Source organism: Beta vulgaris, chromosome 8 (assembly GCF_026745355.1).
Source record: "Beta vulgaris subsp. vulgaris cultivar EL10 chromosome 8, EL10.2, whole genome shotgun sequence".
Lineage (NCBI taxonomy): Eukaryota > Viridiplantae > Streptophyta > Magnoliopsida > Caryophyllales > Amaranthaceae > Beta > Beta vulgaris.
The window spans coordinates 7,569,567-7,641,102 of NC_079209.1; the positions used below are offsets into that span (position 1 = coordinate 7,569,567).

The 71,536-nt window shown below is 33.7% G+C and overlaps 7 protein-coding genes across 7 annotated transcripts; 4 read left to right on the top strand and 3 right to left on the bottom strand.

Moving 5' to 3' along the window:
* Positions 1–592: 592 nt before the first annotated feature.
* LOC104883001 (mitochondrial pyruvate carrier 4) lies at positions 593–4,494 on the bottom strand. The gene is made up of 5 exons (XM_010667440.4): positions 4,335–4,494; positions 2,487–2,585; positions 2,274–2,326; positions 1,104–1,177; positions 593–945 (listed from the first exon to the last, which is right to left on the bottom strand). The coding sequence occupies exons 1-5, from the start codon at positions 4,387–4,389 to the stop codon at positions 900–902; spliced, it is 327 nt and encodes a 108-aa protein (XP_010665742.1). The 5' UTR covers positions 4,390–4,494; the 3' UTR covers positions 593–899.
* A 4,003-nt stretch (positions 4,495–8,497) lies between these two features.
* Positions 8,498–11,001, top strand: LOC130589792 (uncharacterized). Its single transcript, XM_057391374.1, has 3 exons — positions 8,498–8,716; positions 9,288–9,615; positions 9,957–11,001. The coding sequence occupies exons 1-3, from the start codon at positions 8,519–8,521 to the stop codon at positions 10,046–10,048; spliced, it is 618 nt and encodes a 205-aa protein (XP_057247357.1). The 5' UTR covers positions 8,498–8,518; the 3' UTR covers positions 10,049–11,001.
* Positions 11,002–14,635: 3,634 nt separating this feature from the next.
* On the top strand, positions 14,636–15,820 carry LOC125492221 (uncharacterized). The gene is made up of 2 exons (XM_057391198.1): positions 14,636–14,716; positions 15,223–15,820. The coding sequence occupies exons 1-2, from the start codon at positions 14,660–14,662 to the stop codon at positions 15,544–15,546; spliced, it is 381 nt and encodes a 126-aa protein (XP_057247181.1). The 5' UTR covers positions 14,636–14,659; the 3' UTR covers positions 15,547–15,820.
* A 571-nt stretch (positions 15,821–16,391) lies between these two features.
* On the bottom strand, positions 16,392–17,298 carry LOC130589963 (uncharacterized). Its single transcript, XM_057391635.1, has 2 exons — positions 17,182–17,298; positions 16,392–16,832 (listed from the first exon to the last, which is right to left on the bottom strand). The coding sequence occupies exons 1-2, from the start codon at positions 17,273–17,275 to the stop codon at positions 16,555–16,557; spliced, it is 372 nt and encodes a 123-aa protein (XP_057247618.1). The 5' UTR covers positions 17,276–17,298; the 3' UTR covers positions 16,392–16,554.
* Positions 17,299–17,382: 84 nt separating this feature from the next.
* Positions 17,383–19,071, bottom strand: LOC130589737 (protein FAR1-RELATED SEQUENCE 5-like). The gene is made up of 2 exons (XM_057391270.1): positions 18,708–19,071; positions 17,383–17,980 (listed from the first exon to the last, which is right to left on the bottom strand). Exons 1-2 carry the CDS (start codon positions 18,972–18,974, stop codon positions 17,609–17,611), a joined length of 639 nt encoding a protein of 212 aa, XP_057247253.1. The 5' UTR covers positions 18,975–19,071; the 3' UTR covers positions 17,383–17,608.
* A 2,590-nt stretch (positions 19,072–21,661) lies between these two features.
* Positions 21,662–28,981, top strand: LOC104883002 (carboxylesterase SOBER1). The gene is made up of 6 exons (XM_010667441.4): positions 21,662–22,033; positions 23,387–23,439; positions 26,299–26,422; positions 26,524–26,645; positions 28,429–28,536; positions 28,735–28,981. Exons 1-6 carry the CDS (start codon positions 21,724–21,726, stop codon positions 28,822–28,824), a joined length of 807 nt encoding a protein of 268 aa, XP_010665743.1. The 5' UTR covers positions 21,662–21,723; the 3' UTR covers positions 28,825–28,981.
* A 13,773-nt stretch (positions 28,982–42,754) lies between these two features.
* Positions 42,755–43,926, top strand: LOC104883003 (uncharacterized). Its single transcript, XM_010667443.4, has one exon. The coding sequence runs from the start codon at positions 42,962–42,964 to the stop codon at positions 43,703–43,705; it is 744 nt and encodes a 247-aa protein (XP_010665745.1). The 5' UTR covers positions 42,755–42,961; the 3' UTR covers positions 43,706–43,926.
* Positions 43,927–71,536: the final 27,610 nt, after the last annotated feature.

A 71,536-nucleotide genomic window follows, 5' to 3' on the forward strand; every position in this document is an offset into this window, starting at 1 on the left:
GGGGGTTGATGGGTTTGGGTGGGTTAGGGTTTGGAAGGGTTAGGGTTTACATGTTAGGTTTAGCGCTTAATGATGGAAAAATGGTAAATAAAGCTAACGGTGATTTAACGGAAGTTAGAAAAGGACATCTGGTACATGTTTTCGAAAACTTAAGAGTATATGGTGCATTTTGAAACATTGAGGGTATATGGTAAACTTTTTAATTTGTCGGAGGTATTTGGTGAAAAAACCGTAAATAAAATAAACCCTAGACAAACTACTGGACTAAGCTTCAATTTGTGATTAGTAAGGAACATGCTTCTTCATATTCTAAAGCTTTTTTAATTTTTTGGACACCTTCAAGGTTCAGACCCTGGGCAGTTACCGCTTCCGTCACCCCTCAAGGCTGGGCCTGAGAATCACCTAAAACTATGTACTCCCAAGCACATATCTTTGCATGTTTGTTACATATTTTGCTCAAATGAGCAAGACGTATGCAAGTAGAAAATGTGCAAAAAAATATGAGCATCAAGTTCTAAGTGCTTCCTAGAGCACTATATAGGCTTAGAGGTTGCCTAACAACTACACATAGAAGGATAAATGAGAACTATAATTCTGCCGCTATGGTATGAGGAGCTTGTATTTCCTGAATTAGATTCTTAATGTAAATTACAGGTACCTCAGCCTCAAAAGTCACAATGTTTAAACTCAAGAATTGCCCCCATCAATATAAAGCTCAAGAATTGGCCCATCAATGTTAAACTCAAAACACGAGAGAGGAAATGGAAACATCAAATCATCAACCATATTCATCAGCAAAAACAAGAAAAATGAAAAAAAGAATCGAAGAGGCCAAAGAGAGTCTAAAATCCATGGCATGAAATGACACTTTTGCATCATTATTTGTCGGCTTTTCGTCATCATTCTTTTGCAGGAACAGGTTCCGCCTCTTCGAAATAATCATGCCTAAAATTTCATAAAAAAATCAAGGTAAGTAAACAATAAACTAAAATAATGTTTAGCAAGACTCATTGCTACTTTGCTAGTGTTGTTTCATGTTGTGTAATAATAAACTAGAAAGGTACGTTTCAAAGAACTGCAAACGAATCAAATCAGAAAGTTACTTTATCTTTCGGGAAAGTTGGTAAAGACCAGTTCCAGCCATTGCAACGTTTACACTGAAAAGATTCCAGTTTTTCTGTAACCAAGAGTATAAGATTTGTCAGCACATATAAGCGTGGAATAAGATCAAGGAAAGAACTGCAATGAAGGAGGAGAAAAAGCTTCAAGTAGCAACGGTCAGTACAAAATGAATTTCTAGCAATGCACATTTGCATAGTTTGAGCTAAGCATAATCGGATCATAATAGCTTGATACGCCACTAATACACTACCTTGAAAATTGAGATCTATGATAAAAGCCACGCAAATACCAATATCACCAATCACCATACAAAGGCTTCTACGTATCAATTTCCATGTATTGACAATATAAGACATTGTACAACCATTTCCAACAAGAGATCCAAGAAAGGCTTCACACAATCGTTCATTTTCATCAACTAGAAGAGGCATACATAGAATTTCTCAAAAGTGGGTGCACTACATTTTTTCAGTGAAAAGATGTTATTTTTTCTTAAAGAACCAATGACTGAAAAAATGGGGCTGTTCTAATTAGAGGTATTATCTCAGCCCTAAAAGACTTGTACTCGTGAATAACTTTAATTGGCATCATTATAATACTGACTAAACAATGAAGTGGCTGCAAGACTTTCGCCCACTCCCTTGCAACTGTTAACTAATCACATTGCTGTACCAATAGTCCTCGATATTTTGATGCAACCCAGCGAGAAAATGTAATTCACAAGAAGATAAGGTGGACCAAGAACCCTCACAAGTCCAGTTCAAATAACAAGCTCCAAAAGTATGTGCGATGATGCTATATATGCACCATATATTGAAAAAAACCATATCATAGTAAAGTTGGAACTTGCAACCAGAGTCATCTTAACAAGGTTATATGTGTCTGTAACATTCAACAAAAAGATAAAAGAAAATGGTACACAACATGATGTACCCCAGACAATTGACAGATCACATGTCAAGAAAAGAAAGACTTCTATCCAAATAACACATGCCATCAAGATGCGTATATTCACAGATAATGTCAACAGAAGGTGGACTGCCAAAGTTAATTGTATTAAGGATGCCAAATATATACAATCTACGAACTACAACGTGAAAATCATTGGCAGATAAGCAAAAGTATAGAGGCAAAAGGGAAATAAAACTCACAGGAGTAATTACAGTACTGTAGCGAGACCAAATGATTCCAGTGGCTGTGACAGCTGAGAAATACAAAGAAAAGGACATCTGAAGATTAAAAGAAAGGGACAATAGTGTTGAGCAAAAAACTTAGAAGAAGATATAAGTCACATTATAAAAAATTTAGTCCGTATTTGCATGGCTGTTGAATAGTGTTAGACACTGACAGTATTTGACACATACCAATTTGTTGAGGATATGATAATTTCTCTGGTGGTTTCGCGAAGTCAGCTATGTTGGCTATACTAATGCCCCATTTGAATGTCGGAGCCCAAAAATGAACTGCAATGGCACATAAATTTTAGGAGAAATCAGAAAGTACTGTGCAAACTGCTACGAAATGAGGATATTCGATCAGAAGTGAGCTCTATGATCATAAACAAGTAGCAAGAAACATCAGAAAATTCATCTTCTAGCTTAAACTCAATTCCCAGCTCTAATTTTTAGATACCTATATATAATTCTATTTTTAGTCAGATTTTTTGCAAAAATTATATGACCCACAGTTTAATACATCAGTTTAAAGTTCCACTGATCAACTCAAGGAAATTCTCTTATTACTCAATGTGAAGAGCAAAACAAGAGCTTCTACCTATCAAAATGCTACACATCTCTGTTCAGAGATAATTGTCACTATGATAGATTGTTTTCTACTACTTTTATGTCAATTTAGTCCAGACGATGATTGCTTTTGAATTCACGCTTACTGTCATAGCTCCTAGTATAAGTTCCATCACTAGATATGACAGACAGAGAGAGTGCGCCTTTGCTACTCTGTAAACTTTTTAAGGCCAAACCAAACGTGGGAGCCTTATCCCCTGTCTTCCAGAATAGTTATATGATTATATCACCTTTCAAGATGCTTTTTAGGCATCTAATATCACTTAGCTAGCACTTCAAGATTCAAGGACTACAATACATTACGAAGCACGAAAACCTCTGGGACAAGTTTCCTAGTTTACAAGATGTTCTAGGGGTTAAAAAAAAACTCCAGCTGCTTGATTGCTTCCATGCTAATGAAGCCCTGAAATGGCAGAGACCTGAGGTTCAACTTTGGATATGTTTCCGTTTTTGAAACCACAATTAGTGCTCCATAGATAACACATGCTCAATGCCTAGCTTAAGAATGTAACTCTATATGTTAAAATCATTTTTCTTTCTTGACGAACCTTCATGCTGATAAGCATAGTATCATGATAAAACCTTTACTAGAACAGAATCTACCCTACCTAACCCCCCCCCCAATTAACTCCAATCCCCAAAGCGCATAGACCACATACATACACACATAGTCCAGCATCACTGTTACCATAGCTCTTCATTATACCTCAAGTATTGTGCCTATAACTTCATTTCGAACAAAAACATGCAAACTTTCATAGAATCGCCAAGTGGACACCTAAACACATACCTGTATCCAACAGACGTGGCAAAGCTAGTACAACTAGCTGGAGTAATTACAATTTCATATATCATCACCAATCTCATTCTAAATTGCACTTCTACATTACAGCACTTTTGCATCCCTTTATAACAATTAACTTAAAACAGAACAAATATTTTTAATTACATTACTTGATTCACACTGAACAAATGGAAATCAGGGTAATTGAGCTTCTAAAACCCAAAATTGAGCTCAATAATAATGCCTACATTACCCATCAAAATTCCACCTTTCTTAGGTCAACTTACAACATATTTTTGGATTATGGGTCACTAAATCCAAGATATCTCAATTCAATTGAATATGATATAGTTAATAATTAACTCTTATTATCAATACAAAATTTGGAGAAAATTTTCAGCCAAACTTAAATATATCAAACACACCAAACAAAAACAATGAAAAATCAGGCAACTTCCATTTTTCCATCCATCAAAATTATGAAAAGAAACCGTCAAAGACTAATGATAACAATAAAAGAAGATTCAACATCGAAAATCTGAGATGGGAAAATTCAAAAAGAAAAAAAAAGATAGAAAGAATCTTATTCTCTTATATTTATGGATTGCAGGAGAAAAGAAGATTACTGGTTTTAGGACCGGCAGGATGGTTCCATAGAGCGTGAAGCTTTGAAGTCGCCATGGATTTCTTCTTCTGAATATCGAGAATCAATCAGTGTGGGAGAAGACAGAAGAGGGTCAAAATGAGTGCGGTTACCTACTTACCTTGTTACTTTTCTAGTCTACGGCTGTAACACTTGCGTTGGGGTGTAAAATGAATAGGTTCGGTGTTCGGTTTGGATTTTATAGTTGCGTTGGGTTTCATCGAATTTGTGACAGATGTGTGTTTTGAAATTTTACTTTAAATTCGATTTGATTACATTGATTGTGGTTTGAATTAGGTGATAAAAGTTTTTTATGATATATTTATACGGGTGCGTTTTCTTTACTTATATTTGGATTGAAATTATTAGACTTAATCTGTTCTAATTTCACTTAAGTTTGATGTGAATTGGAGTCCATCAACCCTAATTAGATATAATAGGTCATTAAACTTACTCTTATCTAGGTAAAGTGAATGCATTTCAAATCATAATCATTTTATTACAAATGAGACCGAATGATATTAGCATGCAAAAGTACATATTTGGCGAATTGGTAGAAACATGTCAAGTTCATAAGGAATAAATATAAGTTTTGTTAATAACTTTTACTTTGGTAGTATAGGCAAACAACAAAAAAAAATCATGGTTTATTATCTATGTAGTTATAGAATTCACTTTCTTCAATTTAACATACCATCCTGTTTGGTAAGGAGATGTTTGTAGGAGAATTATAAATTTGAAGTCACATTAGAGAATTTGACTAATCAATTATCTAATTTGCTTGTTTGGTAAAAAGAGGTTTGAAATAATTGATTTTGCTAAAAAAACTCTTTGGAAAACATTGAGGGAAAGAGTTTTTTGACATTACATTTGGAAATCCGTAGGGTAAATTACATTTATGCCATAAAGTTCTTGAAAATGATATTCATAAACAATACTAGAATGTACAATAATGAATGTGAAAGTATTGGGTCAGACCGTCTAACCCAATAGCTTTCGTCGGACGGGCTTAGCCATCAAAAACGCGCGGGTTTTTTTTTTTTTCATATTTGTTTTGTTGATCAGCAGTTTTGTTTATTTTTAGAAAAAACATATAACGGTTATTAGGTCATTATCTTTTTTGATTTTGAAACTGTTTTTTGGATTTCTACTTGATTCTCGCTAGTTTTAAAACTGATTCTTCTTCATTTCAAAGAAACCGATATATTATTTACTGATTATTTCTAGAAATTTTTCTGCTTCTCTGCTTCTCTGCTGTTTAAACTTAGCGTGTTTTTTTGTTCGTAATTCATTACGTTTGCATCGCAAATATGGTGAAAAGGATTAGAGATGATGATTCTAGGTATAATTTCGTTTGTTTTTGCTGCAATTTTTTTTTTGTTTTCAAAATTTGAGCGTTTTTGTTGTTGTAATTGTAATGTAGCCCGAAGTCGAAGAAGGTGAAGAGTGTCGCATCTTCAGGAAAAATTTTGGCACTGTCTACTGCTGGGAAGAAGAAAGAGAAAGATAGTGATTATGATCCAAGGTAGATTTCAAGTTCTTAGAGTAGTTTAGATATTTTTTTTCCTTTTTTTGGATGTTTTCAGTTTATCAGAGTATTTATTTCATGTTTTTATGGTTTGTGTTTCAGTTTTTGTTGTTTTATACACATGTTTTCAGTTGTTGTTGTTTTTCAGTTGATATTTATATTCTTTTAGTTGATTATAGTATTCTTTCAGTTGCTACTTGTATTCTTTCAGTTGATGTTGTTTTCAGTTGATATTTATATTCCTTCAGTTGATTCTTGTATTGTTTCAGTTGATTCTAGTATTGTTTCAGTTGCTTCTTATATTCTTTCAGTTGATTTTGTTTTGTTTCATTTAGACATTTCTACCTTTCTTTTGGTGTTTTTCATTTGTTTTTCTTTACTTTTTTTTAAAAAAAATAAAGATGTGTAACTGAAAACTGAAAAGTGTAACTGAAAAATAAAGTAGTGTAACTGAAACAATGTAAATTGTAACTGAATATTTTTAGTCTCATTGGAAAACAATGAAATAAAGAGTCATTATACTAAATGAAGTAGTAAGAAGACCAACTGAAAAATAAAGAAGTCTAGCTGACAACTAAAGAAGTCTAACTGAAAACTAAATAAGTCTATCTGAAGCACTATATAGACTAGCTGAAAAACGGAGAAGTCTATCTGAAAAACAAACAAGTCTATCTGAAGCACTATATAGACTAGCTGAAAAACGAACAAGTCTATCTGAAGCACTTTATATATACTGCTGAAAAAGAACAAGTCTATCTGAAGCACTATATAGACTAGCTGAAAAACGAACAAGTCTATCTGAAGCACTTATATAACTAGCTGAAAACAAACAAGTCTATCTGAATCACTTAATATACTAGCTGAAAAACGAACAAGTCTATCTGAAGCACTATATTGAGTAGCTGATAAACGAACAAGTCTAACTGAAGCAATGTAAATTTTCAATGAAAATTTTAAGTGTAATTGGAATAGAATGAAATGAAAGAATAATTATACTAAATGAAATAATAAGGACTAACTGATAAACAACAAGTTTAAGTGAAGCACAATAATGAAGTTACTTTGAATGACTGTAGAGACTAGCTGAGAAACAAACAAGTCTAACTGAAGCACTATATAGACTATCTGAAAAACAAACAAGTCTAACTGAAGCACTATATAGACTAGCTGAAAAATAAACAAGTCTAACTGAAGCACTATATAGACTAGCTGAAAAAAAACAAGTCTAACTGAAGCACTATGTAGACTAGCTGAAAAATAAACAAGGCTACTTGAAGCACAACAAATACTAGCTGAAAAATAAAGAAGTTACTTTGAAGGACTGTAAAGACTAACTGAAAAATAAACTAGTCTAACTGAAGCACAATCTATATAAGCTGAAATGCAAACAAGTCTAACTGAAGCACTATATAGACTATCTGAAACACAAAGAAGTCTAACTGAAGCACTATATAGACTACCTTAAAAATAATCTAGGCTATTGTTTCAGTTGATGGTGGTCTGCTTTTAGTTGATGTTGGTATTCTTTCAGTTGATCTTTGTATTTTTTTCAGTTGATGCTGTTTTTTTTTCAGTTAGTTTTATTGTTTGATTAAACTTTCTTTCTTTCAGATGTGATAAATCCTTGTCTAAGAAGAAAGGCAAATCTGATTTATCACCAATCAAGTTTTCATTTTCAAGATCTAATCCCGATCAACAGAAAGACACATTTGATAGATCGTATGTTTTTTTCATTATTCTCCTTTTATATTATATGATTGTGTTTTTTTTTTTATGTTTTAAAGTTATTTTTGTTCACTTTTGTTAGGAATTTCACTGAGCAAGAAATAAAGTCAATTAATCTACAAGTATTGTCAGACTATTCCCATTTAAATGAAGTGGTTAGTAATTTGAGTGATGAGCAAAAAAGAGACATTAGGGATATTGGGTTTGGGAGTCTCTTAGATATTAGGATAAAGAAGTTTTGTCCTAATCTGAATTTGGAGGTGTTGTTGAATTACAATGCATCTGGAATGATGTTTTCAACAAAGAATGGTAAACTGATTTTTAATAAGTTTACCATTAGTGATGTTTTGGGGTTACCTGTGTCAGATAGAGCAGTAGAGGTTATAGATGATGACGCCTTTAGGAGGAAAGGTAGTCAGATAGAGGCTGGAAGTGCCAGGAAGGATTGCATAGGTTTCTTGGTATTTCTGATCCCAAGAAGGTATATATTGGTAGAAAAAATTGGGATGATTTGTTTAAGAAATATGAATCCGGGGATGATTTCAAGAAGTTATTTGTTATCTTTTCGTTGTCCAAGCTTCTATGTCCTATAGCTGATTTAGGGCCTGTGCTGAAATGTGCCAAGAGTTTAGAAGATGCATCTGCAATTTCAAGTTATGACTGGTGTGGATATATATTGAGAAGTCTTTGTGCTGCTGTTTTGGACTGTCATCAGTCTATTATGATTAAGAAGATTGAGCTTGGACAGAAGAAAGTATCATTCAAGCTTCGGGGATGCGTAGCGCTTTGACTCTTGCTGTTATTCACAACTTCAAGTGTCGTAATCTGGATTATTCAAATGTCAGTAAGCCATTTATCAGTTATTGGCAGGATGAGAAGGATTTGATGATGTTGTGAAGCAGTTTGAGATCAACATGGATTTTATTCTGCCGGTGAAGCGTGAAAAACAGAAGGTTGAGTTTAAAACTCCCAGTGTTAGTGTTGCTAGTAGGAAGTCTGGTTCTCCTATAATTAAGGTGGTTGAGGGTCCATCACCTTCAACTAGGCAGCTTATCATGGATCTTCCTCATAGTTTGATGACTGATGAGGAAATAGATGCTCTTGATGTTCCTGTGAGTTTCATTTATCTTATGTTTTTATTTTTTTTACTCTTGAACTCTAAGTGAAGACTGTTGACCTCTAACTGAAATAATGTCAGTTCTAGCTGAAGAGCAAATAAGTCTAACTGAAAAGTAAAGAAGTGTAACTTAGAAATAAAGAAGTCTAACTGAAACTATGTAACTGAAGAGTTAATAAGTCTAACTGAAAATTATATTAGTCTAACTGAAAACTAAATAAGTCTAACTTAGAAGTAAATAAGTCTAGCTGAAAACTAAATAAGTCTAACTGAAAATTAAAGAAGTCTAACTGAAGAGTACATAAGTCTAACTGAAAACTAAAAAAGTCTAACTGAAGAGTACATAAGTCTAACTGAAAAGTAAATAAGTCTAACTGAAAACTAAATAAGTCTATCTGGAAACTAAATTAGTGTAACTGAAAACTAAATAAGTTTATTTATATTTCATTTAAGTTTTCATTTGATAGTTTGATTCTTTCAGATGGTCCTTATATTTTGTTTATGTTGTTTCTGTGTCATCATCATATTGATTTGTTTGTTTATTTATTTTGCTCTTTTAATTGAAGGAATATGTGAAGAACATGCACAAGTTGAAGAGGAATGCGCTTGCATTCTGTCAAGTGAATTTGGAGATTGCCCAGAATATTCGGGAGGAAGGCGAGAAGCTGTCTCAAGACAGTATTTCTCTGGATGATAGTGAAGTATTTAACCCAGATTTTCTGAGTCAAATTGACGACATATGCAAGCGTCATTTGGAAGCGAAAGACAGTGCAAACAAAGTTGATCCTACAATTTCACTATTGGTGAAGCGGCCTGTTGAATTGGAGTTTGGAAGAATTGAAAATGTTCCTGATTTGGATTCTGGTGTTCATGGAGTTGATTTGAAAGAAGGAAGTAAGTTCCTTTCATTATATTATTTTCATGTTGTAGTTTTGTAATCTGGTTGGAATAAAAATTTTAGACTCTAACTGAAAGAAATGTTTAACTGAAGAAGTGAAATAGCTAACTTTGAGACTCTAACTGAAAGAATAAAAAGACCAACTGAAAACTTTGACAGTCTAACTGAAATAATATGAACACTAGCTGAAAATGAGATGAATACTAAATGAATTTTTTCAATTCACTTAAGTTTTTATTTGATTGCTGGATTTTTTCAGTTTATTTTTTTTTTCATCTGTTGGAAACATTGTTTCAGTTTATGTGTATTTAGTTGTTTTTTTATGTTTTGAATGAAGATGATGAAAAAGAAGGAGAGGAGGATGAGAAGAAGATGAATGCTGATGATGATCAGCATAAAGAAGATGATGATGATGATGATGATGAATGATGATGGTGATGATAAGGATCACCAGAATTATAATGAGACAAAGGATGATGATGCTGATGATAATGGTGATCCTGGTCTTCAAGAAGATGAAGACAAAGGAGGAGATAAGGATGCTGGTCTTCATGGAGATGAAGACAAAGGAGGAGATAATGGTGATCCTGGTCTTCAAGGAGATGAAGACAAAGTAGGAGATAAGGATGCTGGTCTTCATGGAGATGGAGAGGAAGGTGGAAGTAAGTTCTTCTTATTGTATTGTTTTAGTTTGCTTAAATGAAAAAGTTAAATAGCTAACTGAAAGAATAAAAAGACCAACTGAAAAGTCTGATATTCTAACTGAAATAATATTAATACTAGCTGAATATCATATAAATACCAAATGAAACTTTTTGTATTTGTTTTTATTTAATCTGGTGGAAAAATAGTTTTAGTTTGTCAATGAATTCATTCATTTTTGATTTTGTGTTTTTCAGTTATTGTGTATTTATTTATTTTTTTTATTGTTTTTGTTTTTGAATGAAGATAATGAGAAAGAACGAAGGAAGATGATAATAAGAAGACTGGCAATGCTGATGATGATTGTGGTCTTCAAGGAGATAAAGAGGAAGGAGGAAATAAAGAGTTGGATGCTGGGGTTCATGCAGAAGGAGAGAAAGGAGGAAGTAAGTTTCTTTTATACTTTTCCTAATTGAAAGAATTCAAAGACCAACTGAAAAATGTGATGCTCTAAAGGAAATAATATCTTATAAATAGCAACTGAGCTACTGTTTTAGTTTGTAACAATATGAAAACGAATTGAAAAATAAATAGGAAGTAAGCACTATAAAGATTACCTGAACAATAACTGATGAAGTATTATAAAGTGTAGCTGAAAATGATTGTAATAGTATCAAATAAAAGAATAATTATACTAAATGAAATAAATTAAGGACCAACTGAAAAGAAAATAAGTCTAACTAAAATAAATAAGTCTAACTGAAAAGTATATCAACTGAAAACTAAATTAGTCTAACTGAATCAGTCTAACTGAAGAGCAAATAAGTCTAACTGAAGAGCAAATAGGTCTAACTGAAGAGCAAATACGTCTAACTGAAGAGTTAATAAGTCTAACTGAAAACTAAATAAGTCTAACTGAAAACTAAATTAGTCTAACTGAAGAGTAAATAAGTCTAACTGAAGTGTAAATAAGTTTAACTAAAGAGTTAATAAGTCTAACTGAAAACTAAATAAGTCTAACTGAAAACTAAATTAGTCTAACTGAAGAGTAAATAAGTCTAACTGAAGAGAAAATAAGTCTAACTGAAGTGTAAATAAGTCTAACTGAAGAGTTAATAAGTCTAACTGAAAACTAAATTACTCTAACTGAACACTTAATAAGTCTAACTTAATCAGTGTAATTTAAGAGTAAATAAGTCTAACGGAAGAGTAAATAAGTCTAACTGAAGTATTATAAAGACTAGCTGAAAAAATAAACAAGTCTAACTGAAGGACTATAAAGACTACCTGAACAATAAACAAGTCAAACTGAAAGAATATTCAGACCAACTGAAAATTTTGATACTCTAACTGAAATAGTCTTAATACCAACTGAATATCATATAAATATCAAATGGAACTTTTTATATTTATTTTTTATTGTTTTTTGTTTTTGAATTAAGATGTTGAGAAAGAACAACCAAAGGAAGCTGATAGGAAGAGGAGGAATGCTGATGATGATCAAGTCAAAGGGGCTAAGGATAAGGATAAGTCTAAAATTTCTACACACGTCCCTACTCGCACCGCTGCTGGTATTGATATTGTTGATCTTCGTACTCCAACTCCTCCTCCTCCTCCTCCTGTTGTTAAGCTGTTGAGAATGTATATAGCAGAAAGTCTTGGAGAGTTGATTCTTCTGCTAAAAGGAAAAATTGCTGATTTCGATGGCCCTTCATTCCAACTATTAACTCCTAGTCCTGTTGTTGAGGATCTTGCAGACAGTGCAGAGAGTGGTGAGGGTGTTGGAAGTTCAATTCCAATCATCACTCCAGTAAATGTAAAATATCCTCGAGTAAGTATAGTTTTAGTTTCTGTTTTAATTTGTTTATTTTTCTGTTTCAGTTAGTGTATGTTTCTTGTCATTTAGTATATCTTTTATTTCAGTTAGTGTATGTTTGTTGTCAGTTAGTATTAGTTTATGTTTGAGTTAGTGTAAGTTTCATGTCAGTTAGTGTTTGTTTCTTGTCAGTTAGTATTATTTTATGTTTCAGTTAGTGTATCTTTCTTGTCAGTTAGTAATAGTTTATTTTTCATTTGGTTTATGTTTCTTGTCAGTTAGTATCTGTCTCTATTTTCAGTTAGTGTATGTTTATCTTTCAGTTAGTATATCTGTCATTTTTTTTGATATTTTAATTGAATGCAGGGTGATGGTTCTTATTCTGATCAATCATCATACAAACCTACAAACCTCAGAAACAATCAAAGTCAGAAATCCCTTCAACACCTGAATTATTGAAGGGGTGGGACTATGACCCTTCTTCAGAGAAAGTTGGGAAAGTTGTGAGAGTTAAGGAACCAGGTGATGATTATGACGATGAAGGTTTGGAGGACCTGATTGATAGGATTGCTGATCAAGGAGTTGAATCATCATCTGATAAGGCTAAAAAAGAAGAGGATGAGAAGGAAGCTGGTGTTGTTTCATCTTCTACCCCTGGATTGCATGTGTTCCTGTCAACAACCATGGCATAATATTATGTCGAAGTTTGCAGCATTATAATAGATATTGAGTGATCTGTCTCCTGACCAGAGGTTGCTGGTTGATTATCTATTTTACAATGAGTATGAAGATGTTGCATATATGTCATTGGATACAGATTCTGAGGAAGTGAAGATGAAAAATGACATTATGCAAAGTGAACTAACAAGTGATCTCATTGTGGATTTTGATAATCCTCATAGCAACTATGCGGTTCAGCTGTACAAATTCGACTTAATTAGCATGCCTCGTCAAGGGTGGCTGACAAGTGGAGTTATTGACGCATGCGCTTCATGTTCAATAGGCAAGAAGAGGAATCACCTTCTGCAACAAGGAGATTCTGGTTTAATATTATGCCTTTTGTAAGTGTTGTTATTGCTTAGTTTTATATGTTTGTTTTCATTTGGTCATAGTATTTTGTCAGTTGGTCATTTCTGTTTTTCAGTTTGTCATGTTATGTTTTTCAGTTGGTCATATTATGTTTTCAGTCTAATAAAAAGTAAATAAGTGTAACTGACAACTAAATAAGTCTAACTGAAAACTTAATAAGCCTAGCTGAATAATAAATAAGTGTAACTGAAAAATAAAGAAGTCTAACTGAAAACTAAATGAGTCTAACTGAAAAGTAAATTACTCTAATTGAGTAGTAAATAAGTCTAACTGAAAGCTTAATGAGTCTAACTGAAAACTTAATGAGTCTAACTGAAAACTTAATGAGTCTAACTGAAAACGAAATAAGTCTAACTATAAACTAAATGAGTCTAACTGAAAAGTAAATATGTCTAACTGAAAGTAAATAAGTCTAACTGAAAACTTAATGAGTCTCACTGAGAACTTAATGAGTCTAACTGAAAACTTAATGAGTCTAACTGAAAACTAAATAAGTCTAACTGAAAACTAAATAAATCTAACTGACATTTTAAAAAGTCTAACTGAAAACTAAATTTATTTCTGTGTTTCAGTTTGTCATAATATCTATTTTCTTTTGTTGTAGAACTATATCAATTGGTTATGTGCTGAGAAGGTAAAAAAGGTTCAGATTGAGAGTGAGATTGCTGAAAATGAGATTATTTTGAAGAAGCTGGAGGGCACTAGTCAGTATGATCAGAAGTTGAAGGAATGGGAAGAAAACAAGAAAAAGCTTATTACAAGAGATGATGATTTATTCAACAAGAAATGTAAGGAAGCTATTTCTTCATGGGTGAAATCATTTCCAGGGAATGATATTCGAGAAGCTGAACTGGTTAGTTGTATTATTGTTAACCATTTTTTTATTTGTTTTGATTTCACTTAGTATTATTTTATGTTTTCTTTAGTGTTGTTTGTTCAGTTAGTGTAATTTTCTCTTTCAGTTAGTGTATGTTACTTGTCAGTTAGTCCTATATTATGTTTTCAGTTAGTGTATGTTTTTAGTTCAGCTAGTGTTTTTAGTATTTCAGCTAGTGTATGTTACTCTGTCAGGTAGACTTATTGCTTTTGCATCTTATGTTTATCTTCCAGATTTTTGTTCCTGTTCACAAGGATGATCATTATACTGTCTTGGTGCTGAACAAGAAAGCAAAAAGGATTGAAAATATCGACAATCGTACAGACATGAAGGACATTGATAGATATAAGCATGAGGAATTTAATGGTCTTACATACTTTGTACGTACCTTTTTATGAGCATTTGTATTTTTTTTTTGTTCCATTTTATTACTTGTTTTTAAATTGTTGTTTACTTTTTGATCTTCAAATGCAGTGTCGTGCTTTTGATTCTTTTATGCAAGAGACTATGAGATGTCGTGATTTTGATCGTCTCCACCATTGGCAAACAACAACTCTTTACTTCCCTTGGAGAACAAGGACAATAATTTTGATTGTGGTGTCTATGCAATCAAACCATGGAGCTGTATGACGGTCAAAATACTAACCATGGTGCACTTGTTGACCTGAAAAGGGTATGATTACTTTATTGTTTTTAGGGAGTATTTTGCTTGTTACATTTCTGTTTTTGAAAGTTTTTTAATAGAAAAAGGTATGATAGCCAGTTAGTGAAGGACTTGAAAGACTAGCTGAAAAACAAAGATGTCTAACTGAAGCACTATAAAGACTAGCTGAGAAATAATGAAGTCTAACTGAAGCACTGTAAAGACTAGCTTAGAATTAAACAAGTCTAACTGAAACACAATAAACAGCTGAGAAATAATGAAGTCTAACTGAAGCACTGTAAAGACTAGCTTAGAAATAAACAAGTCTAACTGAAACACAATAAATACTAGCTGAAAAACAATCAAGTCTAACTTAACACAATCATTACTAGCTGAAAGCATTATAAGGACTACCTGAAAAACAATGAAGCACTATAAAGACTAGTTGATGTTGTTGTTTATTTTCAGTTAGTTTTATTTTGTAATTGTTACATTTTTGAAACTTTTTTAATAGTTTTGATTTTTTTATTTTTTAGGCAGCCACCAAAAACCTTGAGCGGTGTAGGCTTGCTCTTCGTCTTGTGGACCATCCTTTAAACAAACTGAGAGAGAAAGTGAAGCATGACTGTTATGTTTGGTCTGCAAAGAAACCTGAATTGATGGCAAGACAGAAGATAAGGAAGGATAAAGAGGCTGTTCTAGATAAATTAGCATTTAATCGATCAAAGAAGACGAATAGAAAAGAAGCACACATTTTACGGCGAAGGAGGGATCATGAGGCGAAAGTAGAAGATGTGTTGAATAATAATTTTGGAGACAAAGTGAAAATAGAGCAACTGTTGAAATTTCATTATTCTTAGGTGCCAAACTTTTTTTTATTATTATTATAATGTACAGTAGAAATAACAAACCATTAAATTTTGCAATGTACAGTAGAAATAGCACAGAACTCATTTTACATTTTATATCTGTGTTCTTTAATGAATTGTACATTTACACTTACTTTGAATGGAATACATTTGTGTAAATGAAGTTGTTTGAAAATTAATTGGAAAAATACAATCACCAACTGAAAAATGAAAAATCTAACTCATAATAATAAGTGTATGACATATATTTGTAAATATAAATTTTAAGTCTAACTGAAACACTGTAAATAGTAGCTGAAAAACAAACAAGTTAACTGAAGAGTTAATAAGTCTAACTGAAAAATAAACAAGTCTAACTGAAGCTCTATAAACACTAGCTGAAAAATAAAGAAGTCTAGCTGAAGCACTTAATACTAGCTGAAAAATAAATAATCTGACTGAAGGAAAATTAACACTAGCTGAAAATACACAAGTCTAACTGAAGCGTAATTAATAGAAGCTGAAAATCAAATAAGTCTAACTGAAGCAGAAAAATACACAAGTCTAACTGAAGCACAATTAATACAAGCTGAAAAATAAATAAGTCTAACTGAAGCATAATTAAGACTAGCTGAAAAATACACAAGTCTAACTGAAGCAGTATAAAGATAACTGAGAAATAAATAAGTCTAACTGAAGCAGAATTAACACTAGCTGAAAAATACCAAGTCTAACTGAAACTCAATTAATATAAGCTGAAAAGTAAACACGTCTAACTTAAGCACTAGAAACACTAGCTGAAAAATAAACAAGTCTAACTGAAGGACAATAAATACTAAGATTACTGAATTTCGAGTATTTTAGAAATAAACAAGTGTAAATTTCAATACAATTACTGACTGGAATACAATTGAAAACTAATATTATTTGAACACTATTCAACTTGAGGTACATTTGGGGTTTTTGTTCCATATTCGTTCGGATGCCTTGTCTTCATTTTACGCTTCTCAAAATGTCCTTTTACTCTCTTGTTTCCCTTTGGGGTCTTCCTTTTGTCTTTATCACCTCAGGATTTTCAACTGTTTGTCTTCGTAGTTCTTCATCTTCGATTTCTTGTTGTTTTTGTTGATCGGTCTTGAAAACTTCTTTCACTGATTTGTATAATTCCTTCAACGACTTGTCACATAATGTTCTTGCATCCTCATTTGATTGACATATTGACACTAGGTTGTAGAAATTCTTGGTTATTGCATGTCTCCATGGTGTCCACAACAGTGCATTTTGGCTTTGGTCCTTGTCTGCTTTAATAAATGTTTCTTAGTCAATTATTTCATTTGACTAACTAAAATTTTCAGATAGTTTATAAATTCTTTCAGGTGGTGTGTTAATTGTTTCAGTTAGTTAAGTGTTAAACCCCACACCCCCCCAAACCCCCACCACTAATACCCCTCACACAAACAAACCCCCAATTAATGTTCTGGTAGTAACATTAATGGATCAGTTAGTTATCTAATTTCAGCTGGAGCCTTTTTTTTTTCAGTTCACTAATTAAATCTTTCAGGTGATCAGTTAATTGTTTCAGTTGGAGTCTTCATTTTTCAGTTAGTTGCTTTCATTTCAGTTAGTCATATTGTTTATTTCACTAACCTTGAACATTCTCCCATACTGCTGACTTTGCAAGTCTTGTCCATCTCTTAAGGATATATTGTTGTGGTATTTGAAATATGCTGAACATGTGCATGACCCTTATTATGTGAAAGCAAAGCATCCCGTCTCTGTGAAGCATTGACATGAGCACACTAATTCTGTTGTAGCCTCATCGTATGCTACTGTATGTGAATTGTGAAATCTTCTTCTGGTGAGACTTCAAACAACTTCAGCTGTGAGTTTTCTGTTGCAAATGCTCGTAAAAATGATGCCATTGCCCACTCATACTCTGTTTCAAAGTCATTATACAGTGCTAGTGTGTATACATCAGCTGCATGTTTCAGAAGCTTTGATTTGGATTTGACGGCTTTGGGACGTTCAGTTCTGTTCCGGAAGTTGTCACTAGTTTCATTGCTTCTCCATCTTTTCACTGTTTGCTCAAATATATGATAGAATTCAAACAGGTTTGTTGTTGTTTTGCATTGAATGATATTGCCTTATTTGTGACTTCACTTCTTTGTGATGATAAGATTCCAGCTGAAAACATATCCCTATTTAATGCGGTGCACCACTTGTGTCTCTGATCATATACTTGCTCGAACCATTCCTTTTTCTCGTGTCCATACAATTCCATCATTTTCGCCCACAATTCTTCAAAGCCTGATTCATTTTGACACCCCATCAAACAGTTCTTGAACATGTTCTTGAAGTCTTCATTGGTCTTGAGGGATCCGAAGTGGCTTACAAAGTTCTTCTCTATATGCCAAAGGCAAAGCCTATGTCTTGTATTTGGGAAAACCTGTTTTAAGATAGTACATATTATGCTAGAAATCACTTTCATTTGAATGCTTGTGAATCTAATTGAAAAGGTAAAGAATAATATGAAGACCAACTGAATGTTTAAGAAGTCTAACTGAAAACAGTGTAAATGCTAACTGAAAATTTCATTAGACAAAAAGAAGTAATATGAAGCCCAAATGGAAACTAAATGAGTCTAACTGAAAAATAAATCAGTCTAACTGAAAAGTAAATTTGTCTAACTGAAAAGTAAATAAGTGTAACTGACAACTAAATAAGTCTAAGTCTACCTGAATAATCAATAAGTCTAACCGAAAAAGAAAGAAGTCTAACTGAAATAGTGGAAATAAATGAGTCTAACTGAAAACTAAATAAGTCTAACTGAAAACTCAATGAGTCTAACTGACAACTAAATGAGTCTAACTGAAAACTAAATAAGTCTAACTGAAAACTCAATAGTCTAACTGACAACTAAAGAGTCTAACTGAAAACTAAATAGTCTAACTGAAAATCAATGAGTCTAACTGAAAAGTAAATTAGTCTAACTGAGAAGTAAATTAGTCTAACTAAAAAGTAAATAAGGCTAACTGAAAAATTAATGAGTCTAAATGAAAACTAAATAGGTCTAACTGAATTATAAATAAGTCTAACTGAATTATAAATAATTAACTCAAACTGAAGACTAAATAATTCTAACTGAAAACTAAATAATTCTAACTGAAAAATACCTTTTCAATTGCATTGCCCATTGCCTTATCTTGATCAGTGAAAATTGTCTTTGGCTCTTGTTGGCACATTGCTCTCTTGAATGTTTCTAGTAGCCATTCAAAGCTCTCTTCCTTTTCATTAGTTATGAAAGCACATGCAAACATTGTTGTTTTCCAATGGCAATTTATGCCAACAAATGGTGCACATATCAGTCCATATTTGTTTGTCCTATATGTTGTGTCAAATATCATAACATCTCCATATGCTTTGAAGTCCTCCAACATCATTGAATCTCGCCAAAAGTAGCTGACAATGTTGTTATGTTCCCCAAATTTCAGCCTGTAGAAGAATGCAGGATCATCATCCGCTCTTTGCTGAAGTAAGTCCAACACCTCTGCATATCCTTTCCTTCAACCAATCTTGTTCTGTACTGTGTGATATAGTTTAGATGGTCCCTTTTTGTGTGGCCCACTACTTCTTCTGATCCAGCCTCATGACACAAAAAGTTGTATGCATGCATTGGCTTTATCCAGATTCAACCATTGTTTGTATTAGTTGTCCTTTTTGTTCAGTTATCTTCCTTTCTGATTTCAGATGATGTATTTCTTGTTGTATTACCAACTCATGGTTGTGCTGCAACTCATGAGCTACTACAACAAAGTCTTGACCAGGTTTTTCTTGCTTAAATCTGACCATGGCTTTGCATGCTGTTCTTGTTTCATTGACTACTCTTTCCTTTCTTTCTTGGTTGGCTGCTCAACATCTGGTATCTGAACAGTTTTTCTTGTTGTGTGTCTTTTTCTTTTGGTTCTGTTATTTTGTTTGTTGATTTTGAGCCTCCTTCCTTTGAGCAAACCAAGTAGAATTCGTATATTGAATTATCAATTCTCCTCCTCCTTAGAGTTTGTTTCCTAATACTAAATCCTAATGCTCTTGAGTGTGCTTGATACAAGTTGTAACCATCTTTGTGATCTGTAACATGTCTCCCTATTAAACTGCTACTGATATTTTCGTCATTGATGTACTTGAGATATTCATGTTCAGCTGTTGAGTTCATTGACAAAAAATAAGGACACTAACTTAAAGAACAAAAGCACTAACTGAAAACTAAACAAGTGTAGCTGAAAATGATTGTAATAGTATCAAATGAAAGAATAATTATACTAAATGAAATAAATTAAGGACCAACTGAAAAGAAAATAAGTCTAACTGAAAACTAAATAAGTCTAACTGAAAACTGAATCAGTCTAACTGAAAACTAAATTAGTCTAACTGAATCTGTCTAACTGAAGAGCAAATAAGTCTAACTGAAGAGCAAATAAGTCAACTGAAGAGTTAATAAAGTCTAACTGAAAACTAAATAAGTCTAACTGAACTAAATAGTCTAACTGAATCAGTCTAACTGAAGAGTAAATAAGTGTAACTGAAAGAAATAAGTCTAACTGAAGTGTAAATAAGTCTAACTGAAGAGTTAATAAGTCTAACTGAAAACTAAATTACTCTAACTGAACATTAATAAGTCTAACTGAATCAGTCTAACTGAAGAAAAAGTCTAACGAAAGAAATAAGTCTAACTGAACGTAAATAAGTCTAACTGAAAGTTAATAAGCAACTGAAACTAATAGTCTAACTGAACACTATAAGTGTAACTAAAACTAAATAAGTCTAACTGAAAACTATATTAACTGAAAACTAAAGTATCTAACTGAAATAATAAGTCTAACTGAAAACTAAATAAGTCTAACTGAAAACTATATTAACTGAAAACTAAAGTACTCTAACTGAACACTTAATAAGTCTAACTGAAAACTAAATTAAGTCTAACTGAAAAAGAAGTTAATGAGTGAAAAATAGACTTTTGTTGCAATGTAAATGTAATTTTAACATACTAACTGATACAATCAAAATTCTAACTGAAAATGAGTAAATGCAATTGAAAATTAATTTAGACATACACCTGTTCTTTGTCTTGTATTCCAGCTGATTCTTCATGTAATTTCTTTTTTTTTTTTTTCTGATGTGATATCTGTGTTACGGTTTTCATTGTTTAGTTCAATTTGTAATGTGAGATCTTCTGTAGTATTCTCATTGCTCAGATCAATTTGTAACGAACTTGCGATTTGTGAATTCGAATCTTCGGTTGACATTCTTGTTCAATTTGTAACAACTAGATTTCAGTAGTGGAACTAGATTTGTAGTGAGAAAGTGGATGTGTTGGATATGTTTTTGTTCTTGAACAATGGCGGATGAAGCGGATGAAGGGGATGAAAGTGTTTTTTTTGTTTTATTTTTTATTTTTTCGGTCTTTAATAAGTCGCGCGCGTTGCGTTGCGTTGCTCGTCCGATGAGAGTGTTGTGTCGGACGAGTCCGACACAATACGTTCTCATAATGAATTATGTTCATGTCCTTATTGGAAAATTTACACAATTAAGTAGCAATAAGCTATTACCAAACACCTTATACAAACATGTAACAACTAATTAATACAACCAGCTAGTCAAGCCAGCTAATAAAATAAACTACCAGCTAACAAATAAATATAATCAACTAACAACTACCAGCTAACCACAAATTGCCAAACACTTGGAAATTGAATGGAAGACTTCGCTAATTATAATCAACTAGCTCAGGGGCAGAATTTGAACCCAAAACTTTACTACGGATTACGGAAGATGGGAAAACTCACCACTTAAGTCAATCCCAACCCCAATTCCTATTTTTAATTTCAATATACTACCTTTCTATTTCCACCAAGTTGCAAAGGGCGCGACTCAATCTCAAAAATTCTTATATCGGATAGAGTTAATGCTAATACCCATTAAGCCATCACATATTACTCAAAACTTATTTGGTTAATATAAACAAATTTGTTTACATGCTTTATGAAATAGGTAGAAGTCAATGGTATTATCAAATGTCAACATTCCCAATGCCCAAAGAAAATTAAGGGGAAACAAATTTGTTTTTACTCCTAAATCCTATTGTAGAAGACAATTTAGGTAGGAATATTTGGGAGGAAGGAAAAAAAACAGTAAATGAAGGTTGGAGGCACACCATTGACAATTTCACTACTAGCAAAGCCAATTGCAGTGCTCACAATCTCATTGGCTATCACCCTTCTTTTCATCTTTGTTTCTGACACAAACCCAAACCCAAACCCAAACCCAAACCCAAACCTGAAGCAAATGGCAGCGGGTCGGAGCAAAAGCTTCATATTGTGGCTTCATGGGTTAGGTGATTCTGGACCCGCAAATCAACCCATCAAAAATCTCTTCAATTCTCCTGAGTTTAACTCCTCTAAATGGTCTTTCCCTTCTGCCCCTTCAAACCCAGTTACCTGCAATTGTAAGTTTTTTTTTTGGGTTTTTTTTTTTTTTTTTTTTTTTTCTAAGAAGAGATGTTAGAAGCTCAATTTTCTGATTTTGTTTCTTATTTTGGTAATTTTGTTTGTGGGTTTTAATGTTAGTGGTTCTTTGTATAGTTTTGTTGATTCTAGATAATAGTGTGCAAGGGAAAAAGGTTTTTTTTTTTTTGTTTCTCCTGTTAATGAAGTTTCTGAATTTCTTGCAAATTTAGCATTTTTGTTTAAGGTTGATGAATTTTGATGGTTCGTTGTTGATTTTTTTGTATAAATTTTGATGATTGTTTGTTGATGATTGCATATGTCTATTGAACTCGGAATTCGAGGGTAAAATGGTTGTATGATATTGATTGATCTGGCATTAATATGCACTAGCTGCATAATGTGAAGTAGAAAGGAGAGTGTGATCAAGGTGTTGGTTTATGTCACACTTGAGTTACATCCAACTTTTGCATATTAGAAGTTAGAACTCCTTTATGAACTATTGAGCTGGCTTGGGTTTTTGGTAAGTGAAAAATGCATGCTTACAAAGAAGAAGGATAATAATTTAACAGTGATTTTCGAATATCAAGTCCTATGTGATTTTCTGTTGAATTTGGAACGATATAATGTGTCAAGTTTGGGGCATGGGGTTACATTATATAGGTAAGAGTGCAATATTATAGATACAAGATTAGATACTGCCACTGTAATTCTGCTCAGAAGAGGGGAAATGAGAATGTTCCGGAAATGGAAAAGCCTCAAGTTCCAGTCGTTTCAGGAATGAGGATAACCTCAAGTCCCAAAGGTTTTCGTGCTTCGTAGTTTATGGTGATAGACTATTTTGCAGTGTTGACCTTTATTATTCTGTTATTGGAAAAGTCCTTATGCAAGTCTGATTAAGGTTAATATGTAAGTTACCTAAATGCTTTTTTTTTAAGGAAAGCTACTAAAGAACTTAACCATCACGGCCCTGCTCAACCCTCAAAATATAGAAGGTAGATGTAAAACTAACCTGCAAGGGTTCAAATCTTATGCTATCATGAGAGTGAACAAAATCTACTTTTAGTTTTGCCTAACTGTTCAATGTTCATCGTTGACAAAAATCTGGAAGAATGCTATAATTCGTTATTACACTTCTCTGATGTCCAACTCTTCTGCCATTTTTGTACGAACTTGATAGAGTTAACTTCTAAAAACATTTAAGTTTGGAATTTGCTTTTTTTTTTTCTTTTTTTACCCTTACATTGAAATTTTCACATGGACACATTTCCTGAATTTCTACTCTTTGGAGTCATAGATCACACTCTTCTGTGAAACAACTTATGCCTAAACAGATAATATGCTTCTCTTTGCAGATGGTGCTGTCATGCCCTCATGGTTCGACATTCCTGAAATACCAGTGACGGCTGTAAGATACTCAATTTTGTTAGTTGTGTCATTCACTTGTTAGATATGCCTCTTTTATGTGTGACTTTGTTTCTGAGCATCTTATGTAACCTCCTTTCATCCCCTCCACAAAGTTAATTCAATTTAATGGACATGCATATCATTCAGTTCCTTGTCCGAACATAGGTTAGGGAAATTTGTAGGCATAATTAATTCCCCTGACATATATACTTTAGCTGCTTACAAGTTACAAGTGCCAAGGGTACTTGTGCTAATAGGCCAAGGCTTTTCTTTAATGAGACTAAGAAAAAACGTAACAATATGGCAACACGAGGAAGTTGGAGCGCTGGCTACTAACGGGTTGAGTTTGACATATTCCTCTCACGTATAAATTAAATGATGGGGGAAAATTAAATGATATTGTCATCTAGTGGAAACTTAAATGTAGTGCCTGTAAATTCTTTATAGTATTTTGAGGGATGAGACAGGCAAAATTTTACCCATCTGCGAGGTGGATGTATTACTACTCCAGTTCTGATTTCCCTGGAGATTTTATATGGAATGTCTCAAAAAGAAGTAACACAAGATGTTTTCCCATACTGCGGTCTATATAAGCCATGTGAACCAAACTTGATGTGGCACGATTACACATTGATAAACTAGATTTTGAAGGTTGAGTCTCTAAGGCTATAACTCAATTATTGTGAAACCTTGTGTGGTCTGGGAGAGAACCTCTAGGGAAAGAACCTCAAGGGAAAGCAGGATGAAGTCCCCTTAGCTCTCTTAAAGGCCTTCAGCCATAGATTACTAAACACAACATTAGCTGACCCTAATAAGAACCGTACTCTAAGAGACCCCTTAACAACACACTGTTCAAGCTTTTGAAAAGAATAATTGAGCTTCGGAAACCTAAAGCAAGCTCATTTAGGTTCCACATTCCCTATCTTGACGTATTTGATTGTAGATCCAATAACACTACAAAGGAAACCCGTAGCGAATTCTATATTCTTTCGATGTTCTTTTGGTAGCTGGTAATGAATAGTGGTAATGACAATAAATTTTTATGTAGTTTTGTAAAGAAAGTCTCATCCTATGCCCATGGTAATGGAATCCGTCCGTAGTTTTCTTAACAAACTTCTGTTATCACTCAATACCACCTCCAAGGCGTAATGGATGCTTGGATAGTAAAAACGAGGTATTGAAGATAGACAAGCATTACCATGGACATTGAGAAAAGTCCTTTTTCACAATTTTACCTATTAATTTATTATAACTATTTATTACTGCGTACTACACAAACTGTCATAGCTAGATGATTTTTGGGGTTGACATCAAATCTTAACATCCTTGTGGGACAGTCTTCTAGGCTTTTGGGTTGTTTTACATCAGAGCCCTATTATGCACATGAGCACATCGTTATTTGAAGAAGGCTTGAAGTCATCCCCTTGATCTGTTTGAAACACCTATGGATAATCTCTAAAAACCTGGACAGAAGACTCCACAGCTCTAAAGTAGTCTCCAATTAAGGCCAATATCCAAATTGGCCCGCTGTTCTGTATTTGAGACTGGTCTTGAGGTTTCCCCGGGGCTACACATTTCAAAGCTATAACTTACGCTCTTGAGGTTTCCCCGGGGTTACACATTTCAAAGCTATAACTTACGCTCTTGAGGCTCTTACAGGGACAATCATATAATTTATAGTTAACAGCCTCGGATACCAAGAATCTTTCACTTTCTAGCAACTCCTTGGAAGTTGGAGGGTAAACATCCACCTGGTGGTCCTTTTATAGTTTTTTCAGATCTTCTTTGATACAAAGAGTGACTCTATGCATAAGCGGGTGTCACTTTCCTTGTTATTATCAAACTGGTTGGTTCTGCAAGTGAATAGATTGGGAAGGAATGAAGAGAAAGGAAAGGAAGAAAATGAAAGGAATTAGCATCATTGTTATAGTAAATAGAAATATAGAGGAATCTATATTCTTTAAGCGAATGTTTTAAAAGAAATGACAAGAACTTGAATTGTTGGCTTTATATTTGTCTAAATTTGATGGGAAAGGGAATTAAGACTTAAATAAAGTTCTTTCCAGTTACTGCCATCACTTCTTTCCAATTCTTATGCATGAATTAGAATCAAACACAGGAAAGTGGTATCTTCCTTCAATCCTTTCCTTTCCTGCTATGTCCTATCAACTAACCAAGGTTTACATGTTGGCTTCACTGCTACTACTTGAACTTAATCTGATTTACAGCTGACTAGCTACCAACGGCATACTTGCTGAGTGAAAGCTCTGTGCGCTGACAACTCTGCTGCATCTTAGACATCCTTAGCAAGACAATTGACAATCATGGATGCTAACCTGTGCAGTTACATAATTTGTATTTATGCTGTATGGACATGGTTCTCTCTATTTTTATGATATTATTTGTTGGGGAAAGGATAAGGAAATAACTGATTACATCAAGGCAAGCTCCTTGTTTCTCTAGGTCAATAAGATGATAAAAGTATAGAACTGTCCTTTGGTGAATTGATTTGTTGTCTTCAATATCACGGCAAGCTGCAAGAGCTGGCAACCTTTGACTCAACCATAACCTGGTGTGAAACTATTGGCAGAAACCTGAACAACCCGATATCAACCCAATTATCGTAAATTTTATTATAATATGTTTTGCAAATTATTTTATATGTTGTCAGCAGAACCAAAATTGACCCAAAAACCTAACCCAGAATTTGACCCATTGACTTGAATTCTCAGACTTAAGCCCTACAATATAGTCAAGTACACAATTTGTTTGACGATATATTTGTCGTATGCTGCCAGTGTACAAAAACTGCAGGCACATATGCTAACTCTTGCAGTCACCTTTGTTTCTGATTATTCAGCATTCTCCGAATGATGAAACTTCCGTGCTGAAAGCAGTAAAACATATCCATGGGATGATCGACAAAGAGATTGACTCAGGCATAAGTCCTGAAAATATATTTGTTTGCGGATTCAGTCAAGGAGGTACCTGTTACTTATCCCATCTTTCCTTTGCATGCTTGAACTTTCCACGAAATATTAGACTTACTTAAGAGAACTTACACAATAAGTGTCAATTATTGCAGGTGCTTTGACCTTGGCTAGTGTACTGCTTTATCCAAAAACTTTAGGAGGTGGTGCAGTTTTCAGTGGGTGGGTTCCTTTTAATCATTCCGTAATTGAACAATTTCCAGCTGATGCAAAAAAGGTAGAATCTAATTCTTGTACTTGGAGTTCAATTATGTAATTCTTTCATGCATCTACAACGGGAAACATGCTTCATGCTTCAAACTTTCATCCTTTTCAGTTTCTAAGATTTGCTTTATACACTTAGAAGTATAAGTTATGCTGTATTTTTCCATGTCTTGACCACATTCCTTTCTTTTTCTTTCTCTTTTTATCTCTTTCTTTTTAATGCTTTGCTTAGTAGTACTCCTTCCCCTGTTTACAAATTAATGTGACACATTGACTTTGTGCACTATCTATAAAGATATGCCGATAGGTGAATCGGAGGGAAGAGATTAGAACGTACAAGAATATAAAGTCTATTCCCCGAGGCGTGTATATATTAATTTTGACCTGTTCTTTTGCTAATATATAAAAATAAAAATAATTATATCACATTTTGGATTTGTTTCAATATATACTCCCTCCATTTCACAAAGATCTTCCCTCTTTCCGTTATAATTCGCTTTTTATATTTATCCTCTATTTTGCTTGATTACAATTTTGGTAATAATTTTTTCCTCTTTTACCCTTCATTACCTCACCAGTCACCACGCGAGTCCACTTGGTTTAGTATGTTACACCCATCTTTCGAATTAATTATCCTCCTACCCTAAAGCCAAATCAATCCGACTTGTGTGGATCTGGTTCACAATAAAATTAGTGTGCACCAAGCTCACGCACGGGAATTAGGACACACTATTATAATACACAGAAACCTACTATATCACAAACAAATACACTATATAAGATAGAAATACACTATATTACAAACAAATACATTATAACACAATGAAACACTATCACAAATAAACACTATAGCTCTTGCAAAAAAAACACCATACCCTATATCGAAATTGACAATATTATCCTAATCTTTTATAACACAATTGTACAATCAACTATAATACACAGAAACACACATTATATCACAAACAAATACACTATATTAGAAAGGAATACACTATATCACAAACACACTATATCACAAACACACTATAACACAAAAAAACTCACAATTAAACATACTATAGCATAGAGAAACACACTATACGAGTATACGACACACATACACACTATATCGAAAGTGACAATGTAATTCTAATCTTTTATAATAGGTTCAATTGTACAATCAACTATATCACAAAAACTGAAAAATAGAATAAAAACTTGAAGAGAGAGAAAATGAAATAGTTATGAGAGAGAAACTGAAAAGGTAAGGAAATCTTAGGAGAGAGAAAGACAAAATAGTAGAAGGTGTAATCATTACAACCTATATAACATCTATTGGGTACACACTAATTAGTGTGCACCGGGTTCATACGAGTTTTTTTAAAGCCAAATAAAGGAACCACGTTCTACTAGCTTCCTTGTTTACATTAATAAATCTTTATGAAACCAAGGGATTATCATCTAAATATCTAACTTAAAGTTAAGAAAAAGCAATTGCAGGTGATCTTTTAAAGGATTTGAAGACACATTTAACACGGCATGAGTCAACTATTAGTTGTAAATCCACTTCACTGATTATAAAAGGCAGATGCAAATAATAGTATGCAATCCTTAGTTATATAAATTGCTTTAGAAACACTTGCTTGCATGCTCACTCGCCTTTTTGCTTCCTCAAAAGCTTTATTTTCCACAATAATATCTGTCCCTTTTCACGTCACTTTTGCCGTCTTTTCTCAAAAATGAAAAGTAATGCACTTCAGCACTTGTGTGGTGCAAAATCTGTTACTAATATTCATTAAGTTGCATTTGTGCAGACACCAATTTTGTGGTCTCATGGATTGTCCGACCCAACAGTATTATTTGAGGCTGGGCAAGCAGGGCCTCCTTTCCTTGAACAAGCTGGTGTTACTTGCGAGTTTAAGGTACTGCTCGACATTTAGAGTGCGTTGTATTTAACATATTTTGACTTATCTGAACTTGTTGAAACTTAACTAATTTTGAACTTATTTTAGTTGAACTAAATATAAATTTTGATAGTTTACCATTAATCACATACTCGTTTGGTTTAATTTCATTCGTTATATCATACACAACATTTCAATGATGGTGTACTTTTGCAGGCTTACCCCGGTTTAGGTCATTCGATTAGCACCGAAGAGTTGAAGAACCTTGAATCATGGATCAAGTCTCGTTTAAGTAGCGGTTCTTAGAACATTATTCTCTCTTTCACTCATTTCCGCTAGTTTGTCGAGGTAGTTTTGGTGGCTGATATCATGAACAATGCTCTTGTTACAATTATAGTACTCAACATCACTTGATGATGTGCATGTTTCAATCTATAAAAGGGCTATTGGATTTTAAATTGAACCATATACATACATCATACATACATGTATCAGCTGTAGCTTTCTGAACCACTCCATTTTGAAAACAGATACAACAAAATAATATTCTAATTATGGAAAGAAGGATTGCTATGTATATGGCTGATGTTAAAGAGTGTTTAGGGTGGTCCCTTAAACTCAATGATAAGGATCTCTTTGTCAGTTTGGTTACTTTGGTATGATATCTTATACTCAATACAAATTCTTGTATCAGACGATCTAATCAAGTTAGATCACTCTGTATAGAACTCTAACCATTAATCGTTACAAAATGCAAATAGAAATCGAGTTAATAATAAAGTACTATAAAAAACTTGTAAAATTGAAGATAATTATTTTAATAATCTCAAGTTGATTTCTATGATTCAACCCTTTTTAATTTATTATGGACCAAAATGATGAGTTAGCAGCTATATTGAACATGAAGGCATGTAATTAGTTTTTTAAATCTTGGAGTAGAAAACATGCCGGCCAAGTCTAATATTATAATTTAGATTCTTAATCAAAAGGATTATTGTCCTTCACTTGTAGGGATGTAGCTACATAATCTGCTTTTTAAATACTTGTTTTGAAGAGAGAGAGATGCAACATAAACCTACCACAATAATATAATCTTATAAGAGTACTATATATCATGTTAATACTCTGATCATCTACTCTCTTTATTCATGATGTAATCTAAAGTTGGAAAAATTCAACTTTGTGACAAACATACTATAATCATCTAATCTTATTATATGTATTTTACAATTCGATTATGCAAGGGGATTAGGGATACTGAGTAGAAAGAGGATCAGCATAAGGTTAAGTGTGTCCTTGGAGAAACAAAAGCTAGGGAAAAAGCTTACTTTTTGAAAAACTTAAAAATTATGAAAAAAAAATTAACAGAGGGATCAAAGTAGTGTGAAGACTGAACTATTAGGTTAACAATCCAATATTAATATACTTTCTCCATCCTCGATATGTTAGGCATGCATACTAAAAGTAAAAAGGAGAGGAATGTATTTTTTTTTGGTATGTCATGGCACTGTTTGACAAATAGAGTTCGGAGTTTAGATGTCAGAGTTTAAAGAGTTAGATTTTAGCTTTTTGTTCAGCAAATTTGACGATTGATCTGACAATTTTTTTGTATAAATGTTTTGGTAACATTTAGCTGATTGCTAAAAGATTATTGCCATTTGTTTGTATAAAAATAACATTAATAGATATTTTTAATACATATGTGTAGTATTATTATTAGAGGCAAAAAATCATTGAACATATTTTTATCTAATCCTCTAAAGAAAAAGCTCATATTAGGAATTTTTTCATTTTGAGAGTTTTTATTTCAAAACTTTCTCTAACACTCTTTCAACAAACACCCCTTTTAGAGTTTGGCTAGTTAAAACTCTGAAAGTGGTCCAAAGCTATCTTTTTGCTCTAAAACTCTAATTATGAAACACCCTCAGTATATTTAGAGTTTGGCAAATATGAGGTGTTTGGCAATTAGAGTTTTGAAGCAAAAATAGAATTTTGGATCACTTTTAGAGTTTTAACTGGTCAAAAACTCTAAAATAAATATTTGGTAAATAAGAATTTTAGAGAAAGTTTTGGAATAAAAACTCTCAAAATGAAAAAGCACTTATAGGAGATTTTTTTTAGAGGATTAATTAACTTTTTTTTTTTTTTTTTTTTTTTTTTTTGAGGGGAAGGATTAATTAACTTTTACTTGAGATATGAGAAGTGGAAATTAGTTAAACGGCGTACACCAGATGAAATGAATCGATTGATGGGGATTTTTTTTTTAAGGCTAACATGATAATCATTGATGGAATGACAATAATCATATACAATACAGAGAGTGATATATACATCTAGTGGGTAATCCATCAACTTGATTAGAGATTGAAAAATAATTTACACTGCTTTGGTTGTATTTAGAGAGAAGATTACACACCAAGTAGCCAAAGATTTTTGTATACGATACAATAAAAAACGGAGAGAGTAATATAATGAATAATCAAAAACAGTTGTAAATACAGAACAACCATACAAGTAAAAATTATAACTAAGAAACCATAGCCATAACTTGAATTTGCCAACTTGACAAAACTTGTGGTTATGGTTGATTAGTTGTTCGGTTAGAATGGTTATCGTTTTTAAAATATTTGTGTTTGCCATTCATCTTCATTCTTCTCTATCTATTAACCTTTTCATTTATTCATATGACACAAACCCTCTAAAGTTCAGGGAAGATAGGAAAATTTTAACTTTAGTAAGTCTTGTGTAAGACCTCACATTACAATAAAGCCAGTGTAAGTACATATCATATTTGCCATAAAGGGTCAGTGTTTATATTACAACTTTAGAAAAGTCATTTGTTAAGGGCTCGTTTATTATCGTTTTTTGTTTCTATTTTTTAGTTTTTCTTTTACTTCTTTCTAAAACCAAAAACAAAAATATGGAAACCAGAAAAAAGTTTCCAGTTTTTAGCTGTCAGTTTTCAAAATTGACATGTTTAGTATAAGTATGACTATTTTTAAGTTTATTATCTCCCTTGTATCATATGACTTTTATATATTCATAAAACCAAGAACTGAAAACTTACTGTGATGCCGAACAGGCCCGACCCTAAGTTAAAGAGTCAATGAATGAATGGTCACTTTTAATTAAGTGACCACTTTAGGTCAGAAAGTAACTTCTGTCTTACTATAAAATACGGAGATTCGGTCTTATATAAGATTTTGTAATCTGTATTACATAAGGGAAGGGGGGATACCAAAAATGATAATTTCTTTTATACCCTTAAGTAATAAAGTATAAATTCACCATCTTTTATCATTATATCCTCAATTAACAAAATATTTACATCATTATTGATTTATTGGCTTTCAAAAGACAAAAGAAAAATATACAATGAACTTTATGAACAATTTTTCGTATATAGTATTAAGCAATTGACCTTTTGTTTGCTTTTGCACGCATCGCGTGTATATAAGACTAGTTTACTTTATGGGGAAACCTCATTGGCCATTTTTAACCAATGATAGGAATTAACATTATAATACACAAATTTCCAATTTAACACTGATGGCAATAAAAAACAATCTTATAGAAGTATTTGAAAGGTGAGGACTCTACCATGAGTTTATGAGGGTAGAACTCTCACCTCATTCTTCCTATCCAGTGACGTTATTGCATAGCCAAATCCTTTGTTGCGAACACAAACAAATTAACTGCATAACAATTACCCCTTACCAAATCCACTCACAGGCGACCATCCTCAACACCTTTAATTTTTCTAGTTACTTTGGTATGTCGTATGCATTTGTACTTTGCAACAACAAGCAAAGCTAGTTTGTATAATAAACCAAGCACCAACCCTCCGAAATCCTACGCAAACTAATTACAAGTAGCTATTCGAATTAAGGGGGTGTCTTCGACAAATTTAATTATTTATGTATGTGGTGTCATTCATATATTCTAATTTTTTGAGCTAGTTAAGTATTAAGATGTGAGTTTATATATTTAAATCCATCAGAAAATATATATATCATGCATCCTCCCATTTTCATTCAACAATAAGTTCACAAATTTAAAAGATAACTTTGAGTTATCTTAACATTCATAACAAAAAGAGGTTTTTTTTTTACCTCCCCTCATGATTCTACAACGGTATTCCAAAATCTAAATTACGAAATGAAGGGAAAAAATATCCCATGCGAGAACACATGTCACTTTCGTTCTTATATTTGTGTAACTTGGTGTTACTTATTTATTCCAATATCAATACGTATAATTCAATATCATATCTTTTTATGCTATATTGGTTACATAAGCTAATAGACCAACTCATAATGCATAGAACAAATCATATATAGTGACCATTTTGCACAAGTCATTTACATTACCTTGAATGAGATTGACCTATTATCACCTACTTGCGTGTGTTAAAGGAGCGGAGGCCTCACTCATGATAAATAGTTCTCCCACTATACCATTCAAACTTCATCGAGGCCTCCGCCAAGGGGACCCATTATCCCCTTTTTTTTTTATTTGATCGTGGAATTCCTCAGCCTATTAATTCAAAAAGCAACCTCTTGTGGCTTATGGTACAGTGTGGAGATATCAAGGGATGGCATAAAACTCACACACCTCCAGTACGCCGACGACACAATAATCTTTTGCCCACCAAAGATTGATTTTCTCCTCAACATAAAAAAGGCCCTCATCCTTTTTCAATTATTGGCTTCGGGCCTCCAAGTCAGTTTTCACAAGAGCTCTATCATTGGTAAACGTACGGACGAAGGCTGGTTGCAATCTGCGACAAATGATTTGTTATGCAAAGTCGGGAAACTCTCATTCACATACCTTGGTCTCCCCATTGGTGGTAATGTGAAGAGGATTGAGTTTGAAATCCTATAATCAAACACATTGAAAAAAAACTCGTATCATGGAAAGGAAGAATACTCTATTGCAGGTAGACTGACTCTTATTAAGGCCTCCATCTCAAGTCTACCTATCTATTTCATGTCACTACTCCCGACCCCTCGAGGAGTAATTGGCAAGATAATCTCACTACAAGGGCAGTTCCTATGGAGTGGGAGGGTCAAAAATCCCGAGCCTTAGCTCTTGTTTCATGGGACGTTATGAAATTACTGAAGATTCTTGGTGGGGTGGGTTGTGGTAATATCTTGCATCGCAACCTAGACCTTTTGTTTAAATGGGTTTGGAGGTTCATAAGTGAACCCACTACTCTTTGGAGATAAGTGGTTGAACTTAAATATGGCTACTCTACCTTATTATTCCAGGCCCATGAATTATCCCCCCTCCTCGTGGTGGGCCTTGGCGCCACATCTGTGCTCACCTCCTAAACAACCCACTCTCCAGCAATCTGCTCAAGTCTGGCATTGGAATGAAGCTGGGAAAGGGCTCAAAGCGTTGTTCTGGCATGAAAAATGGGTTGGGCCCAGGTCTTTAAAACTAGTCTTGCCCAGACTTTTTTCCATTACAATGAATCCATTATCAAGTATCTTTGAGTGTGGTTATTGGGAAGGCTCCCTATGAAGATGAAAATTTGTTTGGAGTAGATCTTTTAGACCTAGGGATGAGGAGGAGTGGCAAAATCTTCTCTCTTCTTAATATGTCCACCTCTAAATTAATAGTGAAGATTATTTTGTTTGGCACCTCCATAAATCTAGCGAATTCTCAGTCAAATCTCTCACCGTGGAATTTGCAAAATCAATTGCTCGAGGCTCCCCGCCTATTCTCCATCCCAAGCGTGTATGGGCTGGCTTAACGCCCCATCGTATTGAGGTCTTCACATGGCTAGCTTTACTCGGAAAAAACAACTCAAGGGAGAAGCTGTTGAAATTGAATATTATCGGAGTAAGTGAGGCCATATGCCCCCTTTGCAATCTTCATATGAAAGCTTTGACCACCTCCTGCTTCTTTGCTCTTTCTCACTCAAAATTTGGAATTGGTGGCTATGTATATGGACCTAAAATGACTTTTCCTTATTGCTTTTGTGAGGCCTTTGAGCAATGGAGATCACACAACAAATCCCCCTTTCTAAAGAAGGTATGGTGCGTCATATTTTCTATTATAATTTGCTCTATTTGGAAGGAGCGAAACTCCGGGATCTTTAATTTGATGGTGTTGTGTGTTCTAAGTCTCAAATTCAAGATCTTATACTAGATCCCCTATGTTGTTGGATAAAGGATGGGGTATTCACTTCCCTCACTCCCCTGAAGAAGTCATCTGTATCCTTCTTTCCTTAACTGGTCTCAATCAGATGGTGCTACACTGAATCTGCCTACACCAAAGCAAATCTCCTTGCGGTCTCCTCCCCCAAATGGGAGGCTTAAATGGAACGATGATGCCTCTGTGAGTCCATCCTTATCTATGTCAGCCATTGGTGGGGTCCTACGTAATGATTGTGATATTTTCATGTGTGTGTTTTCTAGTCCATTGCCTCAGATTGAAATCAATTCTGCGGAAATAATTGCAATATTTAGAGCCATCCAAATTTCAATGCGCCTTGAAAATATTCGCAACACCCCCATAATTGTTGAATCAGACTCACCCAATGCCGTCAATTTGTGTAATAGCAATGAAGGGGGTGGAACCTAATTATTCAACTCAACTTCATCAGAAATGCTAGGAAGCAGTGTCTTGATGTTTCCATCATTCATAAAGGAAGGGCTTCTAATGTAGTAACACATACTCTTGCTAAACAAGGACTTGTTAGGAATGCAGAATTTATAGCCTGGCTATCGTTAGGCCTCTACTATTTTTCTTTTTGAAGAAGACTGATGTAGCTCTATTATTGTATCCTTTGAGGCTGACTAGTTGTTGCTACCTTCCTTTTATAAATGAAAATCCGCAAAATCTATCAAAAAATAAATCACCTATTGTATCATCATTACTATGTATTCAACATTTTCCCGCAAAATTTATGCATATTCTACAATCGAACCAGATGGTGAATGGACATTATGCTACTTAGCTAGTTTTGATAAATGCTACTTCAAAAGCTGGGTTTATTAGCTTTTGTAAAATACTACTTCAAAATTTTAAAGTTACCATTAGCTATTATACTTTATCTATGGCGAGAGGTTTGCAAGGACGGAGCAGGAAAATTTTTGGGAGACTTCAAAAGCAAATCGAGAGAGTGGAGAAAGAGATTCATGAAGCACAAGGTGAAGCAACTACGGTTGAAAATTGTGAGAGGTGTACGACCCTTGAGTTGAAACAAGATGAGTTACATGCGAAAAATGAGGCTTATTGGTATCTAGGATCTAGAGTGACAGAAGTGAAAGATGGTGATAGAAATACATCATATTTTCATCACAAGGCTTCACAACGGAAGAAAATAAATTACATCCATGGCTCATATGATAGTGATGGGGTGTGGCAAATGGAGGAAGAGAACATAGAAGCAGAGGTGGACAAATATTTTGATACTATTTTTACCTCATCTGAGCCATCTGCAGAAAATTTTGAGGAGATTTTGTAGCATGTGAGAGCAACTGTGACCCGTAGTATAATGATATCCTTCTTCGTCCATACTCAAAAGAGGAGATTTTTGCAGCTTTGAATGATATGCACCCTTGCAAGGCCCCCGAACCTGATGGAACGCATGCTATATTTTATGAAAGATTTTGGCATGTCATTGGAGGTGAGATATTTGATTTTGTTAGTAATATAGTAAATAACTTTTCTTGTCCATGAAAGGTTAATTATACTAATATTGCTCTTATCCCAAAAGTTAAATCTCCTAAAGTTGCATATGAATTTAGGCCTATAAGTCTCTGTAATGTTTTGTACAAAATAGCTTCAAAGCTATTATTTTGAGGCTTAAAAAATTCCTCCCTTGTATTGTAACGGAAATCAGAGTGTTTTTGTGCCGGGAAAGATGATATTTGAAAATTCACTTATTGCTCTGGAGATTTTCCACTCCATGAAAAAGAGAAATAATAGCAGGAAGAGCTTGATAGCAATGAAGCTAGATATGAGTAAAGCCTGTGACAGAGTGGAGTGGGGCTTTCTTCGCAAGCTTCTATTGACGATGGGTTTCAATGGGACATGGGTTAATCTGGTGATGAGCTGTGTATCATCAGTTTTCTATTTTTTTCATTGTTAATGGAAGAGTATGTGAAACAGTGACCCCTTCTAGAGGGTTACGACAGGGTGATCCTCTATCTCCCTTTCTATTTATTTTGATTGCTGACGCATTTTATAAGATGATTCAACATAAGGTGACAACCAAAGCACTTCATAGTGCAAGAGCTAGTCGAAGTGGTGCAGAATTTTCACATATTCTTTTCGCAGATGACAATCTCCTCTTTACAAGAGTTACCCAACAAGAATGCTTGACTACAGTTGATATTATCAACAAATATGAAGTAACATCTAGGCAGAAAATTAACTATGAAAAGTCGGAGGTATATTTTAGTAAAGGTGTAAGCTGTGAGAAAAAACAAGAGTTGATTGATCTGCTGCATATGAGGCAAGTTGAGGAACATTAGAAGTACCTTGGCATTCCTACCATCAGTGAAAGATCTAAAAGTGGTGTTTCGGGAGTGCGAAGAGTTTGATGAAGGAGGGGCTAATTTGGAGAGTTAGGAATTGAAAGGAGATTGATTTATGGTCGGCTCCTTGTGTAACACCCCAAAATTACTCGCTTTTATATAAATAATTTAGTAAATAAATATTTGAGTAATTTATGAGTATTAGCGCCACGTGACTAACACGCTTTCAGCAACCAACTACTAACTAACAAAATAACTTGCAGCGGAAGACTTTAACCAAAAATAATAATACTTCTTTATTAATAAAAGTAAATATTGTTTCAATACTCAATATAAATGAAACATCCTAATCTAGGTGAAGATACCCTTCCTTGTATTCTCCCATGCATATACAAAATTCACATGTAAAACTGCTTACCAAAAAGGTAAATAGGGCAAAGCCAAATAGAAAAAAAATGAAACACGTGTCAATATAAAACTGAGTACAAAATGTACATACTAGATAAGTAACACATTTGTTAGTTCGCAAAATTTTTCATTTCGAAAACTCCACCACTAATAATTCAAGAATAACTCTTTAAGAATAAATCAAACACTTTAATAATAATTCAAGAATAACCTTTTAAGAACAACTCTTTCCAAACACTTGAATAATAATTCAAGAATAACCTTTTAAGAACAAACTCATCCAAACAACTTGGCTAAAAAAAATAATCTTAAAAATAATTCCTCTTCTTTTCTCCCTTCTACTTTGCTAATTGTACATACCCCCAAGCTAGTCATCCCATCACGGAGCTATATAAAGAAGTAACTATAATTGCCAATAAGTGGACTTTGAAGCTTTTGATGTTGATCAAATGGAAATAATAATAATATGACTTGTAAGTCATGAATAAACCTCCTTTCCTCATAAACAACTTTTGGAACATTCAAAGTTTATAAAAATCAATCAACCTTTCCTTCTAAAAATAATTCAATTTTTCAAAAAGGATAACAAAAATTCTATGTATAAAAATGATTAATAAAATCATTCATTCTTTTCACTTCCAAGAGTGAATAACAAAATATTGTAACCATTTTAAACCAAATTTCTAAATCAATCGAACTAGTAAATCAATAAACAACTTTATCACATAAAACCACATTTCAAAAGATCTAGCTACATAACATACCTTGATCTTGCACAAAGAATATACTAGTATCTTCACTTAGTCTTAATCTTGAACTATCTCCTGACGAACCAATAATATAAAAATCTAATAAGTAATTTATCACATGAACTCAATCATGAATTTAAACATGAATAACCTATCATGAGCATAATATTTTTAACTAAGAAACATGTAAATCTTTTTTTTTTCCTCAACCCAAAAAAAAATTGGAATTTGAATAAGAAATATAAAACTAGAATAGATAAGAAGAGAAAGAAGAATCTTAGCTTGAAGTAAGAGAGTATGAATTCTCCAAAGTTTTTGTGGGGAAAAGATGACTTAAGGTATGATGTATTTATAAGAGTAGAATAGGCAGTACTTAACTTACGAAATTAAATAGTTTGTAACCTTCACTATAAGTTAGGAAATTAAACCAAGATTTGTAACCTGCACCTTAGTCCTTAATTAGGGAGTTATGGAAAAAATCCACCCGTCCTCCTAAAACAAGGTGATGGCAGGCCAAATGGCTTTAAATATTTTTTTTTTCTGTTTTCAAATATCCATTTTAAATGCTTGTGTTAGTTTTTTCAAAAGAAAAAAACTTATTTAATAAAATTTTGAGTAGGATAAAAGTTTGACAAATCCAAGTTGGCGCCATATTCCCACCAAAAAAATTTAAAACCAATGAAATTACAAAAATACCCTTTGCTTAAAATATTTATTTTAGAAAATAAATATTTTAATTACTAAATAAATACTCAAAAATATGGGATATTACACCTTGGATGGAGAATGAGGAGGGAAGATTCATTAAAAGTGAGAGGGTGGAAGAATTGAATGTTGTGGGAGATTTGATTGATGAAGAAAAAAAGGAGTGGAATGTGACAATCTTAGAATGATAATTTAATGAGAGAGATCAAAGGTGCATTCTTTCTATCCCTTTGAGTTCAAGAGATGTACAATATGAATTGACTTATTCTAAAGATGGACTCTATTCGGTGAAAACTGCATCTATGCTAGGGAAAGGCAGATTTTTGGATTATTTTCATCATGCTTGGAGTATTCTATGGAGCTTGGAAAGTAACCCCAAAAATTTGTCACTTCTTTGGCAAGCTTGCACAAACTTTCTCCCTAGAGGTATGTTTTAAATAGGTGGGCATGCATTTGACTAATGTATTAGTGTGCCCTTGCTTCTCTTGTGAGGTCGAGACCCTTGTTCGATTGCACGAGCTTTTCGAGATTATGGGAAGAAGTTGGTTGCAAAGAGATGCTGAGAAATGTTGAGGGGGAGGAAATGAGTGAGTCCTTGGTGAGGTGGGATTTAGACGCAAAAGTTATGCAAAAAGGATGCTACCTGATGTGAAATATATAGACCGAAAGAAATAAGCGTGTATTTGAAGATGTATCAACGCATTGTTTTGCAGGTTGAAGATTATAATCAGTACACCACTTGCATATATGGAGGTACATGGAAGAAGAGTGTGCGCAACCTTCTCGGTGGAGGAGGACGTGCTGAAACTGAACACAGACGCAAGTGTGGGAGAGGAGGGATGGATACGCCTTGGAGTAGTGGCTCGTGACTCGATAAGGAAGGTTGCTTTCTCGGTTGTGAGACGAGTTCGTGCATATTGGCCCCCGGAGGTAGCCGAATGCAAAGCCATCCACATGACAGTTAGGCTTGCACGATCACATGGCATTATAAATGTGATAATTGAGTCAGACTCGCAGGTGGTCATAACAAGGTTATCTAGAGCTGCTCTTTTCTTTTCTGACCTGGATACTATACTAAGTGATGTGATTGAGATGTTTAATGAGTTTTATTCAATTAAGTTTGTTCATGTTAAGAGAGATGGGAATATTGTTGCCATAATCTCGCTAGAGTAGTGACTTTCGAAGTCGAACAATGTTGGGAGAATCATTGTTCTAAAAATGTAGTTCCTTATGTACTTATGGACACTTTGTCCCTTGATTAATGCACTTCTCTTTCACCTCAAAAAAAAATTAGACATTGTTTCAAAAGTTGTTGTCAAACACGTTTTCTAAATAAAATAGATAATAGCATTTTTGTAGATAAACATCTTATCCATAAAAATTTGGAATATTTTCATTCGATCTAGTGACCCACTTTCTCAAAAATATTGAGGCAATTTCAATAACTTCTTGGCCTTATAACAGTGACTAATTTTGCCAACTTTTTTTTGTTTATAATAGAAATTTCTTAACTCTTGAACATGGATGTAATTAGATGGTGACCCTTCATTTGTAATTGTGGGCATACCATACAACTTAATTACTTTGAAGTACTCTTGGTCAGTGATGCATTGGTGCAGTGGCCAGTGCACTGCAAAAACCAATAACGGCATCATCATCAATATATATTCAATATTTCAAGGGGTGTAATAAGATTATGCCAAACAAGTACCGCGATGCACGTGAACCCTGCCCCCAAACCGAGTACCCCATAGCATACGTCAATCGAGTATTCAATATTTCAATATTTTCAGGGGGAGTAATAGGGATTAGGTAACTAAAACTTTATATTAATGTACAATTTTAATTATTAATTTAATTTTTTTTAACTATTTATGGAGTAAAATTACAAAAAGTATTAATTATGTTAAGATAAATCTTTTAATATTTTACGTAATAAAACTTATTACAACTAATAGATTACGAATCGAACATATACCTAAGACCCAAAAACCACTGAGTCCACATCTTTATATTCATCAATCTAAAGTCTAAACTATACTATCATATGTTCATACTCCACAGTCATACACTTTGAACATCACTTAATATTTTCAGCTTTCACCACTTTGATTTGGTCAAGCATCTTCAATATAAACCACTATAGCTCTTAATTGTGAGGTTGAATATGTTAGGAATTACACCATATTATTGTTGTCAAAACTCAAACGTGTCAAATTATATGAAATTTCACTATTACTAATAAGAGTCTAAATTTTTAGTGTGTAAAATAGGAATTATGAGACAAGAGGTAAGATAAGATTGTGAATTAGTACATAAGTCGAATAAGATATAGGTCATGATTGTTGACCACTTAGGGCCTGTTCTCCCCAGCTTATTTTCAGTTCAATTCAGTTCAGTTCAGTTCAGTTCAGATCAGTTCAGTTCAGTTCAATTCAATTCAGTTCAGTTCAGTTCAATTCAGTTCAGTTCAGTTCAGACCAGTTCAGTTCAGCTCTTGACAATACTTTTACTCTCACATATCACTATTCATTTCAGTTCAGTTCAATTCAGTTCAGTTCAGTTCAGTTTAATTCAGTTCAGTTCAGATCAGTTCAGTTCAGTTCAGTTCAGATCAATTCAGTTTAGTTCAGTTCAGATCAGTTCAGTTCAGTTCAGATCAGTTCAAATCAGTTCAGTTCAGCTGTTTTATGCTGAAGACAACAGGCCCTTAATCCATAGGTCACATTAGAATACTTTGACCATTAAAAGAGCAAATGAGACAGTAATATTAAAAGAACAAAAACCCCAATAATAATCATTTATACAAAATGATATGGTTATTCCATTATATATGGAAACTATATCTTCCTCCATATTTGCTTAGGATCTAGTGACAAATTTGTCAATATAATCTTACTTACATGACACTTTACATAAAAACAACTTTATCCCCCTTAACACATGCCTCTTATGCCATCAGTATCCCAAGTCCAACTATGGGATTTACATAATGGTTGGTGTCTCCCATAGGAGACGCTAATATTTTCTTAGTGCTACGTACAAAACCTTAGGTATAAGCGTAGTTCCTTGAGTAAAATTACCTACTATGTTGCACCATATGAAAAAAGTGGAATATAATTACTTTTGAAAATGTAGAATTGGTTCCAAATTAACCGCAATTTAGGGACATATAAATTCGATCTCTCAACTCCAATATAGATAGAGTGAATGTCCATTTCCAAATTTTATGAAACTAAAGCTTCAATTGTATATAATTCAGCCAAATCAACCTCTTAAGCATCTAATGTAATCAAGGCAAAACGAAGACAATGTCAACATTTTTGAAGTATGCATGCACTTCCTCTCTCAAATCTACTAAACCCTTCACCGTAGAGGCCTTTGGGCTTCATCAAAGTATTCTTTTGGTCATGCATTGAGAAAGACATCACTAGAATCCAAAATACATACAATAATTTACTTTTTTTTTTTAGGAAAGTAATAAAGTAATTTACTAGCTAGCTATTTACTCAACATTAGAAAAGTTGTTCCAATCCAACACATTAACTAGCTAATCTTATAGACAATTTATATGTGAAGAACTTAAACATATATATATATATTTCGAAAAGCAAATCAGGCTGGTAATTAGGCAACAAACATTATCACAAACTTAAGATTTTCACATATGATCATCAATTGTTACCCTCATGGCCTCATTCTAAAATTGTTACTCATTCTAAATCATCATCCTAATTTATTTTGTATCTAATGCATTACAATTGAGAATTGACCCTCGAGATGAGCACTAGACCTTGGTAAAAGAACAACTACATGAAAATAATGAAAAAATAAAGGTCCACCATGACAACTCAATAGAAAGACATAAAAAGACTCATCAACCAAGTCCTTACTTCCTTAATCCCACATACTAATATTATTCCCCCCATCACCACCCTCAAACCTCAACTCAAATAGGTAGATAAGACTTCTTCTTCTCTTCTCATTCTCTCTCTCTCTCTTTATTCTCTCACATAAACACCTCTCTTCTTCAAAAAAAAAAAAACAACCTTTTTTTACAAAAACACTCACAAAAATACATAAAAAACCATGAAAAAACTCTACAAAAAAGGGCAAGTTCACCCTTCTCCATCTCCATCTCCATCTCCATCTTCATCGTCTCCTGAATTTTCTCTCTCCTATCTTCCAGCTGCCATTCTAACTCTTGCTGCATCTCTCTCTTCTCAAGACAAAGAAGTCTTAGCTTATCTTCTATCTTGTTCTTCTACAACACCTTTTGATTTTGACCCTTCAAAATCATCCTCCAAAAAACACCTCAAAAATAGTAATAATAATAATAATCAACAACATCCTCCTTGTTTTTCCTGTTATTGTTTCACATGTTACACTAATTTTTGGGCTCGTTGGGATTCGTCCCCGAATCGTCAGCTTATTCATGAGATTATCGACGCTTTTGAAGATAATTTGTTGTCTCAAAGAAAGAAGAAACAAGGATTAAGCAGAAGAGGTAAAAGGAAGAATAATAACAAAGAAAATACTTGTATCAAAGGAAGCTTTGATAATATTAATATTACTACAACTAATAATAATAATATCAATATTAATGTTAATAATATTGATATTATAAGTTGTATTATGAATGATGATGATGTTCATGGCTCAGATGGGTCTGTCCGAGTTAACACTGAGTTGGGTCGAGTTGACTCAGTGGAAGAAGATGAAGATGATGATGATGATGATGTTGGTGATGAAACAGGGGAAAAACAGGGGTCTTCTGTAAGGAAGATTGTGAGTTTTATTGGTGAGAGAATTTGGGGAAGTGTTTGGGGTTGAGAAAATGAGAAGATGGATAAATTTTAAAGGTGGGTTAATTAAGTTTTTTTTGCTAAGTTTATGAATCTACTTAATTTTCTTCCCAACTTCTTTTTTTTAGTAAGTAATTAAGACTTGTTTAGCTTTGTTTCTTAATTACAATCTTGTATGATATACTCCCCTGCTCTTTTTTTTTTGTATTATTATGTAAAAAAAATATATGGGCAGTTTTGATCTTGTCATATGAGTTTTTTTTTTTTTGGTAAGTTTATTGTAAATATGTATAATGCACTCATGAATAGTTTTTAATAAGGTTGAAATGAAACTAAATTAAATTTTCTCCCCTTTTTTTTTCATGGGGTTTGCTCAAGTTGCTCTATGTAAACTATTTTTACATGCAAAGTTTACATCTTTGATCTATTTTGGGATTGGTTGGTGGGTGAAGTTGGACAAATATGTTGAGTCTAAATGATGTAAAAATATGTCATCTTTTTTTTCTTTTGGTTTTGAGAAAGACTTTCTTCCTTGTTTATAATTAGGTACACTATGTTTTTCCTTTCTCTTGCTATCATTAGTTAAAAGTAAAACATTGAGATATTTTAACCTACTATTATCATCATAGCAAAACATTGTTTTGATAATCACTTTGTGCCCTTTTGCATAATTACATACAAATAGTCAAATCAAATTTTGGTTATATAGGTATTAGAAGAAATTTTAGGGTGATTATTAAAGTAAAAGATATGTATGTATAGTTACTTGGTAAGGGTTTTAGGGTGATCAATGATGATGCTTGAAGGTCACCTTTTTGTGGTTTTTATTATAAGCATTGAATTAGCCCAACTAATATTCGTTGCACTCCATAAACTTTTGCTTTGTCAAAACAAATATTGCATTATAAATTGTATACTCTCACTTTATGGCTTATGGTATGATATTTTTGTAACCTTATTACACTCTTAAAATTTTTGTTTGAAATTGGGTCAAAAGTGTAACATACTATAAAAATAATGGTCCATTCTCTTTAAGTGAAATATCCTTATTAGTTATTTCTAGTTTTCTACCTACTCTTTTTTTTTTTAAGATGAATATTATTTTTATCTTGAGATGAATTTAATGGCAAATATGGGAAAGTTCACTTCTTCTAACGCATTTATTGCTCCCTTGTTGTACCATGATTGTACATTCAAAGCTATTTTGTAATCATTTGAAGACATTGAAGCTCTCTCATTTTACTTGTTCGCTCATTTGAATCGATAAGATAAAATTGAGTATGCGTACAATGTTTTTCCCTTTTTATCTAACTCTTGATCTCATAAAGAAATTATCGAAGGGTGAATTTTTTTTAAGACAATAATACAAGTATATACTATTGCTAAGAGCCAACGGCAATATTATCCTAGTCTTGGAAAAATCAATTTCTTTACTAGATAGAGAATGATATAAGTTTGTAATTAGTATTTTTTCCGTTTCGTTTTAAATGTAACAGCTAAATATTTTATATTTTACAAATAATATTCATTTATTGCATTTAAAATGAAATGGAGAAAGTACTTTCATTTAAGGTAGGGTTAATCATCCAATTCAACATTTACCTATCAAAATTTCTCTAATATGGATGGGGGATAAGCCTGAAAACTAACGTGCCTTTTCTTGGTTCTTTTATAAATTTCAAGGGAGAAGTTGGAATTATTGGAACAAAATATAAAAGTTAAAGACAAAGATACTGTGAAAAAGAGAAATAATTGAGGCTGTCAAATCCCTTTATTTCTGATATGTTCTTTCCTTAGGTAAGGAAAAGAAGAAACTAATCATACCTCTTCTCTCCCTGCCTTCCTCTATTAGAGAATAATAATGCAGCGCTAAGTATAAACAAATTGTGCTGCCTACCAGTATATAATTGCTCAGGAAGATTCTGGCATGAAAAAGGCTTTGTAAAAGCAAGTTTTTATTCTTTAAATTAAAATGGTTTGTTGACTATATGCATATATATAATCATAGAACACTATAAAATTTAAGGTAGTTAGTTTTTCTTTGCGGGGAATATGGTAGTTAGTTGTGGACCTTGTGTGATAGGTGTCGAATGTTGATATATAGGTTTAATTAGGTTTTGACCCGTACAAAATGTATAATTTTTTTTTTTATTAATAAATTGTATGACTTGATGTTTCTCTCAAAATTATGGGGTGAATATTAGATGGTGATTTAAACTTTTTATAATCATATCGTTTATGAGGAATATATTAAAACTGACTTATAATCCGTGCATTTAATGATTGATGTAATTAATATTATCGTGCGGCGTTGACTGAAAAAGTCTTTGCTCTACCTATTACTTCACATTGAGGATCAAATAAAATCACAATTCGCTCCATTATTGGGATTCAATCATGCAACCACTTCTTTTCTCACTTTCTGCCGTCCCTACTTTCCACAGTCCATCTCACCTCATTCTTTTGTTATCTTGAGACCCCGTGATCTTTATCACAAATAAAATTTCAAACCCTAATGATGGTAACTCTTGATATGGCTAACTAAACCCGTGCAACTTACAAACCAAAAATGGAGATTTAAAACATAGATAGAATTGTTATATTTAATTGAACCTTTCTCCTGAATGGGCAATATAATATTTAAATAAAATGGAGATTTATTCGAAAAATTGCTACATTCAATCAATTTGAATAATTTGAATCTTATGTTATTAAAGAAAAAATTTCCCGTTCAATTCCAGATTTATTCGAAAAAAGTTATGCAAAAAGTTTGACCACAGATTCATCGAACACACTTGATATTTTCGAAAATGGAGAAAAAATAAATTTGATTGTGTTTTTATCCATTAAAGTTGGATGTGTGAGATTCAGATGTTATCTACATAAGTTTTTTATATGAAGATGATGATTCACTTTCTAAATGTTCAAATTGAGATGGAAAAAGATAGAATTTTTATGGCAGTGAAAACTGAGAGTTCTAAGCAAGAGTTTTACAGTTTGGAATTTTAATACTATTTGACCCATTTCTAGCAAACTTAGATTTTGTTAAGATTATATTCGGCTTCTAGATAGAAGTAAGATTCTACGCACCTCTCTTAGAATTTAAAGCTTGTAAGTTTCATACTATTTGGCCCTTTTTTTTTTTTTATTTTGGAAAGTAAAATATTAAATAAATTATATTGTCAATTATTTGTTACATGCACAATTCACCCTTTTTTCAATTTTATTGCGAGTTTGTGATTAGCTCACTGACCCAGGTCAATAATACTTGTTCCATACTTGTTCCAAATGAACGGTAATATATACAAATAAAAATCAATGTGGAAATATATTATATGACATTTTATCTTTTCTTTGAGATGAACAACTAGAAATTATGAGCTCTCAAATTTCATATGTATGGTAATATTATTTCTTTTAGTTGTGATTCGGTTGTTGTGAGTAAACTGAACAAATATACTTCTATATGACTTATAAACTTCACAAAGATACAACTTTACTAAAATTATGGACAATAAATTTCACATAAGTTCTATATGTAATTTTTAATCTTTAACCTTACATAAAGATGTTATACATTTACCAGTTAAGATATCATATTCCTAGCGGACTTTAAATACTGTGATGTGATATTTTGTACAATGAAAGGGGTCCCATTGTTATTATACTAAACTTTAAGACATCTCATGCTTGTTGTTACAATTAGGCTACCCTCCTTTAAGTTTTACAAACCTCATGAGCCAAGTAAAAGTTAACTTTTGTTGGGCTTTGTTATCTTTTCTTATCTATATATATGTTGGCTAATCCATTTTTTAGTTGATAGTTTAATATTAGGTGTTAGTACATAAGATGTTTAGACTTTTGTGCAAGTATTAGTACATAAGATGTTTATTCTTTTGTGCAAGCTAAGTGTTAGTACATAAGATGTTTATTCTTTTATGCAAACTAAGTGTTAATACATAAGATGTTTATTTTTGTGTGTTATACATGAGGTGGTAACTTCAATTATTATTGATTTTATCATGGATCGTGTTTTGTATTGCTAATCACATTGTAACTCACTAATAATTATCATCGTTTTATGGGATACACCGTAGTCTTTGTAATATGACGGCCCACGATTTTATAGTTTGCAATGAACTTTCAATTTTGATGGTATGGATATGTGGTCAATGATCTTATAATTTGAACTTTTAAAAAAAAACCTATAATACAACTTATTTTATAATTAATACGTCCCTTGGTAAATTTTAAGTTTAATATTAACATATGTTAAGACTTTTGTTTTAATTTGAGTTTAAGAAGAGAGTACAACATGTTCATTTAAATAGTTGTAATACCTTAAGTAGTACCTAAAATATCAGCTTCTTGCTATAAATTTATTTCTTAATTAGTGCCAAAATATATGATTAATAACTCAAATAACGAACTTAGGGGATATGAATTTTTAATTAGTTTCTAAAATACTGTATTAAGGGGATATGATTTTTTTAATTAGTGCCTGAAATATCGGATTTAGGAGATATATTTTTTTTGGCTGATTTTTGATGCGTAAGTAATTACTAATTAATAGCAATCGATTCCTAAAATTTAGTTGATTTACATTCCATAAACTTTCTTAAATAGCTTTCCAATTATATGCCTAAAAAAAGTAATGCATAACAGAAATATTTAAAGACAAATACACGTGGCGAAAAATTGTAAAAGATATTACAAAGGATTGACACAGCAGCAATTCAATTTGCTCTTGACACATAAGCAAATCCTTATTGCTTTATAGTATTATATAGATAGGTATAGCCCAAAAATACTGGACTAAGGGATTAAACATCAAAGGTTGGTTTACCTTATACTCCCTCCGTCCCTTAATAGAGTGCCCATTTCTTTTTTGGACACTATTCAAAGGTAAAGAAAGCCCTCAAAAAATATTTCTAATATATAAGAAAAAACATAGTCATGTGGGGTCTTGTTTGATTCGTCTCATTATGTACATTAAGAAAATCAAACTTTTATAATTTTTACTAATATGAAACTAAAGATATTAACGATACAAAACGTGCATTGGCAAACGTGCATTGGAGAAATGGGCACTCTATTAAGGGACGGAGGGAGTACAAAGATAATGGTGACTCATGAAATATACTTTTATAGGTTTAAAATTAGCTTAATTTATAAAAATTAAGTTCAATTAGTAATATTTAATATATTCAGTATAGTAAAAAAAAAAGGCTTTTTTTTGAAGGAGAAATTTCATTAATTGAAGGCCAAACGACATCTACAATAGATATTAAAGAAAAACAAGATACAATCAAACAAGGTTAAATCAAATTTGTCTTCGAAAAAACTATAATGAACCAGATCGAGCAATACAGCGCAACCCCCTTGTATTTGCTGAATCAAACAGCTATTGATGAGGAAGTCTATCATTCTGACATAGTTTGGGAAGAACAATCTTGATCGAGCCATGTTTACCACATCCGAGATTCCAATACCTTCATGTTGAGTCTCGAACTTCAACCAATAAGAACAATTTCTCATACCTAAAAACAAAAAAAAATCATACTCACAACTTCCATAGGGGAGAAGGAGATCTCCACAGCAGAGAGTACTAAAAAAATCCCATAAAAAGATACTAATTTATTCCACAAAAATAAAAACTGAAAATAAAAGAGGTTGAGGGGCTTACCATGGATGGAAACATCATGGCAGCCCCCTAACTGATGAAGAAAGAGTAAGGGAGGTTAGGGTTTAGAGAGAAAAAGAGGGGGGGAGGGGCTTTTTTCGGATCCTAAGTTAGCAATAATACTTATTCTATAAAAAAGGCTAAACCTATACAAATATATTAAAAGGCGTTCCTGCTATCAAAGAAATGGTGTCACGTGACAATCTTCTCAAACTTTCAATACACTTGTTTATAATATCATTTAAAAATATTAACCTTTGAAATGAAATGTGAGAATTTAACCACTAAGCCACTATAATTTCAATGCTTAATATTTCAAAGTAAAATATAATAAAGTCTTATAATTATATATAATGGTAAAGACATAAACAAGCTTCTTGATATCTAACACTTTTATTAAGTAATGACACTTTCTTGCCCTTATATATTGCATTGAAATTGTTATTTTTATCCCTAATTTCTTAGAATTTTTTTTTATGCCATAACGCCCATTTTTCAATTTTTCACTAGACAAAATACTATTATAAGCTAATAAAATCTATTATATAATAATAAATTTGATAATTATAACTATCCCGATCACCCGAGGCAACGTCTGTCAAAATACTAGTTAACTACTAACAAAACATGAAGGAGATCAAATAACTTTAAAAAGCTATTGGTGGCTCTCCTTTTCACTAGGCCAAATTAGCAATTAATAATGTTATGTATATTAAATATTTATAATTAATGTTTTGCAACTTAATTAATTTTCGTTATTGTCAATGTGATATTATTTGCAACTCTCCTTTAACCGTGCACTAGTAGAAAAACGACGATTTGCGTCCCCTGATTTGCGTCGCACAGACACGAAAGTGACGCAAAAAACTTATTTGCGTCGCATGCCAAAGAGCGTTCGACGCAAATCATCAACAACCATATCAGGATACGACCAATATGCGTCGCACCCTCAGTATGTACGACGCATATTGTATTTGTGCGCCGCATTCTGCTTTGGTGCAACGCATATTGTTGCGTCTCAGTGGGGAGAAATTGAGGTAATGTGCGTCGCACTAGGAGCTGGGTGCGACGCACAAAGGTAACTTGCGTCGCACATACATAGTGTGCGACGCAGATAGGCCACGAGGCCCACTACCTACCCTTTTTATTTCATAAACCCTAGCGCCTCACATGCCCTCTCTCTCTCAATTATCAGCGCCTCTCCCTCTCAATTCTGAGTGCCCCTCTCTCTCTCTCTCTCTCTCTCTCTCTCTCTCTCTCTCTCTCTCTCTCTCTCTCTCTCTCTCAACTCAACCGCTTCTCTTCCATCTGCATCGAACATCTCAAGGACTCCACTTCTTCAAACACCAACAACGATTTCAGCGAACGAATCACTCATATTAGCGACTAAACGAACGATTTCAGCGAACTAAACAGACGACTTACATTTATCTGATTTTCTATTTTCAGGCGACCTATGCGCATCTTAGATCTGATTTTCTGTTTTTCGGCGAATCACAGTTTTCTCTCTCGCTTTGACAGGTTCGAAGTTGTTTCAATTTTTAAATCTGATATATTTTTTCATTTTTAGATCTGATCTTTTTAGTTTTCAAATCTGAAAATTCGTTTTTCATTTTCAGATCTGAAAACTAAAAATTTAGTTCATGCAAATGAAAATTAAAAACTCTGATCCTTTCGTTTTATTTTTTAGTTTTTTATATCTATTTTTTTTGTTTACTTTTTGGCATTTTTAGGGTTTATTTTTTGATTTAGAATTTACTTTTTAATTTTCAGATCTGGAATTGGTTCTTCTCGAAGTCGTCTCCCTCGAATACATCGAACCGTTGCAATGTTCCTTTTTAGATTCAGTTTTAATTTTTTTACAATGTAATTTGTTTTGTGTACTTCATCCGTTTTTTTAGATGTTACACTTTCAAAAATTGTGGTTTTCTAGGCAAAAATTGGAGGAGTGATTAGGAGAGAATAAGTGTAGGGGATTAAAGGTGTGGGGACGATTGCACATGGGGGGTTTAAGGCAAGGGAGGAGAGAGAAAAGAGGGACCACTAGTTGGTTCCCTCCCAAATTATACTCGGCTGAGGAGAGAGAAAAGTGGGGGAGCCAATTTTTTTTGGCACCAAATTATTTTTCCTCCAAAATTTTCATAAAACTGAAAATTTGCAAAAAATTTAAATTACCCAATTTCAAAGTTACTTTAAGCCTACCATTACCATACTCTATCCTCTATATAAACCCCCAACATTAAATGGGGGCTTATTTCCCAAAATGAGGAGAGAGAAAATATTGTTTAGCACCATGGTTTAGTTTTTTTACAAAAATCAGATTGTTTCCATAATTCACTGCACACACATTGTACAGGACCAATTACAAAAAAATTCCTACTAAATTAAGAACTGAAGTTTCCCACAAAAAACTTCAAACTTCAGTCTTCAAAAAATCTTCTCCAACTTAATCATATGAGGTCAGCAGATGAGGGAGGGCAGGATGTTTGGCCTTCAAGAGTTGCTGGAAATTGAAGGCATGGAGGATGAGTTGCTGATGCATGAGATGTGGACACATTACAACAGTGATGATGACACAGAGGATGATGATGATGGAGGTACAGCAGCAGCATATGGCATTCAAGCAGACCAACCAAATCAGCAGGGTAACCGACAACAACAAAACACAGAAATAGAAAACAATGTAAGTTCATCAACCCAAAACCACATTTAACTTTAACAAAAAGAAGAATGTTGGTTGATGACCTACTTACCTCTGAAATAAATGGTAAATTTCCACGGGGTTTAAAAACAGAAATAGCAAGAAAGCATGGCATAAGTAGGATGACATTAGATAGGATATGGAAAGATGCAAAAAAACAGAGAGAAGTTGGCATGCCATAGATGTGAGAAACAAAAAAGCAGGAAGATGTGGTAGGAAGCTTAAATTATGATGACAAATGGCTTCAGTCAGTCCCACTTAATCTGAGGACAAGTATAAGGGCATTTGCTGGATATCTTAGAATTCCCCCCTCCACTGTTTACAGTCTACTGAAACGGGGTAAGCTGAGAAGTCACACTAGTAGCACCCACCCAAAACTGACAGAAGATCATAAGTTCAAAGAATGAAGTGGGTGTTACAACACATATTACCAGCAACAAGGACACAACCACCAAAATTTGTTGACATGCAAAATGTTGTTCACATAGATGAGAAGTAGTTTTATTTAAGTCCAGACATGAGGAGGTTTTACTTGCTTCCTGCTGAAGATGACCCTTATAGTTGTTGTCAGTCCAAGAGAGATTTAAGATAAAAGCCATGTTCATGTGTGCCACATCTAGACCTATTAAGGACAGTGAGGGAAGGATGATACATGATGGGAAATTTGGTATCTACCCTTTTGTTGAGTATGCAAGAGCTAAATATTCAACTAAAAACCAGAAGGGCAGTACTTTGTTGACAAAGGCAATTGAAAGTGTACACTACCAGTTATAGGGACATGATAGTTAACACTATCATACCTGCCATCATGAGGAATTGGCCAGAAGGTGTGTCCAAAGAAATCTACATACAACAAGACAATGCTAGACCTCACATTCATGCATCAGACCCAGAATTTATAGCAGCAGTAACTCAAAATTGATTCAATATCCAACTCATCAATCAGCCACCTCAGTCCCCTGACTTAAATGTGCTAGACTTGGGGTTTTTTAGAGCAATTCAAGCACTACAATATCAATCATTTCCTAAGAATCTAGATGAACTGATTTTAAGAGTGCAGGACTGTTATGAGTTCTTTGACCCAGAAGTATTATAGTACACTTGGTTGCAATTACAATATGTTATGGTAGAAATACTAAAGTGCAAAGGGGGAACAATTTCAAGAATCCACACCATGCAAAAAAAAAGTTAGAGAGACAGGGATTACTTCCAAAAAATGTGGAAGTGGACCAAGCATTGATAGATGAGGCAGTTACTTATTTGAATGAGAGGTTTGTGAATGTAGGAGAAACATTTGACTAATTAGATGCACATCAAGAGTAGAATGGCCAGAAGATGTGGTAACTTTTTTTGAACATAACTAAACTGTGTATGAAGGAAAAGAATGGGGAGCAACTTTTTGGTATATATCTAGTATAGAAGAAGATGAAGGATCTACTTGCACAAATACACAGGTATACTATTTCAGACTTTTTGTTAAAGATTATGGACAAGATGAAGCAACACTTCTAAGCAAACCAGAAGTTTTTGGGGGGTTCTTGTTTACTTATTAGACTTTTTGTACATGTTGAAGGACTGGTTTGTATAAGCAGTGATGCAAGATTTAATGAAGTTAAGCATTTATGGTTATTTTTATTCTTTTGCATGTCAACAAGTTTAAAGTAAGATGTGTGTTTTATTAAATCCATCAGGGATAATTGAATGGCTCATTGAGGAATCAATGGATGATTTAAAACCTCAACTTATTGGTTTAACACCAATAAGGAGCAAATCATCTACTGCTCTTCAAGCCCAATGTATGAGTCCCTTCATCATCTGGATTTTAAATTTTAAAGAATTTTGGGACTCAAGGGGGGAAGCAAGAGGGACTCATTGTGTAAACAGTGGAGGACTTACTTAACTCAGCACCCAAAAACAGAAGGCAACCAAAAACACAAGCCAACCAAAAACAGAAGTACATCATTAGCCATTTGTTCATCCTCAAACCTCCAATCCAAACCAACACTCATAGGCTTCCCAAAAAAACAAGGCAACCAAATACACAAGCCAACCAAAAACAGAAGCTAACCAAAAAATTCATAGGCAACCAAAAAGTTAACCCAATCAAATACCAACATCACAATACCATAGGCTTCCCAAAAAATTCATAGGCAACCAAATACGCAAGCCAACCAAATACACAAGCCAACCAAAAACAGAACCCAACCAAAAAATTCATAGGCAACCAAAAACAGCCAACCAAAAAATTCATAGGCAACAACCAAAAACAGACCCCAACCAAAAAATTCATAGGGAACCAAATACACAAGCCAACCAAAAAATTCATAGGCAACCAAAAACAGCCAACCCACAAAATTCATAGGCAACCAATAATAGCCAGCAACAAACCCATAGGCAACCATAAACATAAGGCAACGAAAAACAGAAGGCAATTAAAAGAGTTAGGATGATAGAACCTCAGGGAGTCTAGCACTCTCCTTTCTCCTGATAAGGAAGCAATGAGAATCAGGATCAAGTTCTAAACTTGTGCAGGGACTCATTGGAATTTCAAGCTCACCCTTACCATCCTCAGCCTCCTCCTCATCCAGCAGTTCTTCAACCACATCGAAGACCTTGAACCCCCCCATCAGACTCCACATACATTGCATAAACTCTGCCTTCATCGCCATAGACGTTGAAGGCCGTAGATGCAACCCACACACTGACATTTCCCCTTCCTCTTAGACCCCACAATTTCCTTCTCTTTCCCCTTCTCCTTCTCCTTCTCCTTCACCTCTTGAACCTTACCATTTTTTCCAACTGTTTAAAAACACGGAGCCCTTAACGCGCAAATGATCTCATGGGTAGAACGCACCATTTCCTTACCTTTTTTCCCATCCCCTTCTTCCTCAACCCTCGATCTAGGCCTCAACCTTTGTGAAATTGGTCTGAGGTCCAAGATCTGCTCATTTTGGGGACTCATTTTTTGAGAGCTGGAAGAAGAAGAGGGACGGAATTCCCTTGGTAACCCCGTAACCAGGTAAAACTCATCAACCACCACACCCAAAGCCTTGAAGGCAAAAGGGCGAAGCAACTGCTTTGCGTCTCCACTGTGAAAAAGCCTCCTTGGCCAAGGAGACCCAGACTCAAATGCATACATCAACTCGCGAATGGAAGCAGACTCATCAGCGTCGTCAATTTGGAACAAGGCGTCAACAAGGGGTTGGAGATTAGACATTTTTTTAGGGTTTTTTTCTGAAAAGAAGAAACAAGATCTAGGGTATTTAAGCACTTGAAGATGAAATACAGAGAAAACAGTGAGGATTTCAAGAGAAGAATGGAGAATTCGAAAGTTTAAAGGGGAGATTTGAAGAGGAAGTGAAGAAATTTAGAGAGAGAAACTGAAGTTCAGTAGAGAGAGGAAGAGAAGATCAGAAGAGGAGAAATGAAAGTGGAGAGAGAGAAGATGAAGTTTTGAGGGATAGAGAGAAGTTCGTAGTTTTAGGGTTAGGGAATTGGAGGGGTTGGGGAATTGGGGAAGAACTTTAATGGGGGGGGATGAATCAGTGTGAATCAGTTGGGGGGGGAGGGGGTTGAATCTCCTAAATGATTACGGGGAAGATGGAAAGGTAGTTGGGGGGATTTAATTTTGGTGGAAATGGTAAAAATCTGATTAGATTAGTTAGTGATCTAATAGGGTAGATTAAGAGAGTTTTAATTTTTAAATTGATAGTTAGTAAGGGTAAGATGGACATTTCACTAGGAAAAAGTTACTAAATAAGGAAAAAAAAGTGTAACATCTATATACAAACATGCAATTTTAGGAAAGTGTAACATCTAAAAAAAACGGAGGAAGTATATTGTATATATTTTTTACATATGTTTGTATCTAATGTTTACATAATAATGTAAAAATTTGCTTGTATCTAGTATTTACATATTAATGCAAAAATTCGATTGCTATTTTAAGTCATATTATGGGATTTATTTGCTTTTGGAATCATGTCCGAATTTGCGATCTGGAATTATTTGTTTTGTGCGTTTTTATCTCTAGCAAGAACAAGATCTATCTGTGTACATCGGTCCAAAATACATAAAACCTCTATGCAGATCACTTCAGACTTATTTAGGATTTACTGTGCGTTTTTGCAAAAATAAAAGCTGAAATTTAAATAATAAAATAAATAGGGATATTCCATTTAGTACCATTGAATTTTTGGCTTTTCCATTTGGTACCACTGTTATTTTAAAATTCCACATGATACCACTCTAATTTAATATTAATCTTTATCATACCATTTTTTAAGTAAAATGTTAGTTAATGGTTGAATAAGAATACAATTTTGTTTGGGTTTGCATGTTTCTATTTGCAGTTGCAAAAATTTAATAAATTAAGATTTTAGGGTGTCGTTTTAACCCTTAAAGCAAGCTCTATTTTTCAGTCAAAATTTTCATAAAAATGATCATAATGTTCTATGTCTTTTTATTGTCAAATATGACCTCAACTTTGACATTAACGACTAAAACGATTACTAAAACCTTAACGCAAATTAAAACATGTAAATCGAAGTAAAAGTCTGGCCTATTCTAACTTAAATTAACACTTTACTTAGTTGAATGCTACCATAGAGAATAAAATCAAATTATAGTGGTACCATGTAGAATATCTGAAAAATAATGATACCAGATGGAAAAGCCAAAAGTACAATGGTAACAAATGGAATATCCCAAAAAAAAAATCAAATTTCAGTAATTTGCGTCGCATGTGGCATTAGGTGCGACGCAAATTACTGTTGGATGGGCTGCTAGATGGGCGTATCTCCCATATGCGTCGTATGTTGGGATATGTGCGTCGCATATTACTGATTTGCGTCGCACCGTATACAAGGTGCAACGCAAATAGCTAATATATCTGCGTTGTTCAGCATACGACGCAGATCATGTCTGGGTCATCTGCGTCGAGGCCTGTGGCGTCGTACCCATGTCCGACGCAAATAGGTGCCTCACATCCGACGCAAATCATCTATTCTGTACTAGTGGGATTTTTGATTTTCCTGTAAGGAAAAATATAGTCATGTAGAATCTTGTTAGATTCGTCTCATCATATACTTTTACGATATTATTTTTTTCTAAATTTTATTTATAGGAAATTAAAGATATTGATAGTTAAAAATATGCATTTGCAAGCGCGTTAGGAGAAGTGTGTCAAATATTATGAAACAGAGGGAAATATTTATCGCACATTGTATCAGATTTTACCCTGTTATGTTCTACTTATTTTTGTCCTTATAAGAATAAGTTAGTTCATATAAGGTCTAATAAGGTAAGTTCTTATAACTTGAGTGTTGAATGGCATTCTCTTCACTTGAACTTATCTGGAGTGAATTTATTAGCCTTGATTATTGGATTTGACCAGTCCTGATTTTCCCTTATGTTTACACCTAATTAGACCAGGTCAGCGCTGATTAAACCTGCTCAGACCTAAAATTTATGTCTAATAAGTCAGATAAGTTCAGTTCATTAAAAAAATTATTTGACATACTCACAAAATAAGTTCAAATTAATCTATCAAGAATTAATAAAATCTAATAAGTTCAGTGAAATGAAGAGAAGCAAAATTGAGACGAACATGTCTTAAATCCTCCTCTTTTTCAAGTGGATGTGGTTCCGAATTGACAAAAATTTTAAAGTAATGGCACGTTCTTTGGTTGCAATATCAAGTAGCTAAGTTTTTTCATTGATCACTTTATTTTTGTTCTCTTCATGTTTATAGAAGCTTTAACTTACTTTTTTATATAGGAAAGAAAAAATGAAGCTTTTGAACTTTAACTATCTAATAATATCAATTTTTCTAAATAATCATCTTATTAAGATTTTTTTTCTTCTAATAACCACGTGATATGATTTTTTTTTTTTTGTTTTGCATTACCACAAATTGACAAATTTCGTGAAAAGAAAATTCCATGTGAAAATTGATGATTTCTCCGACGGAGTCTTACAAGTGTTAACAATAATCTAAAATAGAAACCATCATATTAGGTGGTAATTTAAGAAATAGTGTTCATAAGGTGGTTATTTGTATACTGTCGACTTCATAAGGTGTTAAAAGAATTGTTTAATAAATTTGACTTGTTCTAATCTTCCTCCATTCTGATGCCATTTCAAATACTTTCTCCTTAAGTAGTTATTTAGGTTGTCCTATCATCGATGCTAGATTTTCTAAGAATACTTTTCAAAAAGTTATTCAATCTTCCCGATCTCAAAAATCTAAGTTGAAGGCTAATTCTCTTTCTTGGGCTGGGAGAGCAGTTTTGATAATGCAAGCAAATTTGGCTACTAAGGAAAATTTTATAATGCAGAATTTTCTTATACCTACCTCGATTTAGGGAACATTAGACAAGACTTGCTGGAATTTATTTTGGAATAAAAGTAGTGACGCTAGGGCGTCCAACCTTATAGGTTGGGATAGGATTTGTGTTTTGAAAAAGTTTGGAGGCCTTGGGTTTCGAAAGGCTAATGTGAATAATGTGGCTGTTCAAATGAAGTTGTTATGAAAAATTGTTAACAACCTAGAAAATCTCTGGGTTGATCTCAATTGTAAAAAATATTTGAGGGGTATGTCTTTTATTTGACTATGTCCCTTCCAATAATTGCTCCTGCCAATGGAAGAAACTTATCTCGTTGCGTCCTATTTTTAGAAAAGGCCTTCGTTGGCTAGTGGGTAATAGTAGTAAAATTTCTTTCTGGCTTGATAACTGGTTTTTTTTCCTTACCCTATTTCTTCTATTTGCCTCCTGTAGTGGGGTATGAAAACATCAAAGTATCCAATGTTATTAATGATGATAAATTAGTGGGATGTCTCCCAGCTTTCTAGGTTGGTTCCTACTGACATTAAGCAAGTTATTCTCAGTATATTTTTACCTACCTCTGATAAGGAGGACTCTTTGATTTGGTGCCTCACTCCTGATGGTGAGTATTCTGTCAAGTCAGGTGCTTTGTTAGTCCAGGGTTTGGCTATTGGTCCCCCCACCTCCCAAGTCTTTTTTTTGTGGATTTGGAAGTTAAGTATCCCTCCTAAAGTGAAATTCTTTTAATAAAAGATTTGTAATGATTTAGCCTCCCCCACGAAAGTTCGGCTTCAAGCAAGCTATGTTTATCTCCCTCAAGAGTGTTGCTTTTGCAATTTTCATTCCGAGGATGGTAATCATTTGTGGTTTCATTGTAATTTCACTAACGATGTTTCTTCTTATCTTTCGGATGTGCTGGTTGGAAATCCCTTCCTGCTATTCACTTCTCCGATGATTTAGATGGTAATCTTAATAATATTAAGGTATCCATGTTGGACATCGATGTTGCTAAGTGTTGTATGATTGGGTGGTTCATTTGGTTTCACTAGAATCAGGTTATCTTTCAAGAAGTTGTTTCTTCGGTAGAGGGTTGGCAAGCTCCATTATTATCTTTGTTCGGGATTGGAGCAAAGCTCAAATTGGAGATGTCGAGGTTGATGTTCCTCCCTCTTTGTTGAAGGTTATGGCTCGAGTCGCAAAGGAGGTGTCTTGGGCTCCTCTGTCTTGCTCTTAGTCTAAGATTAATTTTGATGGTTCTAAATTAGCTAATGGCCAGGCTTCGTTTGGTTTTACAATTAGTAATCACTTGGGTGAGTTGTGTATTGCGTGGGCTATGGCTAGGGATGGGCATGGGTCCAGGACCCTACCCGAACCCTGTTGGACCCGATCCTAATTTAAGGGTATGGGTCCAACTTTTTTAGACCCTAAGGGTTCGGGTCTGGGTCCAAGTGAATTTTTTAGGGTCCGAGTGTTAAAAATTTTTGGACCCAGATCCGATCCTTAGACCCTAAACTTATTTAATATATACATTTTTTTACTTTTTTTTTAAAAAAACAAATTGATTTTCGAAAAGACTAAAACCTAAACTAAGACACCAAAACACCCATCTGAATTCTTATGTAAGTTGTGTTTGTTTTGTTTTTTTAAGTTTGTATGTTTGTGTTTGTTTCGTTTTTTTCAGTTTATATGTTTGTGAATTGTGTTTGTTTCGTTTTTTTTTTTTCAGTTTATAAGTTTGTATTTGTTTCGTTTTTTTCAATTTGTATGTTTGTGTTTGTTTCATGTAAATTCTTGTGTTTGTTTCCTGCGATTTTTTGTGTTTGTTTCATGCGATTTTTTGTGTTTGTTTCATGCGATTTTTTGTGTTTGTTTCATGCGATTTTTTGTGTTTGTTTCATGCGAATTCAAGATGATTATTGATATTAATAATGCTGAAAATTTGGCAAAATAAAGAATTTAGGCCTGGACCCTCCAGACCCTAAGGGTCTGGGTCCAATTTTTTCAGACCCAGTCTACGGGTCTGCAAAAAGAATTAGGGACCGGGCCTAGGGTCCAACTGGACCCGACACAGACCCGACCCTTGCCCATCCCTAAATATGGCTCTTTCTTCGGATTGTTCGATTTTCAAAGCAGAAGCTTGGGGTCTTTTGGAAGGTCTTCGGGCGACTAGGTTCCTTAGGGTTTCTTTGCTTGTCATTGAAGGGGATAATCTGATTGTTATTTATTCAATTCGTCGTTGTTGGAAGGTTATTCCTGGATAAATTCAGTCTTTGATTGTGGCGGCGGTAGGGGAGCTTCATCAACTTCAAGCTTCTTCCATTAATCATTGCTTTCGTGAAGCTAATCATGTAGCGAATTTTATGGCTCATTTTGGTCATGATTGTAACTCGCTGGTGTATTGGTTTTCCTCTCCTAACATTGTTTTATTTTTTTCCATCATACGAAAGGATGTTGTAGGCTAGTTCTATATTAGGGACATGCCTAGGTTTGTTTTCCACATCAAAAAAAAAAAAATTCTCTGTTTAATTTAAATTTATGTTTGACAAAGTACAAACTTAACAATTAATATCTCATCACTTATGTGATTGCAAGTTGTGCCTAGTTCCAAACTTTAATGAAAAATTTTTGTTCAGAACATATACAAATGTTGTATTTATAATTCTAATGTATGTCAAAGATCAAATAACAAATGTTGTGTATAAAAATTCATCATCTTAATTATATGCTTACTAAACGATATTCAAACCTGATTTTTATGTAAATATTTATAATTATATATATAATATTTGTGGTAAATGTATTTTGTGGTTGAAAATACAATAACCAATAATCTGAACACAATTTCTTTCAAAACATTTCGAAATTAGAATTTTCCCATATAGAGTAATCAAAATTTATCTGTGGTTGGAACAATCGTTGGATCAAGTTTTAGTAACAACTTAGATGAAGATTTCTTTATTGTAAGGTTATCTTTTAGTAGATATTGTATAATATTATTAGCGATTATTTCCTTATTTTTCAAAAGAAAGTGTCACTGTTATCCACATTTATTAAACACAAATTCTTGAAAAGACGGTCTCACGTTAGTGTTGACGTGAGACCAACTAGTATAATGCTAACAGTGGAATTAGTTAATCGTTTGTACCTATTAGTTATGCTAGTAAAATTATCACATTTTCCCTCAATTTTTATTTTCTCTCTCCTCTGACAACCCTCATTTATCTCTCACATGCCCCTCTCCTCTACTACCAACTCTCATTTCTCTCCCCTCTACCCCTCTCGTTTCTCTATCATTTGTAGTGCCATTATTCTCTCCACCACTCAACTTCTAATACTCTCTAAAGCCTACATATGTTTTTTTTTTTCTTTCTTTTCTTTTTCGAATATTTGAAACTTTCACCTAACGTCTTTTTTCGCATCTTCTTCAATCTTGATGATGCTTAGTTTAGTGTATCCCGCTTAAACAATGACATTGTTGCATGAAAGTCAAAGTAAATATAATCTTAATTCCCCTAAAATAAAAATAAGTATAATCTTAATTTTCAACTCATTATTTTCCTCTACCAATGGATCTACACTCTAATGTATCTCTTAGTATGAGTTATGGTTTTCAGGTAGATATTACAGATTTGGTCGTCATATATGTTTTGGGTAAGGAGTCATGGTTTTCTGGTAATTAGTTATCATTTCCGGTTATGGAAAAATAGTTATACTTGTAAGGTTAATAATTATGGTTTTTAGTCATTAGTAATTGCTTGCACATTATTATTAGTTATAGTTTTCATGTTATTAATTAGTATAGTTATGCTTCTGGGTAAATGATTATGTTTCTAAGGTTTAAAAAGTTATAATTTTTAGTTATTAGTAATTGTTTACACGTTATCAGTTATATTTTTCAAGTTATTAGTTATAATTTTCAAGATAAATATTTTAAATTATATAACGAATACAAGTGGTCGTAGGCAGAGAATGGAGGAGAAAACAATGTTGGTTTTAGGGTGCCTCGATGGATTGAAGAAGAAAAAGAGAATGATTTATGCGCGATATTGAAAATAGGGCTAATAAAATGCGTCATAATCTGAATTGTATGATATAACTAAGCTTAACTAATATATTTAAGCGCTTAACTAATTCATCCAGAAGCAATTTAAGACTAGCATAACTGATAGATCCAAGCGTTTAACTATTTTCGTTGCCGATTTGATGCACGAGAGTGATGTCAACATGACATAAACCGGACTCATGTTAAAACTAACGTGAGACCGTCTTTTCAAAAACGTACTCTTTATTAAAGAGGATAATTTCCGTATTTTTCTAAAAGAAATTCTCACTATCACTACATTCATTTAGGAAATCCCATATAGATTAATTACATAATTTATCTCTTCAAGCCAAAGTACGTAGTACAACATAGATTATCACAAGTTTGTTAACACTCCCAACACTATTCATGTGATGCCATTGATGTGTCAGTGCCATCCGAGGAAAAGTTGCGACTTGACTTTCACATTCTCACCACCAACAACAATTCACTTTACATGCCTTGCTTCCATCCCTAGGCCTCTTTGTTCACCCGAAACATATGTTGTTGTATGCTCCCCGTTGTTAGTTTCAATTAGATTGTGTTTGACGTACTTTCCGAAACAACAACGTACGCTTAGATTATACACCATACAAGAGCATGTTGTGAAATTTGTTTCTGGTTAATATTATTTATATTATATCTGAATACATTTTTTTTGTCATTAGTATTCTCTCTTTGTTTTTTAGTTGCATTATATGCTTTTTTTTTTACGTTATGCAACATTTTTTTTAACTATTAATATTAAAATATAAGTACTACCTCCGTTTCAAATTAATAGTTACACTTATACTTTTCACGCATGTCGATGTACTACTTTGAGCCTTTATATCTCTAACTTTGTATTTGTAAAAAATATAAAAAATCGATATTCTAAAACTACATATCAAGACGAATCAAACAAGACCCCACATGACTATATTTTCTCTTAGCCATAACTCACAAATGATAGTCAAAGGGAAATTTGTGAATAGTGTCAAAAGTGAAAGTGTAACTATTAATTTGAAACGGAGGTAGTATAACAATATTCAACCAAGGGTGGTTCTTGGCCCATGCAATCACGGCGATGGAATAGGGCCCCCAAAATACAAGGGTCCTAAAATATTTTTTTTTTTAATTGTTTGAAGATTAGACAAAAGAAAACGTTTGAATCAGTAGTAAAAGTGTAAGGGAAGGAATAATGAGAACTTGAAATTCATCAAAATTTTGTTATTTAAACTTTTGAAGATAGTCGTCATTAGCCAGCTGGAAATATGAATGTTATACTTCTATCTTTTTTGAACTACAAATGAAGGTCCAATTAAGGAAATTGTACAAGACCTCCATTATTTTTGCCCATATTTGTCTAGCTCATGGATTCAACTTGACTACATCTTTTCTTATATAATAGCGAGAGAATAAAGTTTGTTAATGAGTAGTGCCCAAATATCAAATGGTGTAACCGTGGAAGTGTGCAACAAAAAAAAAGGAGGTATTGCATTATTATATTTTTTTTAAAAAAAATTGGTAAGAAGAATTCCTCTGGGCTGCCCTCACACAGGACACCCACTCAGAGGTTCATTACAAACCAGACGTGGGCAATATATACCTTTTCATCTTTTCAGAATAAGAAAGTGAGGAACTGCTATATTCCAAACCATCAAAATTTTTTTTGTGTCATGTTTTAAAATTTTGACATTGTAGATCACATTTTTCATATTTCTTAATATCTGGATACTATTCCATCCCTTTAAATTGGATTCTTATATTTCTAACATCTCATAATTATAAAAACTAGTCCGCTAACGAGTGTCTCGGGCGTTAGATATAAGAACTAAACAAGAACTACAATTTTCATGTAGCCCTTGCCAATTAATATGTAGTCCGTAGGGCTACATATAAGCATTAAATACATTTCTTTAAATGGAATCAGTTTAAGAATTCAAGACATATTTTCACATCAATTGAGGTAATAAATGCTTGATTCAATATTTTATTTTCATTTTAAGCACCTTATATATAGCCCTAAGGGCTTTGTATATCATTTTCCATTAATTATGACTTTTTTTTGGTAAAGAATAGGGGACATGCCCCAAAAGAGAACTACAAAGTTGGGGAATTTGCACAGCATATTCCTTTTGCCCCAAAAGAGAACTATAATTTTCATGAGATGTTAGATAATGAAGCTTTTACAGGCTAGTAGAAAATATTGTTCCCCCTTATAATGGCTGCATTGTCTTTTTTTTTTTAATATATATATTTATTATTCCCTCTGTTTCATTTTAATCTACACACTTACACTTTTCACGCATGTCAATGTAAAACTTTAAGGACATATATCTTTAGTTTTGTATTTGTAAAAATTATAAAAAATACATATTAATAAAATACATACTAAGACGAATCTAACAAGATCCCACATGACTATGTTTTTATTCACGTATAAATCACAAACAAGGGTCAAAGTGCAATTTGTGAATAGTGTAAAATGTCAAAGTGTGTAGATTAATATGAAACGGAGGGAGTATAAGTTTAGCTTTCATTTCATTTAAAATTCAGCGAAGCAGGTTACAAAATACATCCATCATCAAAACTGTTTCTCACCCCAAATCAAACATAAACTTGAAAACAATACATTTCTCAAGGATCTAAAACCAAGCAATGAATTCATCTCGGCGTGGAAGTCCTTGTTTAACCTTGTTTAACAAGGGCATCAACAACAACATTTGGGGCTCTTCCCTTGTGAATAATACTGTATAATCCTCCATAAATTTATTAATTTAATAAACATATTTTAATATGTATTTGTATATAATTAAGTATATTTTAGTATAAATGTTTATTTCTGTAAAGGTTGACTTTTTGAAAGTCAAAGGAATTATTTTAATGATTTAAAGAATTTAAAAATTTTGTCTAGTCATGCTTTAAAAAATATTTGAAAAGTATAAACACTTTTTGGGTTGTGAAAAGAATTTTTAATTGGGTATGAGGAACCCAAACACTCAATTCATCAGTCATTTAACTCTAGTTTGAGTCCAATTACCTTTTTCCTAAGCCCACAAGGGGAATCTATAAATACTCCCCAAAACCCCAAATATTTCCCACACAACTTTATTTTTCCTCTCGTCCTCCCAAGAATTTCGGCCTTCTCTCTCTCTTCCTTCTCTCTCGATTTCTTCTTCTCTCTTTTCCTCGTCGACCGTTGTCGACTGTCGGCAAAGCCGCCGCGCCACCTGTTCCGCCGTTGCCTAGTGTCGCGTGTCCCTGTCTTATCTTCCTGTTTGGTTATTTTTTCCTCCTCAAGTTTTTATTTCAATGCAAACATTATATTTTTAGGGTTTGTTTTAATATGTGTATGTTTAAAGGTTATGGTTTGATGATTTGATTATGAATATAAGATTATATACTTTGTGTATGAAAGAAATGAAAAATTCAGATTTACTTATCATGTTTGAATTGAATTTTTAATGATCAAAGCATTGGATTTTTAGGGTTTTATAGTTGGAAAATCATAGTATGTAGTATATTATAATTTATGAAATTGAGTTTTCTTATGATTTTAGATATGTTTAAGTATGTTTAAAAAGAATTTTAATATGTTATATGTTGCTGGAAATTTAAAGAGAGTATTGCTAATGGAGTATTTATGAGTTAAACATGAGTTTTTGATAGACTTTAACAACTAGTGTATACGTAGTAGTACTATAATAGGAGGTTTTAATAATCAAGTTTTAATGATGAGAAAGATTTTTTAACACTCTTAGAAGGGGTTTAAGGTATTTTATTATTGCTGTAATTTTATAAGGGATTGATTGTGGATTTATATTGGTTGTTTTAGGCGAAGAATTCTCTTTAGGCGACTTTTAAGGTTGTGAAAGTGGCCTCTCGTTTTGTCTAAACAAGGTACGTACATACCTATGTTCGTTGGATTAGTATCATGATTCTAAGGATGAGAATTATATAGTATCATGTATAGGGAACTATTTTTAGTTCATATGTGATATCCATTAAAGTTGAATTTGCATGTTTTATGTCGTTGTGTGAAACAAGTTGGTTGTGATTTTATATTATGTTTGTATGAAAGATTGATGCAAGCATATGGGATTGAGAACTTTATTTTATTAATTTATATGAGGGATTAATATATATATATATGTTGGTTTGTGTCATAATTGAATAATGTTGTTCTCTTTTTATTATTTAACTACTTTATAAGGACCGAGGGCCTTATTTGGTAAGTGGATTATTATACTTATGAACTGTTGGTTAAATGTTGACTTGGTTCAACAAATAAAGGAAGGTTATTAATTAAAGTTAGGATTAATCTTAGGTTATTAAGTGGTTGTTGATCACCTTATCTAATCCTAAGATAAAAATGGAAGTAAAAATGAAAGTGAATGATTGTTTGATGATTATATTATTTGTGCTACTTGTGAGTCTTAACAAGTGAATAAATTATTAATCATGTAAAGTGGAACGTGAATAGCGATAGATTTAGACTTGTGCACGTCAGAAGTGTTGGACAAGTATGAGTTGGAGTACATGGTGGTAACTCATGACATTTCTTAGGACCAAATTGATCACCGTGTCCAATTTTTATTTTAAAGGTTCATCCATATCGTAGGTTAAGGGAATAATATAAGGAGTCGCGACCGTATTTTATCTTCTAAAGGGAAGATGGGTTTTGGTTTAGACAACTCGTTCCATTGACTTTTCCATCTAAATTAAATAATCTATTAGTTGTGAAGTTTAGTTCAGTAGAAGTAGTATGCAATGTTAATATATTAGTAGTTATCCCTACTTATTATTTATTAGTATCATATTATTTACTATGTAGTACTCAGTTTTGCAGATTTTTGGTGTGTGTGTGCGTGCGTGCGTGCGTGCGTGCGTGCGAGCGTGCGTGCGTGCGTGCGTGCGTGCGTGCGTGCGTGCGTGCGTGCGTGCGTGCGTGCGTGCGTGCGTGCGTGCGCGCGTGTGCGTGTGCGCGTGCGTGCGTGTGCGTGCGTGCGTGCGTCGTGCGTGCGTGCTCGTGCGTGCGTGCGTGCGTCGCGTGCGTGCGTGCGTGCGCGTGCGTGCGTGCGTGCGTGCGTGCGTGCGTGCGTGCGTGCGTGCGCGTGCGTGCGTGCGTGCGTGCGTGCGTGCGTGCGTGCGTGCGTGCGTGCGTGCGTGCTGCGTGCGTGCGTGCGTGCGTGCGTGCGTGCGTGCGTGCGTGCGTGCGTGCGTGCGTGGGTGTGTGTGTGTGTGCGTGTGTGCGTGTGCGTGTGTGTGTGTGTGTGCGCGTGTGTGCGCGTGTGTGCGCGTGTGCGTGCGTGTGCGTGTGTGCGTGTGTGCGTGTGTGTGTGTGTGTGCATTGTCCATTTAATGGTTCGAAGATGATGCATCATGGGGTCGGGATTGGAGAGCTTGTGTAGATTATTTATCATACTTTGACTTTACACTTTTCGTTTTAGACTTTGACTATTGTTGTTGACTTTGGCTTTTGAGTTTGACTTTTGTTGGTTTGACTTTTATAGTTGAGTAGGTTTTATTTCTAAAGTTTATTAATTATGTTTTCCACAACTAAATTCTGAATAAGCCGATACGTGATTACACGGGCGATAATGCTTTGATAATTCTCTAAGTTTTATATTGAAAATTTATTTTGGAAAATAGAGAATTGTCGGGGTGTTACATATTGATCCCTTACCCCATAGACATTGCGTTCCAAATGAAGTTGATGATAATGTTCAAATTTGATGGGCTGCTACTTTTACCGTTGCAGCACCTTATCGCATTAATTGAGTCTGATTCAATTATATCATGAGCTTCAAATGATTTAGGTAATCACAAGCTAAGAAAATTTTGATGGTTCGATCTATTATGAGGACCTCATCATGGTTTATTTCCATAGATGGAACGGGACTAGAAAATAAACATTTTAAAGTGCATAGCCTTGTCTCTAAGGACACATTCGATTGCCAATTTGAGGATATAGGCATTGAGAGAAGCGTCAACATTTCATTCAAATGTATCAGATGGAGGGGGTGACCACATAGGTGGAGCCAAAACCTAATATATATTTGGGTCTTTCCGGAGAGCAAAAGAACTCCAACAAGCCCATGCGGATTCCGCACTATTTCGGCTAGAATATAGGGGAAATCCTCCTCCCATCCTTTAATCCACCAACAAACATGGATAAGAATGTTGAGGAGGAGATATTCTCAAAGATTCTTGCATTCCATTCTTACCAAATTGACCATATGATTATGAATAAAATTGCTAACCAGACTTCTTGAAAAATTTATCTTTGAAAGGGGTGTGCCACTGGCGATAGTTTTCACGTGAAAAGGAGGGAGATACCCAAGAAAGCTCCCATAGATTGACCCACCATATCCATATTGACCATGAGAAAGAGCAATTGAGGAATAGATGATCGTAGTCATCTGGGTTTGTATTGCACAGTACACAACAATTTGGATTAGAGGGGATGCTTTGGAGACGAGCCAACTTATCTTTTGTATTGATTTTTCAGAGTAGGGGAAGCCATGTGAAGATTTCGATACGATGCGGAACAAGTCCCCTCCACAATCCTTTAATGACATAAATTGGGCCATGAGAGTCCATTTTTTCATGCTCCAGATTGATAGATTTTACGGAGAAGGATCCCGACTTGTTAGGCATCCATGTGACTTGTGAGAGATTTGTATCATGGGGGGATAAAATAGCCCAGTCTAGCAAGGATTGAAGTTGGGCTAGTTCAACTGAGTCTAGCAGCCTCAGTTGATATTTCCACTCAAGGCTCCAATGCCAAATATGGCCTTCCCATAATCCATTCAAAGCAATAGAGGAGTTTTGTTTGATGTAGATTTTGGATAATCTCGGACATAGAGATTTTAATGGAGCAACCCAAATATCATGCCAAAAGAGGGTATTTTCCCCGACACCTCATAAAGCAAGATTTTTTGCATTTTGATGGCGTAGAATGTGAGCACAAATATTCTTCCATGGTCCACCAATGGAAGGGATGGAAAGATTCGAGATAGTGAAGGATGGGTTGTACCCATATATAGTTTGAATTGTGCGGCTCCAAAGAGATGGAGGATCATTGACAAACTTCCATATCCATTTGAACAATAAAGACATGTTCTTCAAGAAGAGATTGCCGAAATTGAGGCCCCCTAAAGCCTCCGGCCTTTGTAGTGATTTCTATGAGACAAGAGGGATTCAGTTTTTACTGTTGATATCACACCACAAAAAATTTCTTTGAATTTTTGTAATTTTTCAATAACACCTTGGGGCATAGCAAAATAGACATATAATAAAGAGGGAGGTTTGAGCGAGAGGACCTTATGAGTGTGACTCTTCCACCAAGAGAGAGTAGGTTACCCTTCCAAGTAGCAAGTTTTTACCCCGATCGTTCTATGATAGAATGTCGTAGATTGATCCAGCTAGTGGAGCCACCAATAGGGAGGCTAAGGTATGTGAAGGGGAATGAACCAATGTTGCATCTCATAGTTTTAGCTGCGTCTTGCATTTAAGAGTCCTCCATGTTCATGCCAATCAAGGAGCTTTTTGAAAGTTCACATGGAGTCCCGATGCTAGTTGGAAGCAAATAAAGGTGTTTTTGATGTTGAGTAAGGATTCAGTGTTGGGAGTGCAAAACGTAATGGTACATCCGCATATTGGTGATAAGATATATATCTTGAAACCGTTTCTACAAACTACTATGCCCTCCCATAAATTCATTAAAGTTGCTTTGTGAATGAGGAGATTTAGAGGTTCCACAATTAGATTGAACAAGAAAGGTGAAAGTGGATCACCTTGACTAAGACCTCTTTGTAACTTGAAGGGCGTAGTTGCTGATCCATTTACAAGTATGGAAGCGGAGGCCGACATAGTACATGTTCAAATCCAAACGTGCCATTGAGGAGGGAAGGACATTTGCCTTAAAACCTAATCGAAAAAGCTCCATGATATATACACTATCAAAAGCTTTATGGAAATCAAGCTTAAGAAGAAGTGCTTTTTTCCTATTTGTTTTACAAGAATCAATGATGTCGCCCACTACAAGAGCACCATCCAATATTTGTCGACCTTTTATGAATGAGAATTGATAAGGTCCGACAAGGGAGTTGATGATGGTTGCATTCTCTATACTCCATCCGATTCTAGCTCTAGAATCCAGACATAGCTTATAAGGTTCTTCATTGTATTCCATTTTTTATTTGTTCATTTTGTTATACATGAAGGTGTTACCCTCATGTAATTCATCTATAATTTCCCCATTACATAATATTGTTTACAATTTTAAAAATATATTAGTACAATCATGAAATAATAAACCTATTCCTTTGTTTTGGTGTTAAAATAATAAAAAAAACTATTCCTTTTTTTTTTATTATGAGTAAAAGGTATTTTATCTCTAAAACATAATTCATTTTGGTACCAGGATGAATATAGCTAAGATATTTTAGTGTTATCTAATATTCCGGGAGCACCCATTAGCATTTGTCTTATAAATATAATATGGTTTCATATAATGACTATTTATGATAATATGATTTTTCATCAGTTATACATTACTTAATTTAGGTTAGGAAATGTATAAAATTCTACTAGTAGATATTAAAGCACGATAATTTTTCTCTCTAACCTAAACTGTCCCGAAAAAGACCCAAGAAACCACAAACCCTAAAACTGTGATGCAAAGCTCGAGGACAGGCCCACTATCAACGGGTTGTCAGCAATCGATAGGCTATCTGTAGACGTGTAGTGCGAGCAAGCCTCCTTGAAGCATTGGTACAAAGGATTCTGATTTTCTGGCAAGCATTTGGAAAAAGGATAGGATGGGTATAGCGTTTTCCTCACCAAAACTTGTGCCTTCTAGGCTTCAGTTCTTGGTGGATGTACTGATCTTGGTTTTAACTTTTAAGTGTGTATGTTTTAGTTGGATCTTGATTTGGCTTGCTATTATCAACCAACACAAGGTGCCTATGACAAATTCAGTTGGTATTTTACGTTTTCAATCCATGAGTTATAAACCTACACTCAAACAAAAATTCAATTTGAGGGGTTCAAGTGTTAGAGAAGGAGAGAAGTGGTTCAAA

What these genes read in the sequence shown, in the direction of transcription:
- LOC125492221 (XM_057391198.1), top strand. Translation starts at nt 14,660, where the DNA reads ATGGAGCTGTATGACGGTCAAAATACTAACCATGGTGCACTTGTTGAC. An exon ending in CACTTGTTGACCTGAAAAGG is followed by an intron (nt 14,717 to 15,222) that starts GTATGATTACTT and finishes TTTATTTTTTAG; the next exon opens with GCAGCCACCAAAAACCTTGA.
- LOC130589792 (XM_057391374.1), top strand. Translation starts at nt 8,519, where the DNA reads ATGGATTTTATTCTGCCGGTGAAGCGTGAAAAACAGAAGGTTGAGTTT. An exon ending in TAGATGCTCTTGATGTTCCT is followed by an intron (nt 8,717 to 9,287) that starts GTGAGTTTCATT and finishes TTTTAATTGAAG; the next exon opens with GAATATGTGAAGAACATGCA. An exon ending in AGTTGATTTGAAAGAAGGAA is followed by an intron (nt 9,616 to 9,956) that starts GTAAGTTCCTTT and finishes TTTTGAATGAAG; the next exon opens with ATGATGAAAAAGAAGGAGAG.
- LOC104883003 (XM_010667443.4), top strand. Translation starts at nt 42,962, where the DNA reads ATGAAAAAACTCTACAAAAAAGGGCAAGTTCACCCTTCTCCATCTCCA.
- LOC130589963 (XM_057391635.1), bottom strand. Translation starts at nt 17,275, where the DNA reads ATGCACATGTTCAGCATATTTCAAATACCACAACAATATATCCTTAAG. An exon ending in AGTATGGGAGAATGTTCAAG is followed by an intron (nt 16,833 to 17,181) that starts GTTAGTGAAATA and finishes TTATTAAAGCAG; the next exon opens with ACAAGGACCAAAGCCAAAAT.
- LOC104883001 (XM_010667440.4), bottom strand. Translation starts at nt 4,389, where the DNA reads ATGGCGACTTCAAAGCTTCACGCTCTATGGAACCATCCTGCCGGTCCT. An exon ending in ATCATATCCTCAACAAATTG is followed by an intron (nt 2,327 to 2,486) that starts GTATGTGTCAAA and finishes TGTATTTCTCAG; the next exon opens with CTGTCACAGCCACTGGAATC. An exon ending in ACAGTACTGTAATTACTCCT is followed by an intron (nt 1,178 to 2,273) that starts GTGAGTTTTATT and finishes TCTTGGTTACAG; the next exon opens with AAAAACTGGAATCTTTTCAG.
- LOC104883002 (XM_010667441.4), top strand. Translation starts at nt 21,724, where the DNA reads ATGAAGGTTGGAGGCACACCATTGACAATTTCACTACTAGCAAAGCCA. An exon ending in CTGAAATACCAGTGACGGCT is followed by an intron (nt 23,440 to 26,298) that starts GTAAGATACTCA and finishes CTGATTATTCAG; the next exon opens with CATTCTCCGAATGATGAAAC. An exon ending in TTGCGGATTCAGTCAAGGAG is followed by an intron (nt 26,423 to 26,523) that starts GTACCTGTTACT and finishes CAATTATTGCAG; the next exon opens with GTGCTTTGACCTTGGCTAGT.
- LOC130589737 (XM_057391270.1), bottom strand. Translation starts at nt 18,974, where the DNA reads ATGATGTTGGAGGACTTCAAAGCATATGGAGATGTTATGATATTTGAC. An exon ending in TGGGCAATGCAATTGAAAAG is followed by an intron (nt 17,981 to 18,707) that starts GTATTTTTCAGT and finishes ATCTTAAAACAG; the next exon opens with GTTTTCCCAAATACAAGACA.